Genomic DNA, 72,089 nt, shown 5'->3' with positions numbered 1-72,089 from the left:
CGTCGTATAACGTCATAATACCACGTTTTGGGCACATTTTGTTTTTTATCTCGAACATGCTCCAAGATGTCGTTTGGCGCCTGAATATCACAAATATGGTCAGCAGAACTATCGGAACCAAAAGTGATAGAGAGTTCAAACATGGCTCAAAACGGCGTATAACGTCATAATATCACGTTTTGGGCACATTTTGTTTTTTATCTCCAACATGCTCCAAGATGTCATTTGGCGCCTGAATATCACAAATATGGTCAGCAGAATTATCGGAACCAAAAGTGATAGAAAGTTCAAACATGGCTCAGAACGTCGTATAACGTCATAATATCACGTTTTGGGCACATTTTGTTTTTTATCTCCAACATGCTCCAAGATGTCATTTGGCGCCTGAATATCACAAATATGGTCAGCAGAACTATCGGAACCAAAAGTGATAGAGAGTTCAAACATGGCTCAAAACGGCGTATAACGTCATAATATCACGTTTTGGGCACATTTTGTTTTTTATCTCCAACTTGCGCCAAGATGTCATTTGGCGTCTGAATATCACAAATATGGTCAGCAGAATTATCGGAACCAAAAGTGATAGAAAGTTCAAACATGGCTCAAAACGGCGTATAACGTCATAATAACACGTTTTGGGCACATTTTGTTTTTTTATCTCGAACATGCTCCAAGATGTCGTTTGGCGCCTGAATATCACAAATATGGTCAACAGAATTATCGGAACCAAAAGTGATAGAAAGTTCAAACATGGCTCAGAACGTCGTATAACGTCATAATACCACGTTTTGGGCACATTTTGTTTTTTATCTCGAACATGCTCCAAGATGTCGTTTGGCGCCTGAATATCACAAATATGGTCAATAGAATTATCGGAACCAAAAGTGATAGAAAGTTCAAACATGGCTCAGAACGTCGTATAACGTCATAATACCACGTTTTGGGCACATTTTGTTTTTTATCTCCAACATGCTCCAAGATGTCATTTGGCGCCTGAATATCACAAATATGGTCAGCAGAATTATCGGAACCAAAAGTGATAGAAAGTTCAAACATGGCTCAGAACGTCGTATAACGTCATAATATCACGTTTTGGGCACATTTTGTTTTTTATCTCCAACATGCTCCAAGATGTCATTTGGCGCCTGAATATCACAAATATGGTCAGCAGAACTATCGGAACCAAAAGTGATAGAGAGTTCAAACATGGCTCAAAACGGCGTATAACGTCATAATATCACGTTTTGGGCACATTTTGTTTTTTATCTCCAACATGCTCCAAGATGTCATTTGGCGCCTGAATATCACAAATATGGTCAGCAGAATTATCGGAACCAAAAGTGATAGAAAGTTCAAACATGGCTCAGAACGTCGTATAACGTCATAATATCACGTTTTGGGCACATTTTGTTTTTTATCTCCAACATGCTCCAAGATGTCATTTGGCGCCTGAATATCACAAATATGGTCAGCAGAATTATCGGAACCAAAAGTGATAGAAAGTTCAAACATGGCTCAGAACGTCGTATAACGTCATAATATCACGTTTTGGGCACATTTTGTTTTTATCTCCAACTTGCTCCAAGATGTCATTTGGCGTCTGAATATCACAAATATGGTCAGCAGAACTATCGGAACCAAAAGTGATAGAGAGTTCAAACATGGCTCAAAACGGCGTATAACGTCATAATATCACGTTTTGGGCACATTTTGTTTTTTATCTCCAACATGCTCCAAGATGTCATTTGACGCCTGAATATCACAAATATGGTCGACAGAATTACCGGAACCAAAAGTGATAGAGAGTTCAAACATGGCTCAAAACGGCGTATAACGTCATAATATCACGTTTTGGGCACATTTTGTTTTTTATCTCCAACATGCTCCAAGATGTCATTTGGCGACTGAATATCACAAATATGGTCAGCAGAATTATCGGAACCAAAAGTGATAGAAAGTTCAAACATGGCTCAGAACGGCGTATAACGTCATAATATCACGTTTTGGGCACATTTTGTTTTTTATCTTCAACATGCTCCAATGTGACATTTGGCATCTGAATATCAAATATATGGTCGACAGAATTACCGGAACGAAAAGTGATAGAAAGTTCAAACATGTCTCAGAACGGCGTATAACGTCATAATATCACGTTTTGGGCACATTTTGTTTTTTATCTCCAACTTGCTCCAAGATGTCATTTGGCGTCTGAATATCACAAATATGGTCAGCAGAACTATCGGAACCAAAAGTGATAGAGAGTTCAAACATGGCTCAAAACGGCGTATAACGTCATAATATCACGTTTTGGGCACATTTTGTTTTTTATCTCCAACATGCTCCAAGATGTCATTTGACGCCTGAATATCACAAATATGGTCGACAGAATTACCGGAACCAAAAGTGATAGAGAGTTCAAACATGGCTCAAAACGGCGTATAACGTCATAATATTACGTTTTGGGCACATTTTGTTTTTTATCTCCAACTTGCTCCAAGATGTCATTTGGCGTCTGAATATCACAAATATGGTCAGCAGAACTATCGGAACCAAAAGTGATAGAGAGTTCAAACATGGCTCAAAACGGCGTATAACGTCATAATATCACGTTTTGGGCACATTTTGTTTTTTATCTCCAACATGCTCCAAGATGTCATTTGGCGCCTGAATATCACAAATATGGTCAGCAGAATTATCGGAACCAAAAGTGATAGAAAGTTCAAACATGGCTCAGAACGGCGTATAACGTCATAATATCACGTTTTGGGCACATTTTGTTTTTTATCTTCAACATGCTCCAATGTGACATTTGGCATCTGAATATCAAATATATGGTCGACAGAATTACCGGAACGAAAAGTGATAGAAAGTTCAAACATGTCTCAGAACGGCGTATAACGTCATAATATCACGTTTTGGGCACATTTTGTTTTTTATCTCCAACTTGCTCCAAGATGTCATTTGGCGTCTGAATATCACAAATATGGTCAGCAGAATTATCGGAACCAAAAGTGATAGAAAGTTCAAACATGGCTCAGAACGTCGTATAACGTCATAATATCACGTTTTGGGCACATTTTGTTTTTTATCTCCAACATGCTCCAAGATGTCATTTGACGCCTGAATATCACAAATATGGTCGACAGAATTACCGGAACCAAAAGTGATAGAAAGTTCAAACATGGCTCAAAAGGGCGTATAACGTCATAATATCACGTTTTGGGCACATTTTGTTTTTTATCTCCAACTTGCTCCAAGATGTCATTTGACCCCTGAATATCACAAATATGGTCAGCAGAATTATCGGAACCAAAAGTGATAGAAAGTTCAAACATGGCTCAGAACGGCGTATAACGTCATAATATCACGTTTTGGGCACATTTTGTTTTTTATCTCCAACTTGCTCCTAGATGTCATTTGACGCCTGAATATCACAAATATGGTCAGCAGAATTATCGGAACCGAAAGTGATAGAAAGTTCAAACATGGCTCAAAAGGGCGTATAACGTCATAATATCACGTTTTGGGCACATTTTGTTTTTTATCTCCAACATGCTCCAAGATGTCATTTGGCGTCTGAATATCACAAATATGGTCAGCAGAATTATCGGAACCAAAAGTGATAGAAAGTTCAAACATGGCTCAAAACGGCGTATAACGTCATAATATCACGTTTTGGGCACATTTTGTTTTTTATCTCCAACTTGCTCCTAGATGTCATTTGACGCCTGAATATCACAAGTATGGTCAACAGAATTACCGGAACCAAAAGTGATAGAAAGTTCAAACATGGCTCAGAACGGCGTATAACGTCATAATAACACGTTTTGGGCACATTTTGTTTTATATCTCCAACATGCTCCAAGATGTCGTTTGGCGCCTGAATATCACAAATATGGTCAACAGAATTATCGGAACCGAAAGTGATAGAAAGTTCAAACATGGCTCAAAAGGGCGTATAACGTCATAATATCACGTTTTGGGCACATTTTGTTTTTTATCTCCAACATGCTCCAAGATGTCATTTGGCGCCTGAATATCACAAATATGGTCAGCAGAATTATCGGAACCGAAAGTGATAGAAAGTTCAAACATAGCTCAGAACGGCGTATAGCGTCATAATATCACGTTTTGGGCACATTTTGTTTTTTATCTCCAACTTGCTCCGAGATGTCATTTGACGCCTGAATATCACAAATATGGTAGACAGGATTACCGGAACCAAAAGTGATAGAGAGTTCAAACATGGCTCAAAAGGGCGTATAACGTCATAATATCACGTTTTGGGCACATTTTGTTTTTTATCTCCAACATGCTCCAAGATGTCATTTGGCGCCTGAATATCAAATATATGGTCAACAGAATTACCGGAACCAAAAGTGATAGAAAGTTCAAACATGGCTCAAAACGGCGTATAACGTCATAATATCACGTTTTGGGCACATTTTGTTTTTTATCTCCAACATGCTCCAAGATGTCATTTGGCGCCTGAATATCACAAATATGGTCAGCAGAATTATCGGAACCAAAAGTGATAGAAAGTTCAAACATGGCTCAGAACGGCGTATAACGTCATAATATCACGTTTTGGGCACATTTTGTTTTTTATCTCCAACTTGCTTCAAGATGTCATTTGGCGTCTGAATATCACAAATATGGTCAGCAGAATTATCGGAACCAAAAGTGATAGAAAGTTCAAACATGGCTCAGAACGTCGTATAACGTCATAATATCACGTTTTGGGCACATTTTGTTTTTTATCTCCAACTTGCTCCAAGATGTCATTTGGCGTCTGAATATCACAAATATGGTCAGCAGAATTATCGGAACCAAAAGTGATAGAAAGTTCAAACATGGCTCAGAACGTCGTATAACGTCATAATATCACGTTTTGGGCACATTTTGTTTTTTATCTCGAACATGCTCCAAGATGTCGTTTGGCGCCTGAATATCACAAATATGGTCAATAGAATTATCGGAACCAAAAGTGATAGAAAGTTCAAACATGGCTCAGAACGTCGTATAACGTCATAATACCACGTTTTGGGCACATTTTGTTTTTTATCTCCAACATGCTCCAAGATGTCATTTGGCGCCTGAATATCACAAATATGGTCAGCAGAATTATCGGAACCAAAAGTGATAGAAAGTTCAAACATGGCTCAGAACGGCGTATAACGTCATAATATCACGTTTTGGGCACATTTTGTTTTTTATCTTCAACATGCTCCAATGTGACATTTGGCATCTGAATATCAAATATATGGTCGACAGAATTACCGGAACGAAAAGTGATAGAAAGTTCAAACATGTCTCAGAACGGCGTATAACGTCATAATATCACGTTTTGGGCACATTTTGTTTTTTATCTCCAACTTGCGCCAAGATGTCATTTGGCGTCTGAATATCACAAATATGGTCAGCAGAATTATCGGAACCAAAAGTGATAGAAAGTTCAAACATGGCTCAAAACGGCGTATAACGTCATAATAACACGTTTTGGGCACATTTTGTTTTTTATCTCGAACATGCTCCAAGATGTCGTTTGGCGCCTGAATATCACAAATATGGTCAACAGAATTATCGGAACCAAAAGTGATAGAAAGTTCAAACATGGCTCAGAACGTCGTATAACGTCATAATACCACGTTTTGGGCACATTTTGTTTTTTATCTCGAACATGCTCCAAGATGTCGTTTGGCGCCTGAATATCACAAATATGGTCAATAGAATTATCGGAACCAAAAGTGATAGAAAGTTCAAACATGGCTCAGAACGTCGTATAACGTCATAATACCACGTTTTGGGCACATTTTGTTTTTTATCTCCAACATGCTCCAAGATGTCATTTGGCGCCTGAATATCACAAATATGGTCAGCAGAATTATCGGAACCAAAAGTGATAGAAAGTTCAAACATGGCTCAGAACGTCGTATAACGTCATAATATCACGTTTTGGGCACATTTTGTTTTTTATCTCCAACATGCTCCAAGATGTCATTTGGCGCCTGAATATCACAAATATGGTCAGCAGAACTATCGGAACCAAAAGTGATAGAGAGTTCAAACATGGCTCAAAACGGCGTATAACGTCATAATATCACGTTTTGGGCACATTTTGTTTTTTTCTCCAACTTGCGCCAAGATGTCATTTGGCGTCTGAATATCACAAATATGGTCAGCAGAATTATCGGAACCAAAAGTGATAGAAAGTTCAAACATGGCTCAAAACGGCGTATAACGTCATAATAACACGTTTTGGGCACATTTTGTTTTTTATCTCGAACATGCTCCAAGATGTCGTTTGGCGCCTGAATATCACAAATATGGTCAACAGAATTATCGGAACCAAAAGTGATAGAAAGTTCAAACATGGCTCAGAACGTCGTATAACGTCATAATACCACGTTTTGGGCACATTTTGTTTTTTATCTCGAACATGCTCCAAGATGTCGTTTGGCGCCTGAATATCACAAATATGGTCAATAGAATTATCGGAACCAAAAGTGATAGAAAGTTCAAACATGGCTCAGAACGTCGTATAACGTCATAATACCACGTTTTGGGCACATTTTGTTTTTTATCTCCAACATGCTCCAAGATGTCATTTGGCGCCTGAATATCACAAATATGGTCAGCAGAATTATCGGAACCAAAAGTGATAGAAAGTTCAAACATGGCTCAGAACGTCGTATAACGTCATAATATCACGTTTTGGGCACATTTTGTTTTTTATCTCCAACATGCTCCAAGATGTCATTTGGCGCCTGAATATCACAAATATGGTCAGCAGAACTATCGGAACCAAAAGTGATAGAGAGTTCAAACATGGCTCAAAACGGCGTATAACGTCATAATATCACGTTTTGGGCACATTTTGTTTTTTATCTCCAACATGCTCCAAGATGTCATTTGGCGCCTGAATATCACAAATATGGTCAGCAGAATTATCGGAACCAAAAGTGATAGAAAGTTCAAACATGGCTCAGAACGTCGTATAACGTCATAATATCACGTTTTGGGCACATTTTGTTTTTTATCTCCAACATGCTCCAAGATGTCATTTGGCGCCTGAATATCACAAATATGGTCAGCAGAATTATCGGAACCAAAAGTGATAGAAAGTTCAAACATGGCTCAGAACGTCGTATAACGTCATAATATCACGTTTTGGGCACATTTTGTTTTTATCTCCAACTTGCTCCAAGATGTCATTTGGCGTCTGAATATCACAAATATGGTCAGCAGAACTATCGGAACCAAAAGTGATAGAGAGTTCAAACATGGCTCAAAACGGCGTATAACGTCATAATATCACGTTTTGGGCACATTTTGTTTTTTATCTCCAACATGCTCCAAGATGTCATTTGACGCCTGAATATCACAAATATGGTCGACAGAATTACCGGAACCAAAAGTGATAGAGAGTTCAAACATGGCTCAAAACGGCGTATAACGTCATAATATCACGTTTTGGGCACATTTTGTTTTTTATCTCCAACATGCTCCAAGATGTCATTTGGCGCCTGAATATCACAAATATGGTCAGCAGAATTATCGGAACCAAAAGTGATAGAAAGTTCAAACATGGCTCAGAACGGCGTATAACGTCATAATATCACGTTTTGGGCACATTTTGTTTTTTATCTTCAACATGCTCCAATGTGACATTTGGCATCTGAATATCAAATATATGGTCGACAGAATTACCGGAACGAAAAGTGATAGAAAGTTCAAACATGTCTCAGAACGGCGTATAACGTCATAATATCACGTTTTGGGCACATTTTGTTTTTTATCTCCAACTTGCTCCAAGATGTCATTTGGCGTCTGAATATCACAAATATGGTCAGCAGAACTATCGGAACCAAAAGTGATAGAGAGTTCAAACATGGCTCAAAACGGCGTATAACGTCATAATATCACGTTTTGGGCACATTTTGTTTTTTATCTCCAACATGCTCCAAGATGTCATTTGACGCCTGAATATCACAAATATGGTCGACAGAATTACCGGAACCAAAAGTGATAGAGAGTTCAAACATGGCTCAAAACGGCGTATAACGTCATAATATCACGTTTTGGGCACATTTTGTTTTTTATCTCCAACTTGCTCCAAGATGTCATTTGGCGTCTGAATATCACAAATATGGTCAGCAGAACTATCGGAACCAAAAGTGATAGAGAGTTCAAACATGGCTCAAAACGGCGTATAACGTCATAATATCACGTTTTGGGCACATTTTGTTTTTTATCTCCAACATGCTCCAAGATGTCATTTGACGCCTGAATATCACAAATATGGTCGACAGAATTACCGGAACCAAAAGTGATAGAAAGTTCAAACATGGCTCAAAAGGGCGTATAACGTCATAATATCACGTTTTGGGCACATTTTGTTTTTTATCTCCAACTTGCTCCAAGATGTCATTTGACGCCTGAATATCACAAATATGGTCAGCAGAATTATCGGAACCAAAAGTGATAGAAAGTTCAAACATGGCTCAGAACGGCGTATAACGTCATAATATCACGTTTTGGGCACATTTTGTTTTTTATCTCCAACTTGCTCCTAGATGTCATTTGACGCCTGAATATCACAAATATGGTCAGCAGAATTATCGGAACCGAAAGTGATAGAAAGTTCAAACATGGCTCAAAAGGGCGTATAACGTCATAATATCACGTTTTGGGCACATTTTGTTTTTTATCTCCAACATGCTCCAAGATGTCATTTGGCGTCTGAATATCACAAATATGGTCAGCAGAATTATCGGAACCAAAAGTGATAGAAAGTTCAAACATGGCTCAAAACGGCGTATAACGTCATAATATCACGTTTTGGGCACATTTTGTTTTTTATCTCCAACTTGCTCCTAGATGTCATTTGACGCCTGAATATCACGAGTATGGTCAACAGAATTACCGGAACCAAAAGTGATAGAAAGTTCAAACATGGCTCAGAACGGCGTATAACGTCATAATAACACGTTTTGGGCACATTTTGTTTTTTATCTCCAACATGCTCCAAGATGTCGTTTGGCGCCTGAATATCACAAATATGGTCAACAGAATTATCGGAACCGAAAGTGATAGAAAGTTCAAACATGGCTCAAAAGGGCGTATAACGTCATAATATCACGTTTTGGGCACATTTTGTTTTTTATCTCCAACATGCTCCAAGATGTCATTTGGCGCCTGAATATCACAAATATGGTCAGCAGAATTATCGGAACCAAAAGTGATAGAAAGTTCAAACATGGCTCAGAACGGCGTATAACGTCATAATATCACGTTTTGGGCACATTTTGTTTTTTATCTCCAACTTGCTCCAAGATGTCATTTGGCGTCTGAATATCACAAATATGGTCAGCAGAATTATCGGAACCAAAAGTGATAGAAAGTTCAAACATGGCTCAGAACGTCGTATAACGTCATAATATCACGTTTTGGGCACATTTTGTTTTTTATCTCCAACTTGCTCCAAGATGTCATTTGGCGTCTGAATATCACAAATATGGTCAGCAGAATTATCGGAACCAAAAGTGATAGAAAGTTCAAACATGGCTCAGAACGTCGTATAACGTCATAATATCACGTTTTGGGCACATTTTGTTTTTTATCTTCAACATGCTCCAATGTGACATTTGGCATCTGAATATCAAATATATGGTCGACAGAATTATCGGAACCAAAAGTGATAGAAAGTTCAAACATGGCTCAGAACGTCGTATAACGTCATAATACCACGTTTTGGGCACATTTTGTTTTTTATCTCGAACATGCTCCAAGATGTCGTTTGGCGCCTGAATATCACAAATATGGTCAATAGAATTATCGGAACCAAAAGTGATAGAAAGTTCAAACATGGCTCAGAACGTCGTATAACGTTATAATACCACGTTTTGGGCACATTTTGTTTTTTATCTCCAACATGCTCCAAGATGTCATTTGGCGCCTGAATATCACAAATATTGTCAGCAGAATTATCGGAACCAAAAGTGATAGAAAGTTCAAACATGGCTCAGAACGTCGTATAACGTCATAATATCACGTTTTGGGCACATTTTGTTTTTTATCTCCAACATGCTCCAAGATGTCATTTGGCGCCTGAATATCACAAATATGGTCAGCAGAACTATCGTAACCAAAAGTGATAGAGAGTTCAAACATGGCTCAAAACGGCGTATAACGTCATAATATCACGTTTTGGGCACATTTTGTTTTTTATCTCCAACATGGTCCAAGATGTCATTTGGCGCCTGAATATCACAAATATGGTCAGCAGAATTATCGGAACCAAAAGTGATAGAAAGTTCAAACATGGCTCAGAACGTCGTATAACGTCATAATATCACGTTTTGGGCACATTTTGTTTTTTATCTCCAACATGCTCCAAGATGTCATTTGGCGCCTGAATATCACAAATATGGTCAGCAGAATTATCGGAACCAAAAGTGATAGAAAGTTCAAACATGGCTCAGAACGTCGTATAACGTCATAATATCACGTTTTGGGCACATTTTGTTTTTTATCTCCAACTTGCTCCAAGATGTCATTTGGCGTCTGAATATCACAAATATGGTCAGCAGAACTATCGGAACCAAAAGTGATAGAGAGTTCAAACATGGCTCAAAACGGCGTATAACGTCATAATGTCACGTTTTGGGCACATTTTGTTTTTTATCTCCAACATGCTCCAAGATGTCATTTGACGCCTGAATATCACAAATATGGTCGACAGAATTACCGGAACCAAAAGTGATAGAGAGTTCAAACATGGCTCAAAACGGCGTATAACGTCATAATATCACGTTTTGGGCACATTTTGTTTTTTATCTCCAACATGCTCCAAGATGTCATTTGGCGCCTGAATATCACAAATATGGTCAGCAGAATTATCGGAACCAAAAGTGATAGAAAGTTCAAACATGGCTCAGAACGGCGTATAACGTCATAATATCACGTTTTGGGCACATTTTGTTTTTTATCTTCAACATGCTCCAATGTGACATTTGGCATCTGAATATCAAATATATGGTCGACAGAATTACCGGAACGAAAAGTGATAGAAAGTTCAAACATGGCTCAAAACGGCGTATAACGTCATAATATCACGTTTTGGGCACATTTTGTTTTTTATCTCCAACTTGCTCCTAGATGTCATTTGACGCCTGAATATCACAAGTATGGTCAACAGAATTACCGGAACCAAAAGTGATAGAAAGTTCAAACATGGCTCAGAACGGCGTATAACGTCATAATAACACGTTTTGGGCACATTTTGTTTTTTATCTCCAACATGCTCCAAGATGTCGTTTGGCGCCTGAATATCACAAATATGGTCAACAGAATTATCGGAACCGAAAGTGATAGAAAGTTCAAACATGGCTCAAAAGGGCGTATAACGTCATAATATCACGTTTTGGGCACATTTTGTTTTTTATCTCCAACATGCTCCAAGATGTCATTTGGCGCCTGAATATCACAAATATGGTCAGCAGAATTATCGGAACCAAAAGTGATAGAAAGTTCAAACATGGCTCAGAACGGCGTATAACGTCATAATATCACGTTTTGGGCACATTTTGTTTTTTATCTCCAACTTGCTCCAAGATGTCATTTGGCGTCTGAATATCACAAATATGGTCAGCAGAATTATCGGAACCAAAAGTGATAGAAAGTTCAAACATGGCTCAGAACGTCGTATAACGTCATAATATCACGTTTTGGGCACATTTTGTTTTTTATCTCCAACTTGCTCCAAGATGTCATTTGGCGTCTGAATATCACAAATATGGTCAGCAGAATTATCGGAACCAAAAGTGATAGAAAGTTCAAACATGGCTCAGAACGTCGTATAACGTCATAATATCACGTTTTGGGCACATTTTGTTTTTTATCTTCAACATGCTCCAATGTGACATTTGGCATCTGAATATCAAATATATGGTCGACAGAATTACCGGAACGAAAAGTGATAGAAAGTTCAAACATGTCTCAGAACGGCGTATAACGTCATAATATCACGTTTTGGGCACATTTTGTTTTTTATCTCCAACTTGCGCCAAGATGTCATTTGGCGTCTGAATATCACAAATATGGTCAGCAGAATTATCGGAACCAAAAGTGATAGAAAGTTCAAACATGGCTCAGAACGTCGTATAACGTCATAATACCACGTTTTGGGCACATTTTGTTTTTTATCTCGAACATGCTCCAAGATGTCGTTTGGCGCCTGAATATCACAAATATGGTCAATAGAATTATCGGAACCAAAAGTGATAGAAAGTTCAAACATGGCTCAGAACGTCGTATAACGTTATAATACCACGTTTTGGGCACATTTTGTTTTTTATCTCCAACATGCTCCAAGATGTCATTTGGCGCCTGAATATCACAAATATGGTCAGCAGAATTATCGGAACCAAAAGTGATAGAAAGTTCAAACATGGCTCAGAACGTCGTATAACGTCATAATATCACGTTTTGGGCACATTTTGTTTTTTATCTCCAACATGCTCCAAGATGTCATTTGGCGCCTGAATATCACAAATATGGTCAGCAGAACTATCGTAACCAAAAGTGATAGAGAGTTCAAACATGGCTCAAAACGGCGTATAACGTCATAATATCACGTTTTGGGCACATTTTGTTTTTTATCTCCAACATGGTCCAAGATGTCATTTGGCGCCTGAATATCACAAATATGGTCAGCAGAATTATCGGAACCAAAAGTGATAGAAAGTTCAAACATGGCTCAGAACGTCGTATAACGTCATAATATCACGTTTTGGGCACATTTTGTTTTTTATCTCCAACATGCTCCAAGATGTCATTTGGCGCCTGAATATCACAAATATGGTCAGCAGAATTATCGGAACCAAAAGTGATAGAAAGTTCAAACATGGCTCAGAACGTCGTATAACGTCATAATATCACGTTTTGGGCACATTTTGTTTTTTATCTCCAACTTGCTCCAAGATGTCATTTGGCGTCTGAATATCACAAATATGGTCAGCAGAACTATCGGAACCAAAAGTGATAGAGAGTTCAAACATGGCTCAAAACGGCGTATAACGTCATAATGTCACGTTTTGGGCACATTTTGTTTTTTATCTCCAACATGCTCCAAGATGTCATTTGACGCCTGAATATCACAAATATGGTCGACAGAATTACCGGAACCAAAAGTGATAGAGAGTTCAAACATGGCTCAAAACGGCGTATAACGTCATAATATCACGTTTTGGGCACATTTTGTTTTTTATCTCCAACATGCTCCAAGATGTCATTTGGCGCCTGAATATCACAAATATGGTCAGCAGAATTATCGGAACCAAAAGTGATAGAAAGTTCAAACATGGCTCAGAACGGCGTATAACGTCATAATATCACGTTTTGGGCACATTTTGTTTTTTATCTTCAACATGCTCCAATGTGACATTTGGCATCTGAATATCAAATATATGGTCGACAGAATTACCGGAACGAAAAGTGATAGAAAGTTCAAACATGTCTCAGAACGGCGTATAACGTCATAATATCACGTTTTGGGCACATTTTGTTTTTTATCTCCAACTTGCTCCAAGATGTCATTTGGCGTCTGAATATCACAAATATGGTCAGCAGAATTATCGGAACCAAAAGTGATAGAAAGTTCAAACATGGCTCAAAACGGCGTATAACGTCATAATAACACGTTTTGGGCACATTTTGTTTTTTATCTCGAACATGCTCCAAGATGTCGTTTGGCGCCTGAATATCACAAATATGGTCAACAGAATTATCGGAACCAAAAGTGATAGAAAGTTCAAACATGGCTCAGAACGTCGTATAACGTCATAATATCACGTTTTGGGCACATTTTGTTTTTTATCTCCAACATGCTCCAAGATGTCATTTGACGCCTGAATATCACAAATATGGTCGACAGAATTACCGGAACCAAAAGTGATAGAAAGTTCAAACATGGCTCAAAAGGGCGTATAACGTCATAATATCACGTTTTGGGCACATTTTGTTTTTTATCTCCAACTTGCTCCAAGATGTCATTTGACGCCTGAATATCACAAATATGGTCAGCAGAATTATCGGAACCAAAAGTGATAGAAAGTTCAAACATGGCTCAGAACGGCGTATAACGTCATAATATCACGTTTTGGGCACATTTTGTTTTTTATCTCCAACTTGCTCCTAGATGTCATTTGACGCCTGTATATCACAAATATGGTCAGCAGAATTATCGGAACCGAAAGTGATAGAAAGTTCAAACATGGCTCAAAAGGGCGTATAACGTCATAATATCACGTTTTGGGCACATTTTGTTTTTTATCTCCAACATGCTCCAAGATGTCATTTGGCGTCTGAATATCACAAATATGGTCAGCAGAATTATCGGAACCAAAAGTGATAGAAAGTTCAAACATGGCTCAAAACGGCGTATAACGTCATAATATCACGTTTTGGGCACATTTTGTTTTTTATCTCCAACTTGCTCCTAGATGTCATTTGACGCCTGAATATCACAAGTATGGTCAACAGAATTACCGGAACCAAAAGTGATAGAAAGTTCAAACATGGCTCAGAACGGCGTATAACGTCATAATAACACGTTTTGGGCACATTTTGTTTTTTATCTCCAACATGCTCCAAGATGTCGTTTGGCGCCTGAATATCACAAATATGGTCAACAGAATTATCGGAACCGAAAGTGATAGAAAGTTCAAACATGGCTCAAAAGGGCGTATAACGTCATAATATCACGTTTTGGGCACATTTTGTTTTTTATCTCCAACATGCTCCAAGATGTCATTTGGCGCCTGAATATCACAAATATGGTCAGCAGAATTATCGGAACCAAAAGTGATAGAAAGTTCAAACATGGCTCAGAACGTCGTATAACGTCATAATATCACGTTTTGGGCACATTTTGTTTTTTATCTCCAACATGCTCCAAGATGTCATTTGACGCCTGAATATCACAAATATGGTCAACAGAATTATCGGAACCGAAAGTGATAGAAAGTTCAAACATGGCTCAGAACGGCGTATAACGTCATAATATCACGTTTTGGGCACATTTTGTTTTTTATCTCCAACTTGCTCCAACATGTCATTTGGCGTCTGAATATCACAAATATGGTCAGCAGAATTATCGGAACCAAAAGTGATAGAAAGTTCAAACATGGCTCAGAACGGCGTATAACGTCATAATATCACGTTTTGGGCACATTTTGTTTTTTATCTCCAACATGCTCCTAGATGTCATTTGACGCCTGAATATCACAAGTATGGCCAACAGAATTACCGGAACCAAAAGTGATAGAAAGTTCAAACATGGCTCGGAACGGCGTATAACGTCATAATATCACGTTTTGGGCACATTTTGTTTTTTATCTTCAACATGCTCCAATGTGACATTTGGCATCTGAATATCAAATATATGGTCGACAGAATTACCGGAACGAAAAGTGATAGAAAGTTCAAACATGTCTCAGAACGGCGTATAACGTCATAATATCACGTTTTGGGCACATTTTGTTTTTTATCTCCAACATGCTCCAAGATGTCGTTTGGCGCCTGAATATCACAAATATGGTCAACAGAATTATCGGAACCGAAAGTGATAGAAAGTTCAAACATGGCTCAAAAGGCCGTATAACGTCATGATATCACGTTTTGGGCACATTTTGTTTTTTATCTCCAACATGCTCCAAGATGTCGTTTGGCGCCTGAATATCACAAATATGGTCAACAGAATTATCGGAACCGAAAGTGATAGAAAGTTCAAACATGGCTCAAAAGGCCGTATAACGTCATGATATCACGTTTTGGGCATATTTTGTTTTTTATCTCCAACATGCTCCAAGATGTCATTTGGCGCCTGAATATCACAAATATGGTCAGCAGAATTATCGGAACCAAAAGTGATAGAGAGTTCAAACATGGCTCAAAACGGCGTATAACGTCATAATATCACGTTTTGGGCACATTTTGTTTTTTATCTCCAACTTGCGCCAAGATGTCATTTGGCGTCTGAATATCACAAATATGGTCAGCAGAATTATCGGAACCAAAAGTGATAGAAAGTTCAAACATGTCTCAGAACGGCGTATAACGTCATAATATCACGTTTTGGGCACATTTTGTTTTTTATCTCCAACATGCTCCAAGATGTCGTTTGGCGCCTGAATATCACAAATATGGTCAACAGAATTATCGGAACCGAAAGTGATAGAAAGTTCAAACATGGCTCAAAAGGCCGTATAACGTCATAATATCACGTTTTGGGCACATTTTGTTTTTTATCTCCAACTTGCTCCTAGATGTCATTTGACGCCTGAATATCACAAGTATGGTCAACAGAATTACCGGAACCAAAAGTGATAGAAAGTTCAAACATGGCTCAGAACGGCGTATAACGTCATAATAACACGTTTTGGGCACATTTTGTTTTTTATCTCCAACATGCTCCAAGATGTCGTTTGGCGCCTGAATATCACAAATATGGTCAACAGAATTATCGGAACCGAAAGTGATAGAAAGTTCAAACATGGCTCAAAAGGGCGTATAACGTCATAATATCACGTTTTGGGCACATTTTGTTTTTTATCTCCAACATGCTCCAAGATGTCATTTGGCGCCTGAATATCACAAATATGGTCAGCAGAATTATCGGAACCAAAAGTGATAGAAAGTTCAAACATGGCTCAGAACGTCGTATAACGTCATAATATCACGTTTTGGGCACATTTTGTTTTTTATCTCCAACATGCTCCAAGATGTCATTTGACGCCTGAATATCACAAATATGGTCAACAGAATTATCGGAACCGAAAGTGATAGAAAGTTCAAACATGGCTCAGAACGGCGTATAACGTCATAATATCACGTTTTGGGCACATTTTGTTTTTTATCTCCAACTTGCTCCAACATGTCATTTGGCGTCTGAATATCACAAATATGGTCAGCAGAATTATCGGAACCAAAAGTGATAGAAAGTTCAAACATGGCTCAGAACGGCGTATAACGTCATAATATCACGTTTTGGGCACATTTTGTTTTTTATCTCCAACATGCTCCTAGATGTCATTTGACGCCTGAATATCACAAGTATGGCCAACAGAATTACCGGAACCAAAAGTGATAGAAAGTTCAAACATGGCTCGGAACGGCGTATAACGTCATAATATCACGTTTTGGGCACATTTTGTTTTTTATCTTCAACATGCTCCAATGTGACATTTGGCATCTGAATATCAAATATATGGTCGACAGAATTACCGGAACGAAAAGTGATAGAAAGTTCAAACATGTCTCAGAACGGCGTATAACGTCATAATATCACGTTTTGGGCACATTTTGTTTTTTATCTCCAACATGCTCCAAGATGTCGTTTGGCGCCTGAATATCACAAATATGGTCAACAGAATTATCGGAACCGAAAGTGATAGAAAGTTCAAACATGGCTCAAAAGGCCGTATAACGTCATGATATCACGTTTTGGGCACATTTTGTTTTTTATCTCCAACATGCTCCAAGATGTCGTTTGGCGCCTGAATATCACAAATATGGTCAACAGAATTATCGGAACCGAAAGTGATAGAAAGTTCAAACATGGCTCAAAAGGCCGTATAACGTCATGATATCACGTTTTGGGCACATTTTGTTTTTTATCTCCAACATGCTCCAAGATGTCATTTGGCGCCTGAATATCACAAATATGGTCAGCAGAATTATCGGAACCAAAAGTGATAGAGAGTTCAAACATGGCTCAAAACGGCGTATAACGTCATAATATCACGTTTTGGGCACATTTTGTTTTTTATCTCCAACTTGCGCCAAGATGTCATTTGGCGTCTGAATATCACAAATATGGTCAGCAGAATTATCGGAACCAAAAGTGATAGAAAGTTCAAACATGTCTCAGAACGGCGTATAACGTCATAATATCACGTTTTGGGCACATTTTGTTTTTTATCTCCAACATGCTCCAAGATGTCGTTTGGCGCCTGAATATCACAAATATGGTCAACAGAATTATCGGAACCGAAAGTGATAGAAAGTTCAAACATGGCTCAAAAGGCCGTATAACGTCATAATATCACGTTTTGGGCACATTTTGTTTTTTATCTCCAACATGCTCCAAGATGTCATTTGGCGCCTGAATATCACAAATATGGTCAGCAGAATTATCGGAACCAAAAGTGATAGAAAGTTCAAACATGGCTCAGAACGTCGTATAACGTCATAATATCACGTTTTGGGCACATTTTGTTTTTTATCTCCAACATGCTCCAAGATGTCATTTGACGCCTGAATATCACAAATATGGTCAACAGAATTATCGGAACCGAAAGTGATAGAAAGTTCAAACATGACTCAGAACGGCGTATAACGTCATAATATCACGTTTTGGGCACATTTTGTTTTTTATCTTCAACATGCTCCAATGTGACATTTGGCATCTGAATATCAAATATATGGTCGACAGAATTACCGGAACGAAAAGTGATAGAAAGTTCAAACATGGCTCAGAACGGCGTATAACGTCATAATATCACGTTTTGGGCACATTTTGTTTTTTATCTTCAACATGCTCCAATGTGACATTTGGCATCTGAATATCAAATATATGGTCGACAGAATTACCGGAACGAAAAGTGATAGAAAGTTCAAACATGTCTCAGAACGGCGTATAACGTCATAATATCACGTTTTGGGCACATTTTGTTTTTTATCTCCAACATGCTCCAAGATGTCATTTGGCGTCTGAATATCACAAATATGGTCAGCAGAATTATCGGAACCGAAAGTGATAGAAAGTTCAAACATGGCTCAAAAGGGCGTATAACGTCATAATATCTCGTTTTGGGCACATTTTGTTTTTTATCTCCAACATGCTCCAAGATGTCATTTGGCGCCTGAATATCACAAATATGGTCAGCAGAATTATCGGAACCAAAAGTGATAGAAAGTTCAAACATGGCTCAGAACGGCGTATAACGTCATAATATCACGTTTTGGGCACATTTTGTTTTTTATCTTCAACATGCTCCAATGTGACATTTGGCATCTGAATATCAAATATATGGTCGACAGAATTACCGGAACGAAAAGTGATAGAAAGTTCAAACATATCTCAGAACGGCGTATAACGTCATAATATCACGTTTTGGGCACATTTTGTTTTTTATCTTCAACATGCTCCAATGTGACATTTGGCATCTGAATATCAAATATATGGTCGACAGAATTACCGGAACGAAAAGTGATAGAAAGTTCAAACATGTCTCAGAACGGCGTATAACGTCATAATATCACGTTTTGGGCACATTTTGTTTTTTATCTCCAACTTGCTCCAAGATGTCATTTGGCGTCTGAATATCACAAATATGGTCAGCAGAATTATCGGAACCAAAAGTGATAGAAAGTTCAAACATGGCTCAGAACGGCGTATAACGTCATATCACGTTTTGGGCACATTTTGTTTTTTATCCTCAACATGCTCCAATGTGACATTTGGCATCTGAATATCAAATATATGGTCGACAGAATTACCGGAACGAAAAGTGATAGAAAGTTCAAACATGTCTCAGAACGGCGTATAACGTCATAATATCACGTTTTGGGCACATTTTGTTTTTTATCTCCAACATGCTCCAAGATGTCATTTGGCGTCTGAATATCACAAATATGGTCAGCAGAATTATCGGAACCAAAAGTGATAGAGAGTTCAAACATGGCTCAAAACGGCGTATAACGTCATAGTATCACGTTTTGGGCACATTTTGTTTTTTATCTCCAACATGCTCCAAGATGTCATTTGGCGTCTGAATATCACAAATATGGTCAGCAGAATTATCGGAACCGAAAGTGATAGAAAGTTCAAACATGGCTCAAAAGGGCGTATAACGTCATAATATCACGTTTTGGGCACATTTTGTTTTTTATCTTCAACATGCTCCAATGTGACATTTGGCATCTGAATATCAAATATATGGTCGACAGAATTACCGGAACGAAAAGTGATAGAAAGTTCAAACATGTCTCAGAACGGCGTATAACGTCATAATACCACGTTTTGGGCACATTTTGTTTTTTATCTCGAACATGCTCCAAGATGTCGTTTGGCGCCTGAATATCACAAATATGGTCAACAGAATTATCGGAACCGAAAGTGATAGAAAGTTCAAACATGGCTCAAAAGGCCGTATAACGTCATAATATCACGTTTTGGGCACATTTTGTTTTTTATCTCCAACATGCTCCAAGATGTCATTTGGCGCCTGAATATCACAAATATGGTCAGCAGAATTATCGGAACCAAAAGTGATAGAAAGTTCAAACATGGCTCAGAACGTCGTATAACGTCATAATATCACGTTTTGGGCACATTTTGTTTTTTATCTCCAACATGCTCCAAGATGTCATTTGACGCCTGAATATCACAAATATGGTCGACAGAATTACCGGAACCAAAAGTGATAGAAAGTTCAAACATGGCTCAAAAGGGCGTATAACGTCATAATATCACGTTTTGGGCACATTTTGTTTTTTATCTCCAACATGCTCCAAGATGTCATTTGGCGTCTGAATATCACAAATATGGTCAGCAGAATTATCGGAACCAAAAGTGATAGAAAGTTCAAACATGGCTCAGAACGGCGTATAACGTCATAATATCACGTTTTGGGCACATTTTGTTTTTTATCTTCAACATGCTCCAATGTGACATTTGGCATCTGAATATCAAATATATGGTCGACAGAATTACCGGAACGAAAAGTGGTAGAAAGTTCAAACATGTCTCAGAACGGCGTATAACGTCATAATATCACGTTTTGGGCACATTTTGTTTTTTATCTCCAACTTGCTCCAAGATGTCATTTGGCGTCTGAATATCACAAATATGGTCAGCAGAATTATCGGAACCAAAAGTGATAGAAAGTTCAAACATGGCTCAAAACGGCGTATAACGTCATAATATCACGTTTTGGGCACATTTTGTTTTTTATCTCCAACTTGCTCCTAGATGTCATTTGACGCCTGAATATCACAAGTATGGTCAACAGAATTACCGGAACCAAAAGTGATAGAAAGTTCAAACATGGCTCAGAACGGCGTATAACGTCATAATAACACGTTTTGGGCACATTTTGTTTTTTATCTCCAACATGCTCCAAGGTGTCATTTGGCGTCTGAATATCACAAATATGGTCAGCAGAATTATCGGAACCAAAAGTGATAGAGAGTTCAAACATGGCTCAAAACCGCGTATAACGTCATAATATCACGTTTTGGGCACATTTTGTTTTTTATCTCCAACATGCTCCAAGATGTCATTTGACGCCTGAATATCACAAATATGGTCGACAGAATTACCGGAACCAAAAGTGATAGAGAGTTCAAACATGGCTCAAAACGGCGTATAACGTCATAATATCACGTTTTGGGCACATTTTGTTTTTTATCTCCAACATGCTCCAAGATGTCATTTGGCGCGTGAATATCACAAATATGGTCAGCAGAATTATCGGAACCAAAAGTGATAGAAAGTTCAAACATGGCTCAGAACGGCGTATAACGTCATAATATCACGTTTTGGGCACATTTTGTTTTTTATCTTCAACATGCTCCAATGTGACATTTGGCATCTGAATATCAAATATATGGTCGCCAGAATTACCGGAACGAAAAGTGGTAGAAAGTTCAAACATGTCTCAGAACGGCGTATAACGTCATAATATCACGTTTTGGGCACATTTTGTTTTTTATCTCCAACTTGCTCCAAGATGTCATTTGGCGTCTGAATATCACAAATATGGTCAGCAGAATTATCGGAACCAAAAGTGATAGAAAGTTCAAACATGGCTCAAAACGGCGTATAACGTCATAATATCACGTTTTGGGCACATTTTGTTTTTTATCTCCAACTTGCTCCTAGATGTCATTTGACGCCTGAATATCACAAGTATGGTCAACAGAATTACCGGAACCAAAAGTGATAGAAAGTTCAAACATGGCTCAGAACGGCGTATAACGTCATAATATCACGTTTTGGGCACATTTTGTTTTTTATCTCCAACTTGCTCCAAGATGTCATTTGGTGTCTGAATATCACAAATATGGTCAGCAGAATTATCGGAACCAAAAGTGATAGAAAGTTCAAACATGGCTCAGAACGGCGTATAACGTCATAATATCACGTTTTGGGCACATTTTGTTTTTTATCTCCAACATGCTCCAAGATGTCATTTGGCGCCTGAATATCACAAATATGGTCAGCAGAATTATCGGAACCAAAAGTGATAGAAAGTTCAAACATGGCTCAGAACGTCGTATAACGTCATAATATCACGTTTTGGGCACATTTTGTTTTTTATCTCCAACATGCTCCAAGATGTCATTTGACGCCTGAATATCACAAGTATGGTCAACAGAATTACCGGAACCAAAAGTGATAGAAAGTTCAAACATGGCTCAGAACGGCGTATAACGTCATAATAACACGTTTTGGGCACATTTTGTTTTTTATCTCCAACATGCTCCAAGATGTCGTTTGGCGCCTGAATATCACAAATATGGTCGACAGAATTACCGGAACCAAAAGTGATAGAAAGTTCAAACATGGCTCAAAACGGCGTATAAGGTCATAATATCACGTTTTGGGCACATTTTGTTTTTTATCTCCAACATGCTCCAAGATGTCATTTGGCGTCTGAATATCACAAATATGGTCAGCAGAATTATCGGAACCAAAAGTGATAGAGAGTTCAAACATGGCTCAAAACGGCGTATAACGTCATAATATCACGTTTTGGGCACATTTTGTTTTTTATCTCCAACATGCTCCAAGATGTCATTTGGCGCCTGAATATCACAAATATGGTCAGCAGAATTATCGGAACCAAAAGTGATAGAAAGTTCAAACATGGCTCAGAACGGCGTATAACGTCATAATATCACGTTTTGGGCACATTTTGTTTTTTATCTCCAACTTGCTCCAAGATGTCATTTGGTGTCTGAATATCACAAATATGGTCAGCAGAATTATCGGAACCAAAAGTGATAGAAAGTTCAAACATGGCTCAGAACGGCGTATAACGTCATAATATCACGTTTTGGGCACATTTTGTTTTTTATCTCCAACATGCTCCAAGATGTCATTTGGCGCCTGAATATCACAAATATGGTCAGCAGAATTATCGGAACCAAAAGTGATAGAAAGTTCAAACATGGCTCAGAACGTCGTATAACGTCATAATATCACGTTTTGGGCACATTTTGTTTTTTATCTCCAACATGCTCCAAGATGTCATTTGACGCCTGAATATCACAAGTATGGTCAACAGAATTACCGGAACCAAAAGTGATAGAAAGTTCAAACATGGCTCAGAACGGCGTATAACGTCATAATAACACGTTTTGGGCACATTTTGTTTTTTATCTCCAACATGCTCCAAGATGTCGTTTGGCGCCTGAATATCACAAATATGGTCGACAGAATTACCGGAACCAAAAGTGATAGAAAGTTCAAACATGGCTCAAAACGGCGTATAAGGTCATAATATCACGTTTTGGGCACATTTTGTTTTTTATCTCCAACATGCTCCAAGATGTCATTTGGCGTCTGAATATCACAAATATGGTCAGCAGAATTATCGGAACCAAAAGTGATAGAGAGTTCAAACATGGCTCAAAACGGCGTATAACGTCATAATATCACGTTTTGGGCACATTTTGTTTTTTATCTCCAACATGCTCCAAGATGTCATTTGGCGCCTGAATATCACAAATATGGTCAGCAGAATTATCGGAACCAAAAGTGATAGAAAGTTCAAACATGGCTCAAAACGGCGTATAACGTCATAATATCACGTTTTGGGCACATTTTGTTTTTTATCTCCAACTTGCTCCTAGATGTCATTTGACGCCTGAATATCACAAGTATGGTCAACAGAATTACCGGAACCAAAAGTGATAGAAAGTTCAAACATGGCTCAGAACGGCGTATAACGTCATAATATCACGTTTTGGGCACATTTTGTTTTTTATCTCCAACTTGCTCCAAGATGTCATTTGGTGTCTGAATATCACAAATATGGTCAGCAGAATTATCGGAACCAAAAGTGATAGAAAGTTCAAACATGGCTCAGAACGGCGTATAACGTCATAATATCACGTTTTGGGCACATTTTGTTTTTTATCTCCAACATGCTCCAAGATGTCATTTGGCGTCTGAATATCACAAATATGGTCAGCAGAATTATCGGAACCAAAAGTGATAGAGAGTTCAAACATGGCTCAAAACGGCGTATAACGTCATAATATCACGTTTTGGGCACATTTTGTTTTTTATCTCCAACTTGCTCCAAGATGTCATTTGGTGTCTGAATATCACAAATATGGTCAGCAGAATTATCGGAACCAAAAGTGATAGAAAGTTCAAACATGGCTCAGAACGGCGTATAACGTCATAATATCACGTTTTGGGCACATTTTGTTTTTTATCTCCAACATGCTCCAAGATGTCATTTGGCGTCTGAATATCACAAATATGGTCAGCAGAATTATCGGAACCAAAAGTGATAGAGAGTTCAAACATGGCTCAAAACGGCGTATAACGTCATAATATCACGTTTTGGGCACATTTTGTTTTTTATCTCCAACATGCTCCAAGATGTCATTTGGCGCCTGAATATCACAAATATGGTCAGCAGAATTACCGGAACCAAAAGTGATAGAAAGTTCAAACATGGCTCAGAACGGCGTATAACGTCATAATATCACGTTTTGGGCACATTTTGTTTTTTATCTCCAACTTGCTCCTAGATGTCATTTGACGCCTGAATATCACAAGTATGGTCAACAGAATTACCGGAACCAAAAGTGATAGAAAGTTCAAACATGGCTCAGAACGGCGTATAACGTCATAATAACACGTTTTGGGCACATTTTGTTTTTTATCTCCAACATGCTCCAAGATGTCATTTGGCGTCTGAATATCACAAATATGGTCAGCAGAATTATCGGAACCAAAAGTGATAGAGAGTTCAAACATGGCTCAAAACGGCATATAACGTCATAATATCACGTTTTGGGCACATTTTGTTTTTTATCTCCAACATGCTCCAAGATGTCATTTGGCGTCTGAATATCACAAATATGGTCAGCAGAATTATCGGAACCAAAAGTGATAGAGAGTTCAAACATGGCTCAAAACGGCGTATAACGTCATAATATCACGTTTTGGGCACATTTTGTTTTTTATCTCCAACATGCTCCAAGATGTCATTTGGCGTCTGAATATCACAAATATGGTCAGCAGAATTATCGGAACCGAAAGTGATAGAAAGTTCAAACATGGCTCAGAACGGCGTATAACGTCATAATATCACGTTTTGGGCACATTTTGTTTTTTATCTCGAACATGCTCCAAGATGTCATTTGACGCCTGAATATCACAAATATGGTCGACAGAATTACCGGAACCAAAAGTGATAGAAAGTTCAAACATGGCTCAGAACGTCGTATAACGTCATAATATCACGTTTTGGGCACATTTTGTTTTTTATCTCCAACATGCTCCAAGATGTCATTTGGCGCCTGAATATCACAAATATGGTCAGCAGAATTATCGGAACCAAAAGTGATAGAAAGTTCAAACATGGCTCAGAACGTCGTATAACGTCATAATAACACGTTTTGGGCACATTTTGTTTTTTATCTCCAACATGCTCCAAGATGTCATTTGGCGCCTGAATATCACAAATATGGTCAGCAGAATTATCGGAACCAAAAGTGATAGAAAGTTCAAACATGGCTCAGAACGGCGTATAACGTCATAATAACACGTTTTGGGCACATTTTGTTTTTTATCTCCAACATGCTCCAAGATGTCGTTTGGCGCCTGAATATCACAAATATGGTCGACAGAATTACCGGAACCAAAAGTGATAGAAAGTTCAAACATGGCTCAAAACGGCGTATAACGTCATAATATCACGTTTTGGGCGCATTTTGTTTTTTATCTCCAACATGCTCCAAGATGTCATTTGGCGTCTGAATATCACAAATATGGTCAGCAGAATTATCGGAACCAAAAGTGATAGAGAGTTCAAACATGGCTCAAAACGGCGTATAACGTCATAATATCACGTTTTGGGCACATTTTGTTTTTTATCTCCAACATGCTCCAAGATGTCATTTGGCGCCTGAATATCACAAATATGGTCAGCAGAATTATCGGAACCAAAGTGATAGAAAGTTCAAACATGGCTCAGAACGTCGTATAACGTCATAATATCACGTTTTGGGCACATTTTGTTTTTTATCTCCAACATGCTCCAAGATGTCATTTGACGCCTGAATATCACAAGTATGGTCAACAGAATTACCGGAACCAAAAGTGATAGAAAGTTCAAACATGGCTCAGAACGGCGTATAACGTCATAATAACACGTTTTGGGCACATTTTGTTTTTTATCTCCAACATGCTCCAAGATGTCATTTGGCGTCTGAATATCACAAATATGGTCAGCAGAATTATCGGAACCAAAAGTGATAGAGAGTTCAAACATGGCTCAAAACGGCGTATAACGTCATAATATCACGTTTTGGGCACATTTTGTTTTTTATCTCCAACATGCTCCAAGATGTCATTTGGCGTCTGAATATCACAAATATGGTCAGCAGAATTATCGGAACCAAAAGTGATAGAAAGTTCAAACATGGCTCAGAACGTCGTATAACGTCATAATATCACGTTTTGGGCACATTTTGTTTTTTATCTCCAACTTGCCCCAAGATGTCATTTGGCGTCTGAATATCACAAATATGGTCAGCAGAACTATCGGAACCAAAAGTGATAGAGAGTTCAAGCATGGCTCAAAACGGCGTATAACGTCATAATATCACGTTTTGGGCACATTTTGTTTTTTATCTCCAACATGCTCCAAGATGTCATTTGACGCCTGAATATCACAAATATGGTCGACAGAATTACCGGAACCAAAAGTGATAGAAAGTTCAAACATGGCTCAAAAGGGCGTATAACGTCATAATATCACGTTTTGGGCACATTTTGTTTTTTATCTCCAACATGCTCCAAGATGTCATTTGGCGCCTGAATATCACAAATATGGTCAGCAGAATTATCGGAACCAAAAGTGATAGAAAGTTCAAACATGGCTCAAAACGGCGTATAACGTCATAATATCACGTTTTGGGCACATTTTGTTTTTTATCTCCAACTTGCTCCTAGATGTCATTTGACGCCTGAATATCACAAGTATGGTCAACAGAATTACCGGAACCAAAAGTGATAGAAAGTTCAAACATGGCTCAGAACGGCGTATAACGTCATAATATCACGTTTTGGGCACATTTTGTTTTTTATCTCGAACATGCTCCAAGATGTCGTTTGACGCCTGAATATCACAAATATGGTCAACAGAATTATCGGAACCGAAAGTGATAGAAAGTTCAAACATGGCTCAGAACGGCGTATAACGTCATAATATCACGTTTTGGGCACATTTTGTTTTTTATCTTCAACATGCTCCAATGTGACATTTGGCATCTGAATATCAAATATATGGTCGACAGAATTACCGGAACGAAAAGTGGTAGAAAGTTCAAACATGTCTCAGAACGGCGTATAACGTCATAATATCACGTTTTGGGCACATTTTGTTTTTTATCTCCAACATGCTCCAAGATGTCATTTGACGCCTGAATATCACAAATATGGTCGACAGAATTACCGGAACCAAAAGTGATAGAAAGTTCAAACATGGCTCAAAAGGGCGTATAACGTCATAATATCACGTTTTGGGCACATTTTGTTTTTTATCTCCAACATGCTCCAAGATGTCATTTGGCGCCTGAATATCACAAATATGGTCAGCAGAATTATCGGAACCAAAAGTGATAGAAAGTTCAAACATGGCTCAAAACGGCGTATAACGTCATAATATCACGTTTTGGGCACATTTTGTTTTTTATCTCCAACTTGCTCCTAGATGTCATTTGACGCCTGAATATCACAAGTATGGTCAACAGAATTACCGGAACCAAAAGTGATAGAAAGTTCAAACATGGCTCAGAACGGCGTATAACGTCACAATATCACGTTTTGGGCACATTTTGTTTTTTATCTCGAACATGCTCCAAGATGTCGTTTGACGCCTGAATATCACAAATATGGTCAACAGAATTATCGGAACCGAAAGTGATAGAAAGTTCAAACATGGCTCAGAACGGCGTATAACGTCATAATATCACGTTTTGGGCACATTTTGTTTTTTATCTTCAACATGCTCCAATGTGACATTTGGCATCTGAATATCAAATATATGGTCGACAAAATTACCGGAACGAAAAGTGGTAGAAAGTTCAAACATGTCTCAGAACGGCGTATAACGTCATAATATCACGTTTTGGGCACATTTTGTTTTTTATCTCCAACTTGCTCCAAGATGTCATTTGGCGTCTGAATATCACAAATATGGTCAGCAGAATTATCGGAACCAAAAGTGATAGAAAGTTCAAACATGGCTCAGAACGTCGTATAACGTCATAATAACACGTTTTGGGCACATTTTGTTTTTTATCTCGAACATGCTCCAAGATGTCGTTTGGCGCCTGAATATCACAAATATGGTCAACAGAATTATCGGAACCGAAAGTGATAGAAAGTTCAAACATGGCTCAAAAGGCCGTATAACGTCATAATATCACGTTTTGGGCACATTTTGTTTTTTATCTCCAACTTGCTCCAAGATGTCATTTGGCGTGTGAATATCACAAATATGGTCAGCAGAATTATCGGAACCAAAAGTGATAGAAAGTTCAAACATGGCTCAGAACGGCGTATAACGTCATAATATCACGTTTTGGGCACATTATGTTTTTTATCTTCAACATGCTCCAATGTGACATTTGGCATCTGAATATCAAATATATGGTCGACAGAATTACCGGAACGAAAAGTGGTAGAAAGTTCAAACATGTCTCAGAACGGCGTATAACGTCATAATATCACGTTTTGGGCACATTTTGTTTTTTATCTGCAACTTGCTCCAAGATGTCATTTGGCGTCTGAATATCACAAATATGGTCAGCAGAATTATCGGAACCAAAAGTGATAGAAAGTTCAAACATGGCTCAAAACGGCGTATAACGTCATAATATCACGTTTTGGGCACATTTTGTTTTTTATCTCCAACTTGCTCCTAGATGTCATTTGACGCCTGAATATCACAAGTATGGTCAGCAGAATTACCGGAGCCAAAAGTGATAGAAAGTTCAAACATGGCTCAAAAGGGCGTATAACGTCATAATATCACGTTTTGGGCACATTTTGTTTTTTATCTCCAACATGCTCCAAGATGTCATTTGGCGCCTGAATATCACAAATATGGTCAGCAGAATTATCGGAACCAAAAGTGATAGAAAGTTCAAACATGGCTCAGAACGGCGTATAACGTCATAATATCACGTTTTGGGCACATTTTGTTTTTTATCTTCAACATGCTCCAATGTGACATTTGGCATCTGAATATCAAATATATGGTCGACAGAATTACCGGAACGAAAAGTGATAGAAAGTTCAAACATGTCTCAGAACGGCGTATAACGTCATAATATCACGTTTTAGGCACATTTTGTTTTTTATCTCCAACTTGCTCCTAGATGTCATTTGGCGTCTGAATATCACAAATATGGTCAGCAGAATTATCGGAACCAAAAGTGATAGAAAGTTCAAACATGGCTCAAAACGGCGTATAACGTCATAATAACACGTTTTGGGCACATTTTGTTTTTTATCTCGAACATGCTCCAAGATGTCGTTTGGCGCCTGAATATCACAAATATGGTCAACAGAATTATCGGAACCGAAAGTGATAGAAAGTTCAAACATGGCTCAAAAGGCCGTATAACGTCATAATATCACGTTTTGGGCACATTTTGTTTTTTATCTCCAACATGCTCCAAGATGTCATTTGGCGCCTGAATATCACAAATATGGTCAGCAGAATTATCGGAACCAAAAGTGATAGAAAGTTCAAACATGGCTCAGAACGTCGTATAACGTCATAATATCACGTTTTGGGCACATTTTGTTTTTTATCTCCAACATGCTCCAAGATGTCATTTGACGCCTGAATATCACAAATATGGTCAACAGAATTATCGGAACCGAAAGTGATAGAAAGTTCAAACATGACTCAGAACGGCGTATAACGTCATAATATCACGTTTTGGGCACATTTTGTTTTTTATCTCCAACATGCTCCAAGATGTCATTTGACGCCTGAATATCACAAATATGGTCAGCAGAATTATCGGAACCGAAAGTGATAGAAAGTTCAAACATGGCTCAAAAGGGCGTATAACGTCATAATATCACGTTTTGGGCACATTTTGTTTTTTATCTCCAACATGCTCCAAGATGTCATTTGGCGCCTGAATATCACAAATATGGTCAGCAGAATTATCGGAACCAAAAGTGATAGAAAGTTCAAACATGGCTCAGAACGTCGTATAACGTCATAATATCACGTTTTGGGCACATTTTGTTTTTTATCTCCAACATGCTCCAAGATGTCATTTGACGCCTGAATATCACAAATATGGTCAACAGAATTATCGGAACCAAAAGTGATAGAGAGTTCAAGCATGGCTCAAAACGGCGTATAACGTCATAATATCACGTTTTGGGCACATTTTGTTTTTTATCTCCAACATGCTCCAAGATGTCATTTGACGCCTGAATATCACAAATATGGTCGACAGAATTACCGGAACCAAAAGTGATAGAGAGTTCAAACATGGCTCAAAACGGCGTATAACGTCATAATATCACGTTTTGGGCACATTTTGTTTTTTATCTCCAACATGCTCCAAGATGTCATTTGGCGCCTGAATATCACAAATATGGTCAGCAGAATTATCGGAACCAAAAGTGATAGAAAGTTCAAACATGGCTCAAAACGGCGTATAACGTCATAATATCACGTTTTGGGCACATTTTGCTTTTTATCTCCAACTTGCTCCTAGATGTCATTTGACGCCTGAATATCACAAGTATGGTCAACAGAATTACCGGAACCAAAAGTGATAGAAAGTTCAAACATGGCTCAGAACGGCGTATAACGTCATAATAACACGTTTTGGGCACATTTTGTTTTTTATCTCCAACATGCTCCAAGATGTCGTTTGGCGCCTGAATATCACAAATATGGTCAACAGAATTATCGGAACCGAAAGTGATAGAAAGTTCAAACATGGCTCAAAAGGGCGTATAACGTCATAATATCACGTTTTGGGCACATTTTGTTTTTTATCTCCAACATGCTCCAAGATGTCATTTGGCGCCTGAATATCACAAATATGGTCAGCAGAATTATCGGAACCAAAAGTGATAGAAAGTTCAAACATGGCTCAGAACGGCGTATAACGTCATAATATCACGTTTTGGGCACATTTTGTTTTTTATCTTCAACATGCTCCAATGTGACATTTGGCATCTGAATATCAAATATATGGTCGACAGAATTACCGGAACGAAAAGTGATAGAAAGTTCAAACATGTCTCAGAACGGCGTATAACGTCATAATATCACGTTTTAGGCACATTTTGTTTTTTATCTCCAACTTGCTCCAAGATGTCATTTGGCGTCTGAATATCACAAATATGGTCAGCAGAATTATCGGAACCAAAAGTGATAGAAAGTTCAAACATGGCTCAAAACGGCGTATAACGTCATAATAACACGTTTTGGGCACATTTTGTTTTTTATCTCGAACATGCTCCAAGATGTCGTTTGGCGCCTGAATATCACAAATATGGTCAACAGAATTATCGGAACCGAAAGTGATAGAAAGTTCAAACATGGCTCAAAAGGCCGTATAACGTCATAATATCACGTTTTGGGCACATTTTGTTTTTTATCTCCAACATGCTCCAAGATGTCATTTGGCGCCTGAATATCACAAATATGGTCAGCAGAATTATCGGAACCAAAAGTGATAGAAAGTTCAAACATGGCTCAGAACGTCGTATAACGTCATAATATCACGTTTTGGGCACATTTTGTTTTTTATCTCCAACATGCTCCAAGATGTCATTTGACGCCTGAATATCACAAATATGGTCAACAGAATTATCGGAACCGAAAGTGATAGAAAGTTCAAACATGACTCAGAACGGCGTATAACGTCATAATATCACGTTTTGGGCACATTTTGTTTTTTATCTCCAACATGCTCCAAGATGTCATTTGACGCCTGAATATCACAAATATGGTCAGCAGAATTATCGGAACCGAAAGTGATAGAAAGTTCAAACATGGCTCAAAAGGGCGTATAACGTCATAATATCACGTTTTGGGCACATTTTGTTTTTTATCTCCAACATGCTCCAAGATGTCATTTGGCGCCTGAATATCACAAATATGGTCAGCAGAATTATCGGAACCAAAAGTGATAGAAAGTTCAAACATGGCTCAGAACGGCGTATAACGTCATAATATCACGTTTTGGGCACATTTTGTTTTTTATCTCCAACATGCTCCAAGATGTCATTTGGCGTCTGAATATCACAAATATGGTCAGCAGAATTATCGGAACCAAAAGTGATAGAAAGTTCAAATATGGCTCAGAACGGCGTATAACGTCATAATAACACGTTTTGGGCACATTTTGTTTTTTATCTCCAACATGCTCCAGGATGTCGTTTGGCGCCTGAATATCACAAATATGGTCAACAGAATTATCGGTACCGAAAGTGATAGAAAGTTCAAACATGGCTCAAAAGGCCGTATAACGTCATAATATCACGTTTTGGGCACATTTTGTTTTTTATCTCCAACATGCTCCAAGATGTCATTTGGCGCCTGAATATCACAAATATGGTCAGCAGAATTATCGGAATCAAAAGTGATAGAAAGTTCAAACATGGCTCAGAACGTCGTATAACGTCATAATATCACGTTTTGGGCACATTTTGTTTTTTATCTCCAACTTGCTCCAAGATGTCATTTGGCGTCTGAATATCACAAATATGGTCAGCAGAACTATCGGAACCAAAAGTGATAGAGAGTTCAAGCATGGCTCAAAACGGCGTATAACGTCATAATATCACGTTTTGGGCACATTTTGTTTTTTATCTCCAACATGCTCCAAGATGTCATTTGACGCCTGAATATCACAAATATGGTCGACAGAATTACCGGAACCAAAAGTGATAGAGAGTTCAAACATGGCTCAAAACGGCGTATAACGTCATAATATCACGTTTTGGGCACATTTTGTTTTTTATCTCCAACATGCTCCAAGATGTCATTTGGCGCCTGAATATCACAAATATGGTCAGCAGAATTATCGGAACCAAAAGTGATAGAAAGTTCAAACATGGCTCAAAACGGCGTATAACGTCATAATATCACGTTTTGGGCACATTTTGTTTTTTATCTCCAACTTGCTCCTAGATGTCATTTGACGCCTGAATATCACATGTATGGTCAACAGAATTACCGGAACCAAAAGTGATAGAAAGATCAAACATGGCTCAGAACGGCGTATAACGTCATAATAACACGTTTTGGGCACATTTTGTTTTTTATCTCCAACATGCTCCAAGATGTCGTTTGGCGCCTGAATATCACAAATATGGTCAACAGAATTATCGGAACCGAAAGTGATAGAAAGTTCAAACATGGCTCAAAAGGGCGTATAACGTCATAATATCACGTTTTGGGCACATTTTGTTTTTTATCTCCAACATGTTCCAAGATGTCATTTGGCGCCTGAATATCACAAATATGGTCAACAGAATTATCGGAACCGAAAGTGATAGAAAGTTCAAACATGGCTCAGAACGTCGTATAACGTCATAATATCACGTTTTGGGCACATTTTGTTTTTTATCTCCAACATGCTCCAAGATGTCATTTGACGCCTGAATATCACAAATATGGTCAACAGAATTACCGGAACCAAAAGTGATAGAAAGTTCAAACATGGCTCAGAACGTCGTATAACGTCATAATATCACGTTTTGGGCACATTTTGTTTTTTATCTCCAACTTGCTCCAAGATGTCATTTGGCGCCTGAATATCACAAATATGGTCAGAAGAATTATCGGAACCAAAAGTGATAGAAAGTTCAAACATGGCTCAGAACGGCGTATAACGTCATAATATCACGTTTTGGGCACATTTTGTTTTTTATCTCCAACATGCTCCAAGATGTCATTTGGCGCCTGAATATCACAAATATGGTCAACAAAATTATCGGAACCGAAAGTGATAGAGAGTTCAAACGTGGCTCAAAACGGCGTATAACGTCATAATATCACGTTTTGGGCACATTTTGTTTTTTATCTCCAACATGCTCCAAGATGTCATTTGACGCCTGAATATCACAAATATGGTCAACAGAATTACCGGAACCAAAAGTGATAGAAAGTTCAAACATGGCTCAGAACGTCGTATAACGTCATAATATCACGTTTTGGGCACATTTTGTTTTTTATCTCCAACATGCTCCAAGATGTCATTTGGCGCCTGAATATCAAATATATGGTCAACAGAATTACCGGAACCAAAAGTGATAGAAAGTTCAAACATTGCTAAGAACGTCGTATAACGTCATAATATCACGTTTTGGGCACATTTTGTTTTTTATCTCCAACATGCTCCAAGATGTCATTTGGCGCCTGAATATCACAAATATGGTCAGCAGAATTATCGGAACCAAAAGTGATAGAAAGTTCAAACATGGCTCAGAACGGCGTATAACGTCATAATATCACGTTTTGGGCACATTTTGTTTTTTATCTCCAACATGCTCCAAGATGTCATTTGGCGCCTGAATATCACAAATATGGTCAACAGAATTATCGGAACCGAAAGTGATAGAAAGTTCAAACATGGCTCAAAACGGCGTATAACGTCATAATATCACGTTTTGGGCACATTTTGTTTTTTATCTCCAACATGCTCCAAGATGTCATTTGACGCCTGAATATCAAATATATGGTCAACAGAATTACCGGAACCAAAAGTGATAGAAAGTTCAAACATGGCTCAGAACGGCGTATAACGTCATAATATCACGTTTTGGGCACATTTTGTTTTTTATCTCCAACATGCTCCAAGATGTCATTTGGCGCCTGAATATCACAAATATGGTCAACAGAATTACCGGAACCAAAAGTGATAGAAAGTTCAAACATGGCTCAAAACGGCGTATAACGTCATAATATCACGTTTTGGGCACATTTTGTTTTTTATCTCCAACATGCTCCAACATGTCATTTGGCGCCTGAATATCAAATATATGGTCAACAGAATTACCGGAACCAAAAGTGATAGAAAGTTCAAACATGGCTCAGAACGGCGTATAACGTCATAATATCACGTTTTGGGCACATTTTGTTTTTTATCTCCAACATGCTCCAAGATGTCATTTGGCGCCTGAATATCACAAATATGGTCAACAGAATTATCGGAACCGAAAGTGATAGAAAGTTCAAACATGGCTCAGAACGTCGTATAACGTCATAATATCACGTTTTGGGCACATTTTGTTTTTTATCTCCAACATGCTCCAAAATGTCATTTGACGCCTGAATATCACAAATATGGTCAACAGAATTACCGGAACCAAAAGTGATAGAAAGTTCAAACATGGCTCAGAACGTCGTATAACGTCATAATATCACGTTTTGGACACATTTTGTTTTTTATCTCCAACATGCTCCAAGATGTCATTTGGCGCCTGAATATCAAATATATGGTCAACAGAATTACCGGAACCAAAAGTGATAGAAAGTTCAAACATTGCTAAGAACGTCGTATAACGTCATAATATCACGTTTTGGGCACATTTTGTTTTTTATCTCCAACATGCTCCAAGATGTCATTTGGCGCCTGAATATCACAAATATGGTCAGCAGAATTATCGGAACCAAAAGTGATAGAAAGTTCAAACATGGCTCAGAACGGCGTATAACGTCATAATATCACGTTTTGGGCACATTTTGTTTTTTATCTCCAACATGCTCCAAGATGTCATTTGGCGCCTGAATATCACAAATATGGTCAACAGAATTATCGGAACCGAAAGTGATAGAAAGTTCAAACATGGCTCAAAACGGCGTATAACGTCATAATATCACGTTTTGGGCACATTTTGTTTTTTATCTCCAACATGCTCCAAGATGTCATTTGACGCCTGAATATCAAATATATGGTCAACAGAATTACCGGAACCAAAAGTGATAGAAAGTTCAAACATGGCTCAGAACGGCGTATAACGTCATAATATCAGGTTTTGGGCACATTTTGTTTTTTATCTCCAACATGCTCCAAGATGTCATTTGGCGCCTGAATATCACAAATATGGTCAACAGAATTATCGGAACCGAAAGTGATAGAAAGTTCAAACATGGCTCAGAACGTCGTATAACGTCATAATATCACGTTTTGGGCACATTTTGTTTTTTATCTCCAACATGCTCCAAGATGTCATTTGGCGTCTGAATATCACAAATATGGTCAGCAGAATTATCGGAACCAAAAGTGATAGAAAGTTCAAATATGGCTCAGAACGGCGTATAACGTCATAATAACACGTTTTGGGCACATTTTGTTTTTTATCTCCAACTTGCTCCAAGATGTCATTTGGCGTCTGAATATCACAAATATGGTCAGCAGAACTATCGGAACCAAAAGTGATAGAGAGTTCAAACATGGCTCAAAACGGCGTATAACGTCATAATATCACGTTTTGGGCACATTTTGTTTTTTATCTCCAACATGCTCCAAGTTGTCATTTGACGCCTGAATATCACAAATATGGTCGACAGAATTACCGGAACCAAAAGTGATAGAGAGTTCAAACCTGGCTCAAAACGGCGTATAACGTCATAATATCACGTTTTGAGCACATTTTGTTTTTTATCTCCAACATGCTCCAAGATGTCATTTGGCGCCTGAATATCACAAATATGGTCAGCAGAATTATCGGAACCAAAAGTGATAGAAAGTTCAAACATGGCTCAAAACGGCGTATAACGTCATAATATCACGTTTTGGGCACATTTTGTTTTTTATCTCCAACTTGCTCCTAGATGTCATTTGACGCCTGAATATCACAAGTATGGTCAACAGAATTACCGGAACCAAAAGTGATAGAAAGTTCAAACATGGCTCAGAACGTCGTATAACGTCATAATATCACGTTTTGGGCACATTTTGTTTTTTATCTCCAACATGCTCCAAGATGTCATTTGACGCCTGAATATCAAATATATGGTCAACAGAATTACCGGAACCAAAAGTGATAGAAAGTTCAAACATGGCTCAGAACGGCGTATAACGTCATAATATCACGTTTTGGGCACATTTTGTTTTTTATCTCCAACATGCTCCAAGATGTCATTTGGCGCCTGAATATCACAAATATGGTCAACAGAATTATCGGAACCGAAAGTGATAGAAAGTTCAAACATGGCTCAGAACGTCGTATAACGTCATAATATCACGTTTTGGGCACATTTTGTTTTTTATCTCCAACATGCTCCAAGATGTCATTTGGCGCCTGAATATCAAATATATGGTCAACAGAATTACCGGAACCAAAAGTGATAGAAAGTTCAAACATTGCTAAGAACGTCGTATAACGTCATAATATCACGTTTTCGGCACATTTTGTTTTTTATCTCCAACATGCTCCAAGATGTCATTTGGCGCCTGAATATCACAAATATGGTCAGCAGAATTATCGGAACCGAAAGTGATAGAAAGTTCAAACATGGCTCAAAACGGCGTATAACGTCATAATATCACGTTTTGGGCACATTTTGTTTTTTATCTCCAACATGCTCCAAGATGTCATTTGACGCCTGAATATCAAATATATGGTCAACAGAATTACCGGAACCAAAAGTGATAGAAAGTTCAAACATGGCTCAGAACGGCGTATAACGTCATAATATCACGTTTTGGGCACATTTTGTTTTTTATCTCCAACATGCTCCAAGATGTCATTTGGCGCCTGAATATCACAAATATGGTCAACAGAATTATCGGAACCGAAAGTGATAGAAAGTTCAAACATGGCTCAGAACGTCGTATAACGTCATAATATCACGTTTTGGGCACATTTTGTTTTTTATCTCCAAAATGCTCCAAGATGTCATTTGGCGTCTGAATATCACAAATATGGTCAGCAGAATTATCGGAACCAAAAGTGATAGAAAGTTCAAATATGGCTCAGAACGGCGTATAACGTCATAATAACACGTTTTGGGCACATTTTGTTTTTTATCTCCAACTTGCTCCAAGATGTCATTTGGCGTCTGAATATCACAAATATGGTCAGCAGAACTATCGGAACCAAAAGTGATAGAGAGTTCAAACATGGCTCAAAACGGCGTATAACGTCATAATATCACGTTTTGGGCACATTTTGTTTTTTATCTCCAACATGCTCCAAGTTGTCATTTGACGCCTGAATATCACAAATATGGTCGACAGAATTACCGGAACCAAAAGTGATAGAGAGTTCAAACCTGGCTCAAAACGGCGTATAACGTCATAATATCACGTTTTGAGCACATTTTGTTTTTTATCTCCAACATGCTCCAAGATGTCATTTGGCGCCTGAATATCACAAATATGGTCAGCAGAATTATCGGAACCAAAAGTGATAGAAAGTTCAAACATGGCTCAAAACGGCGTATAACGTCATAATATCACGTTTTGGGCACATTTTGTTTTTTATCTCCAACTTGCTCCTAGATGTCATTTGACGCCTGAATATCACAAGTATGGTCAACAGAATTACCGGAACCAAAAGTGATAGAAAGTTCAAACATGGCTCAGAACGTCGTATAACGTCATAATATCACGTTTTGGGCACATTTTGTTTTTTATCTCCAACATGCTCCAAGATGTCATTTGACGCCTGAATATCACAAATATGGTCAACAGAATTACCGGAACCAAAAGTGATAGAAAGTTCAAACATGGCTCAGAACGTCGTATAACGTCATAATATCACGTTTTGGGCACATTTTGTTTTTTATCTCCAACATGCTCCAAGATGTCATTTGGCGCCTGAATATCAAATATATGGTCAACAGAATTACCGGAACCAAAAGTGATAGAAAGTTCAAACATTGCTAAGAACGTCGTATAACGTCATAATATCACGTTTTGGGCACATTTTGTTTTTTATCTCCAACATGCTCCAAGATGTCATTTGGCGCCTGAATATCACAAATATGGTCAGCAGAATTATCGGAACCAAAAGTGATAGAAAGTTCAAACATGGCTCAGAACGGCGTATAACGTCATAATATCACGTTTTGGGCACATTTTGTTTTTTATCTCCAACATGCTCCAAGATGTCATTTGGCGCCTGAATATCACAAATATGGTCAACAGAATTATCGGAACCGAAAGTGATAGAAAGTTCAAACATGGCTCAAAACGGCGTATAACGTCATAATATCACGTTTTGGGCACATTTTGTTTTTTATCTCCAACATGCTCCAAGATGTCATTTGACGCCTGAATATCAAATATATGGTCAACAGAATTACCGGAACCAAAAGTGATAGAAAGTTCAAACATGGCTCAGAACGGCGTATAACGTCATAATATCACGTTTTGGGCACATTTTGTTTTTTATCTCCAACATGCTCCAAGATGTCATTTGGCGCCTGAATATCACAAATATGGTCAACAGAATTATCGGAACCGAAAGTGATAGAAAGTTCAAACATGGCTCAGAACGTCGTATAACGTCATAATATCACGTTTTGGGCACATTTTGTTTTTTATCTCCAACATGCTCCAAGATGTCATTTGGCGTCTGAATATCACAAATATGGTCAGCAGAATTATCGGAACCAAAAGTGATAGAAAGTTCAAATATGGCTCAGAACGGCGTATAACGTCATAATAACACGTTTTGGGCACATTTTGTTTTTTATCTCCAACTTGCTCCAAGATGTCATTTGGCGTCTGAATATCACAAATATGGTCAGCAGAACTATCGGAACCAAAAGTGATAGAGAGTTCAAACATGGCTCAAAACGGCGTATAACGTCATAATATCACGTTTTGGGCACATTTTGTTTTTTATCTCCAACATGCTCCAAGTTGTCATTTGACGCCTGAATATCACAAATATGGTCGACAGAATTACCGGAACCAAAAGTGATAGAGAGTTCAAACCTGGCTCAAAACGGCGTATAACGTCATAATATCACGTTTTGAGCACATTTTGTTTTTTATCTCCAACATGCTCCAAGATGTCATTTGGCGCCTGAATATCACAAATATGGTCAGCAGAATTATCGGAACCAAAAGTGATAGAAAGTTCAAACATGGCTCAAAACGGCGTATAACGTCATAATATCACGTTTTGGGCACATTTTGTTTTTTATCTCCAACTTGCTCCTAGATGTCATTTGACGCCTGAATATCACAAGTATGGTCAACAGAATTACCGGAACCAAAAGTGATAGAAAGTTCAAACATGGCTCAGAACGTCGTATAACGTCATAATATCACGTTTTGGGCACATTTTGTTTTTTATCTCCAACATGCTCCAAGATGTCATTTGACGCCTGAATATCACAAATATGGTCAACAGAATTACCGGAACCAAAAGTGATAGAAAGTTCAAACATGGCTCAGAACGTCGTATAACGTCATAATATCACGTTTTGGGCACATTTTGTTTTTTATCTCCAACATGCTCCAAGATGTCATTTGGCGCCTGAATATCAAATATATGGTCAACAGAATTACCGGAACCAAAAGTGATAGAAAGTTCAAACATTGCTAAGAACGTCGTATAACGTCATAATATCACGTTTTGGGCACATTTTGTTTTTTATCTCCAACATGCTCCAAGATGTCATTTGGCGCCTGAATATCACAAATATGGTCAGCAGAATTATCGGAACCAAAAGTGATAGAAAGTTCAAACATGGCTCAGAACGGCGTATAACGTCATAATATCACGTTTTGGGCACATTTTGTTTTTTATCTCCAACATGCTCCAAGATGTCATTTGGCGCCTGAATATCACAAATATGGTCAACAGAATTATCGGAACCGAAAGTGATAGAAAGTTCAAACATGGCTCAAAACGGCGTATAACGTCATAATATCACGTTTTGGGCACATTTTGTTTTTTATCTCCAACATGCTCCAAGATGTCATTTGACGCCTGAATATCAAATATATGGTCAACAGAATTACCGGAACCAAAAGTGATAGAAAGTTCAAACATGGCTCAGAACGGCGTATAACGTCATAATATCACGTTTTGGGCACATTTTGTTTTTTATCTCCAACATGCTCCAAGATGTCATTTGGCGCCTGAATATCACAAATATGGTCAACAAAATTATCGGAACCGAAAGTGATAGAGAGTTCAAACGTGGCTCAAAACGGCGTATAACGTCATAATATCACGTTTTGGGCACATTTTGTTTTTTATCTCCAACATGCTCCAAGATGTCATTTGGCGCCTGAATATCACAAATATGGTCAACAGAATTATCGGAACCGAAAGTGATAGAAAGTTCAAACATGGCTCAGAACGTCGTATAACGTCATAATATCACGTTTTGGGCACATTTTGTTTTTTATCTCCAACATGCTCCAAGATGTCATTTGGCGCCTGAATATCAAATATATGGTCAACAGAATTACCGGAACCAAAAGTGATAGAAAGTTCAAACATTGCTAAGAACGTCGTATAACGTCATAATATCACGTTTTCGGCACATTTTGTTTTTTATCTCCAACATGCTCCAAGATGTCATTTGGCGCCTGAATATCACAAATATGGTCAGCAGAATTATCGGAACCAAAAGTGATAGAAAGTTCAAACATGGCTCAGAACGGCGTATAACGTCATAATATCACGTTTTGGGCACATTTTGTTTTTTATCTCCAACATGCTCCAAGATGTCATTTGGCGCCTGAATATCAAATATATGGTCAACAGAATTACCGGAACCAAAAGTGATAGAAAGTTCAAACATGGCTCAGAACGGCGTATAACGTCATAATATCACGTTTTGGGCACATTTTGTTTTTTATCTCCAACATGCTCAGTAGTAGATAAAAGCCGATTCTAGAACCTCCTCTCAGAACCTCAGGTCAAGGTCAAGGCCAAGGTCATGTTGAGTGACCATGACCTTGACCTTGCCCTGAGGTTCTGGGAGGAGGTTCCAGAATCGGCTATTGCAAAGGGGGTCGTTGACCAGTAACCTAGACCTAAACAATGACCTTTACTTTGAGCTCACCTCAGGTCAAGATCACGTTTAGTGACCATGACCTTGATCAGTAACCTTGACCTGAACAATGACCTTTACTTTGACCTCAACGGAGACCTTGAAGTCAACCTTAATTGTGACCATGACATTGACCTTGTACGTGACCTGAAATGAAGGTTACACGACATGAGTTCATTGAAAACCCCACTTCGGAGGAGGTATGCTTTAAATAGCAGATAGAAAATCGTGTTCAACAGTATTGAAGTAAGAGTGTTGTGAACATGTTGACCTGCGACGTGTGTTACAAAGAGTTTACTAGACCAGATAATCTTGTGAGACATCAACGCACAGCATGTATTGGGAAACGTCGAAAGGTGGAAGAGGATCAACAAGGAGATGTTATAGTGTGTGAAATATGTGATGAACACGTAACCAGACAATGTTATTCCTCACATCTGCGTAGCAACAAACATAAACAGAAAGCCTTCGTAATAATAGATGATGGTGTAGAAAAAATAGATTCGATATTTGGAGATAAAATATGTAGTTTTAGAGTGAGCGATCATGAACGGAAGTACGTAGACATGAAGGAATTCAGTAACCGAATTAGAGAAAAAGTTATCAGTTTGATACAGTCCGTGAGGAATGTAAATGGTAGTTTAAAAGTGAATACGGAAATTTTTGGATTGTATTTCATAAATACGAAGGAAGAAGTGGAAATCAAATCATTCAACACAAAAAATAAAATTATAACAGTAGCCGTAGACTTATATCAAACATACGAGGACTTTATGGACGAGATTATGGTGAAAATGTCGGAATTCCAAGAACGGGACTCAGGTAAGAGTATAAGAATAGAAAAGTAGTAAAATGCGAAACTAAAGGTGTTAATACTGCAGGTTGGACCTTGTTGGAAGTATTATATCTTGAAGTGAACTGTAACAAGTTTAATCCTACAAGAGCATCGAGCTACATCGACTTACCGACATCCATAAAAGGGAAGAGAGCGGTAATAAACGTGCAAAATAACGATAATAAGTGCTTTGCTTGGGCACTGATGTCCGCACTGTACCAACCCACAGGTTTACCGCAAAGAATATCATCATACCCAGATTATAGGGAAACAGAATTAAAGTTTGACTGCGTAACATTCCCAGTACCCATCAGAGACATACCAAAATTTGAGGAAGAAAATAACATTTCAATTAACGTCTATGGTATAAATTCTTGGTATAATGGAGAGAAAATGGTAGATGATATTGTAACTGTATGTATATGTAAACAGAAACGGGAGCGTCATGTAAACTTATTAGTAGTCAGCGACAATTTCGGGAATAACCACTATTATTGGATAAAAAACTTATCTCGACTGATAAATACACAATCATCGACTCATGAACATCAAAGATATATTTGTGAGGGTTGTTTGCAATACTTTTCAACTGAAGACAAGTTGGTACGACATCAGATGGATGACTGTAAAAAAGTGAAAGCAACAGTACCAAGCGAACAAATAAAAGTGAATAAGTTCGGACATCTAGAAAAGGAAAATGTTTTACAATTTGAAGGATTTGAAAAAAAAATGAAAGTTCCGTTTGTGGTGTACGCCGATTTCGAGGCGATTCTGAAACCCTTAACGCCCGAAGAAGGAAAAGTTTACGATGATAATAAACCATATACGGCCCGATGTTTTGAACACGAACCATACGCGTTTGCGTACTACATTAAGTGTGCTTACGATGATAACTTATCGAAATTCCAAATATACCGAGGGCGAAACGCTGCTCTGGAATTTATTATAAGATTGGAGAAGGATGTAATAGAGATCTATAAACAACATTTGAGGCAAACAAAGGATATGATACCGCTAAGCTGTCTGGACCAATTTGTACATGAACTGAGTTCCGTATGTCACATTTGTGATAAACCAATAAACAAAGAAGAGAAAGTGTGTGATCACGATCACTTGACAGGATTGTATAGGGGTCCTGCGCATTCCGTCTGCAATATAAATTATAAATTACCGATGTTTATCCCTGTGTTTTTCCACAACCTGTCGAATTACGATGCCCACATGTTTGTGAAAAGTATTGCCCTAAACAAGGAGGAAGTAGAGGTGATAGCACAAAACAAAGAAAAATATATTTCTTTTTCCAAAAAAATAGTTGTCGGAGAAACAACCGATAACAAGGGAAAGAAACGCAAAGTGTTTATGAAAATAAGATTCGTCGACTCGTTTAGATTCATGGCGAGTTCTTTGGAAAAGTTGGTTTCATATTTGGATGATAAGGATTGTGTGGAAGTGAAAAAAAAATTCAAAGACTCTGAAGAATTTAGATTGATGCGCCAGAAAGGTGTATTTCCATATTCGTTCGTAGATTCGTTTGAAAAGTTGGAGTATAGTAAATTGCCTGATCATACACAGTTTTACGACATATTGAGTTCAAGTAATATTTCAAAGGAACAATACTCTAGAGCACAGACTGTATGGAATAAATTTAAGTGTACAACGTTGGGAGAATACAGTGACCTGTATTTGACGTCAGATGTGTTAATGTTGACTGACGTCTTTGAAAATTTCAGGACAATATCTTTGGAGAATTACAATCTGGATCCTTGCCATTATTATACTGCGCCCGGGTTTGGGTGGGATGCTCTGTTAAAAATGACAGGTGTAAAATTAGAATTGTTATCAGACATTGACATGTTACACTTTTTTAAGAAAGGAATTAGAGGCGGTCTCTGTATGTGTGTAAAACGATCTGCAATAGCAAACAACAAGTTCCTTGACGATTTTAACCCGGAAAAACCATCATCATATATTCTATACTTGGACGCTACCAATTTGTATGGGTATGCAATGAGTTGTAAATTACCAACAGGCGGTTTTCGATGGTTGTCGAACCAAGAAATAGTAGATATAGATGTGGAGTGTTTAGATGATGAACACCTTGGTTATGTGTTTGAAGTGGATTTGGAGTATCCCGAAAGGTTACACAACCAGCATGATGATCTACCGTTTTGTCCCGAAAACATAATCGCTCCCGGATCGAAGCATCCTAAGTTGATTGCGAACTTACAAAATAAATCGAAATACATAATTCACTATGTAAACCTACGTGAATGTGTGAAAAAAGGTCTTAAGCTAACCAAAATACACCGTGCATTGCAATTTCAACAATCGCCGTGGATGAAACCATATATCGATTTTAACTCTGAGAAACGAATGAATGCTACGAATGAATTTGGGAAAAATCATTATAAACAAATGAATAATATCGTGTATGGGAAAACGATGGAAAATGTTGAAAATAGAGTCGATATACGATTAGTGTCACATTGGGAGAATCGTTACAGGAGACCCGGTGCAGAAGCTCTTATCGCAAAGCCGACTTTCAAGTCATCAAAAATTTTCTGCCATAATTTGGCAGCCATTGAAATGCAGAAGGTGGAGGTCAAATATAACAAACCTCTGTATGTAGGTTTAGCGTACTGGAATTGTCGAAAGCGGTCATTTATAACTTTTTTTATAATTTTTTAAAAGAGAAATATGGTGAAAACGTATTATTGTTATATACAGATACGGATTCGTTAATTCTCGAAATATTTACTGAGAATGTATACCAGGATATCAAAGAAAATATAGAGATGTTCGATACCTCTAATTACAAGTTAAACAACAGACATAATATTCCTCCAGGGCCGCCGATAGTCGGAAAAATGAAAGATGAGTACCCAAATACGATATTAACATCGTTTTATGGTACAGGAGCTAAAGCTTATTGTATTAACACTTTGGAAGGAGTTGTCAAGCGTGCCAAGGGTGTGAAAAAGTATGTTATCGATAAAAACTTAAGTGTTTCAGAATATAAACGGATTATCGAAGATGGAGGTTCTGTGCGAAAAAAGATGTATGTCTTTCGCTCCTCCTATCACACGATGTATACAGAACTAAAGAATAAAGTGGCGCTCTCTGCACATGACGATAAACGTTACGTGATGGAGGATGGATGTCATACTTTAGCTTGGGGAAACTATCTTATTGAAGATCTACGCAGGGAAGATCTTTTGGACAACTTATTGGAGTTGTTAAACGTAAACATGTATGGCTAGTTAAATTGCGATCAGTTAATTTGTAAAAAAAAAAAAAAAATACTTGCTTGTATCACAAAACTTGTATATAAAGTAGAAAGTAGGTTGTTAAAAAGGTTACTTGAAATAAAATCAACGAAATTAAAAAAAGTTTTTTATTTTCTTAGTGTAAAAATTATAATACATCTTTTTTTGCAATCCAAGAATTATGAGAGCTATCCATTCCCAACCATTTCACTCGGACTTTATTTCCTTTTCGACGAAGAACTTTTTCAATTAAAAATACATCCGGGTGTTTCACACGTTGTAATTCTTCGTCGTAAAATGCTCCAAGAATGGGTTCTCCTCTACCATCTTTAATAAGGTAAGTCCTGGGATTAGTATTTTGAACTGTCGCTATGGTGAAAATTTCATTGGACCAAGTTGGTTGGTAACCTTTAGCAAAAGCGTGTCTGTACTTGCTAATTCGCACGTGTTCCCCCACATTAAATTTACGGTGGTTGGGGTCGACAACTTTAATGGAATTGTATACAGTATTTAACAGAGCAGATTCATTTCGTCGATTAACAGCTGAAGGTTTCATGTGAATGGTGCGATGTATTGTGTTGTTGTAAGATTTTAGTAATTTGGGTAGTAAGTCTAACCAGCGATAATTTCCTTGCATACTAAATTCTTTCCACATTTTATTTTTTAGGGTTCTATTAAACCGTTCGATAATCGAGCTTTTTAAAGTGGAATAGGTGCTGTAATGATTAATGTTAAGTTGTTCCATTAATTTTTGAAAATCGCTATTGTAAAACTCTTTCCCATTATCGGTTTGTAAGTTGCTCGGAGTAATATTCTTTTTACTATGCAAAATGTCCTTCATAGCTTGAGTAACCTCTTTCCCAGTTTTGGTTTTGAGTGGTAAGGCCCATGCGTATTTTGAAAAAGCGTTGATAACAGTCAGTATATACTTGTAACCTTTATTGACCGACGCATATGGGATCATTTCAACCAAATCCGCTTGATAAAGATCCAATAGTCCGTGAAGCAGAACGCGGCGTCGCCGATAATGTCGTCTCGCAGGTGCATGTAGTTCGTTAACGAGATCTCGCTTAACACTAACCATTACTCTACAACCCCTTCAATCAACAACTCTATAAGAAAAGGTAGTCCTCCTATCGGTGCATTATTTTTACACTTAATGGTATCTCCGCGTTTGAGTTGGACTCCCTGGAGCGACTTAATAACGATATCGTTAACAAGTAACTGAACATGAGCGGACTTTACAACATCTTTTATCATACCTTCGTAGAAAGAATTGATGTAATCCGTAATTCCACTTTTGTTTGTGATTTTATAAAGTTTTGTTTTTGGATCAACATCTCCATCACCACGTAAAGTTAAAATAAATGTTGATGAAGGTTGTAGAACTTCGGATCTTGCTATGTGGTTCTGTATAACATGGTGGTGAACATGCTTACCAAATTTATCGATAGATGTAGAACCATGTTCACCAAAACGGTTTAAAGGCATATTGGCTTCTGAAGCGTCACAGAAACAGAAAAAAGTTTATATACCCTTAACGAATGACTTGCGCTTCCCGTAATTCCTCTATGAGGGATATAATTTCGTTATGATGAGCAGTATGACCTGCTGCTTCGGAAGCAAGTAGTAAACGCAACCGATCAACTAATTCGTTCACGTCGTCCCAGTATTCGTACTCTTTAATTGCAGCAGGTACTAACAACTTATTTAAGTGACCTGATCCAGTTTTAGGTTTTGGCCAATATCGAGCCCAGTACACATTTGGTCTTTGACCCAAGGAAATTGGTTTGATTATGTTCACAAACTTTTCATTTTCATCATCAGTTATGATACTTTTTGAAGCGTCATAATCTCTTTTATGTACATTCGAACGTTGTAAGATATCTTTGTAATTTCTCGCATCTGGTAAAGTAAATTTACCCGGTTTATTTTTGAATAACAACTCGTATAACCCCGGTGTTCCTGTATACGTAAATTCCCCCACCAAAATGTTTTTCCCGTCAAACGTTATTGGTTGATTTGCGATATACAATCCATCGGTAAGTGCACGAACACCGTAAGTTTGATCGAACTCGTTATTTACATCTACTGTTAAACCCGTAACATAGGTACGTGGTAAGGGGTCCAGCTGTCCTAAAGCTTCTCGAATAACTGTCTGTTCCATCATTCCCTCCATATTCTCTTTCATGCGCGCCAACTGCTCCCTAGCGTCCCGCTCGTAGACATCTAAAGATGTGTCTGACTCACGAACAGAAACCTCAGGTGTAGTATCTCGACCCTCGAACACCTCTTCGTCGCTGAGAAATTGCGGACTCCGTGCGAGTTCCGGTGAAACATCCATGCTAGCTCCCGGTTTAATGGGTGTTGACGTAACTCTACGTTTAGGTTTCACTCTAGGAGTTTCCAGTTTAAGTCCTTTAGAAGGTTTCTGCAAGTCAGCCAGTAAGGCTGAGATATCTGGTGACTGCTCCTTTTTCGGGGTAAATAAATCACGTTTTATCTCGAATTTATTGTCGAGCGCTAATAAATTGACAGTTTGTAATTTTTTGGAAATATCTGTCAGAGGTTCTTTCAGTGGAGCGAGTTGAGCTTCGGCAATGGACTGCTTCTGTTTTATATCTCCTTTCAAAGTGCGTATTTTATGTTTAACATCTTCTCGCGCAGCTATTAACTGTTGTGCAACATTACGATTCATAGTTCAACGTGATAGTGTAATGATCGCACAGAGACTGAGCATGCAGTCGTAAAGTCAATGGTTTTACAGTATAATGTACTCATCGAAACCTTTCCGATAGCGTCCGTTATTTTTATCGCAATCTAAATCAATAACTAATATACCGTGCGGTGTATCCCAACAAGTTCGACAAATTCTGACAAAATCATCCCACGTAATGTCCCCTAGCAAATGATCGTTGTAAATATGTTTCAAGTTAGTGAGATCTTGTTTAAATAAAACTAAAAGGTTGCAATTGTCACGTAAAAGCTGCTTGGAAATGGCGCTATAACTTTGAGCGAGTAAAAAAGTATCAACGTTTCTATGACGACCGTATGAAAAATATTCCTTGATAATCTGTTGCTCTGTAGGAGCAATATCATCAAAAATAATAATTGAATATTCTTTCACCTTTGACGGTGGTAGAAATCGTCCAACATCTGAGTATTCATAATAGCCGCAAGAGCGGATAGGTTTAAGTAATTGTCGTAGAAATTCGTATTTGATTTGGTAGAGTGAATTAGAGCACAAATATACATTCAAAAAGCGCAACCCGTTGAGAGCTGTCAATAAAGTTAACATTACGTTTGTTTTTCCGGCACCCGAAGAACCAATTATCAAACCACGTTTACATTCCCCACCAAATAATTCGCTATGTCGTTTAAATTTATTTGCAGCGAAGTCGTTATGAAGATTACAGATTGGTAGTGTTAAAGGTTGGCTAACAAACTTAACGTCTTCAACCATGCTGACGGGTGATACTTGAACGGGAGATTAACAAGAAATGAAGTCGTAGTAGAAAACAATGTTTATTTTATCATAAAAAGTAGCATACAAAAAATTTCAGCAGATTATTTATTATCATTGTTTCAAAATAATGGTTTACAACACTTTAACTATATAAACTGTTAACATTGAGTTTGAAAGTTATTTAAAGCGTGCGTAATATTACACAATATTTATTTTACAATAAGACGTGGTATACATAAATTTACAAAATTATTTATTATCATGATTTCAAAAGTATCTGTATGGTTGATGTAGTAGAACCACCAGTGGGTTATTCACATACAGATGTTATGTGATTAAACAAAATAAAGCAGTGTAAGTCACAGTACAATTTACACTACTTAGTATTAAATTAACAATAAGTAGATACGGTAAATATTCAAATAAGTAATTAATAATACATATTAACAAAAGCATGGGAGCGGTAACAATAAGTAGATACGGTAAATATTCAAATAAATAATTAATAATACATATAAACAAAAGCATGGGAGCGGAAAAGGTGAAAAGGAAGCGAACTTGTTGTCATATCATCAATTCGAACGATTTTCAGTATCATACAAGGATGGTGTACAAATTTGAAAAAACCACCTACAACATATTAGTTGCTGAGACATCCCTCCGACAATTCCTCAGTACTTTGATCCTCCTCAAGTTGTGGTTTAAAACAGACTCGAAACAAAGACACACGACAACACATCGCACACCAATATTTTTTATTTAAAATAATAGTCTGCAATCGTTCAGAAGATGCATACTTTATTTTCGAGCGCAATTTCACACGACAATCCAGTTGTAAAACGTTCGTTATACTAATATGGTGTAGGCGGCGTCGACAACGATAGCAAAGGTTGCCCAAATGTGATTCATAAAAAACATACCTTGCTTGATACTGAAGACCCACTCCGAAAGTTGAACTCCAATCAACCGGAGAACCGTGGAACAACTTATGTACGGTGCCTTGCGACATTTTCTTTCCAAAGCGTTCCACGGTGGGGAAGCAAACCTCCCCAAGATTGATTCGATCGCCCTTTCGGGATATTCGACGCCAGAAGCATATGTCCCAGCTGTACATTACGTTTAGTAGTAGAGTCTTTGGTAAAACATCTACTAACCGCAACGTACGGTCTTTACGGGAAATCGTCGAATTAACGCTCTCCATAGCCAACTCCTGCAACGTTAACACTGCAAGAGACAAAAAAACTGAACGAGCTTCAAAAAAAAAACGCTATTAACCGTTGTCAGGCAGCAGCCTGAGAAGGGACTTATACAGGTTAATTTTGGTGTTGTACATGTTAAGGATGTTTGAAAAAGCAGCAAAGCAGACGGTGGGATTCTGGTTTACTGCATTCAACGCGTTCACGAAGTGGCGCTTATGATGTTCCAAAGTCGTCACTTTGGTTTGCAATTGAGGTTTCAAGCCCAAGATGAAAAAATCCTCTTGGGACAAAAGACTGCTTGCCAAGTTGGTTGTTGAATGCAGAAACGCATCAACCCATGGGTCGGGATGTGCGGTATTTACAGCTGGAAGATTTTGCCTCTGCGGGATAGTAGGGATAGGTAAAGGTGGTGGGAACACCACATTTTGTGGTGGGATAGTTGTGATAGTTGGCGGGCTGTCACGGATGTCGATGGTCACCTCTGGTGGAGATGTAACCACCGTTGCAGGTCTGGTTACTGTAGCGAGTGTAGGTACTCTTCGTGTGTTACGGGGAGGTTTGGCTAATGCGTTGCGCAGCAATCTACAGGAGTCTTGTGAAGCAGGAGAAGGGTTTGGGCGGGTAGTTTGTTTCACGCAACCCCTTGACAACAAGTTGACGCGTTTTTTTATACGGCGGGATGTGTACCGTATGGGTCCACTCGAGAAGACAGGCGAAACACATATCCTATCGGAGGGTTGGGATACGTCTTCCGTCGCTGGTACAGACGGTGCCGCAAGCACCTGGTTTTCAGCAGGTGCTTGACTTGTGACATCCGTATGTACAATATCTGGAAGTGGTTGTACCACGTCGGCCTGATTGGTAGCAGGTTCAGGTGGCACAACAACTTCCTGATATGTTCCTTCTTCTCGTATCTCCATACTGATGCGAGTTAAACCGTAGGACGACAAGGTTGGACTGGTGGTAACAATCGCACCATTGTCGTTCCCTGGCTGTGACCGGAGCTCATTCATTATTTGCTCGTACAGTGGTGGGTCTGTAGTGAAATCCTGCATGGTACGACTCAAACCGTCAAAGTTGCCGCTGCAATATAATGGTAACGACGGTAGGCTTGACTCAACAACATTCGTACTGTCGTTATTGCGTGGCAGCACGGCAACCAGTGGGTCGGTCATACCATCGGTATTATCGCTTGCACGAGCGTGGCTGTTACCAATTAAGTGAAGCATAATGGGAAAGACTTCAAGGAATCAAAAGGGTTACAAAAAATTTGGATTATTTTATTAAAATTATACGTTCGCTCACGTCTGACAAGTTTGCAATGCGCTGAAGAACCACTTTTCTCAGCGTATAACAATTAATGTCTGAAATCATCACAAACATACATGAAGAAAACCGATAAAAATTGTATTGATGTAACTTACTTTTCAAATGGTTTTCTATCACGTCTGACAGGTTTGCAATGCGCTGAAGAACCACTTTTCTCAGCGTATAACAATTAATACCTGAAATCATCACAAACATACATGAAGAAAACCGATAAAAATTGTATTGATGTAACTTACTTTTCAAATGGTTTTCTAGCAGAAGGCGATTGGATGGAAGGGGAGGTGAAGAGGTTTCTTTAAATAAAACTCATCAATATGGATAAAAAAATAACATTTATTTCTTTTCTAACGTACATTTAATACAATGCATTTTAGGTGGTGGTGGTCCATCGAAATGAGTTTCCGCACAATCATTATTATAATGTTCAAGACACGGTAACTTCATTTGTAACATTTTCGATTGCTGGTAGGCGAACGGTAGTTGGGTCCAAATTCTTCGTAATTCCATAGATGGTACTTTATCGAAATAATACTGTGTTGGTAAATATTTTAAATCACGAGCTGGAATGTTCGCAAATGAGGCATCTTGTTCATATTTTTTCATTACGCTGTACACTTTCTTGGCAGATGTAAGTGGCCAACACCCAAACACAGTGAACACTTGTTCCATCGCAACCAGCTCTTAACTATCCCCCATTACGACTTGTCTCTGCTTTATAGTCACCGACTGTCTTTCGCATCCTTGTTTTGCACCCCCTCTTCGACAACTTCTTGTAAGTGGCGTACATTGGAAAGAGCGCACATACTTCTTCGTCGCGAGTGAAAAGCACAGCTCGGTATACCCATCTCAAGTTTATAGATACTACCTTCCAACGCAAATATCGGCGCGGAAATAATATGTCTTAAAAATTTAATTTTTTCAGGTCCTTTAACATACACTTTCTTGACATTCCGACACAGATATTTGACTATGGCGTCGAATTCCATTGGATGGATAAAACCAACTTTCCAGTCGATGCAATGATGATGTGTCATTAACCAGTTTGCAGTATTCCTATATTTAGATGGTAATGAAGCTATACTGCTACTCGGTTGAAAAACGTGGTGGGTTATGCATTTGTTACTATCACATGATGCTAATTCTTTAGGTACGAACTGATCTTCGTTGACCATGAAACCTTGTATATCGAGAATTATGTATTGAGTTTTATTTGAATACATCTTGCTTCCGTACATCAACACGATTATCCATACAACGTACAACGTCGTACTATGCAGCCGTAGAAATCTGTCGCACAACTTATACTCTACGACTTTTTTTTTGTTTACGCTGAATATAGAAGTCTCACATTTCGGATGATGAGCTACGGGTGCGATGCGGCTCAGGATCCGATCCAACTACACACTACCAACCCTTCTTTCCCCATACTCAAGTCATTTGTTTGACGATTTTTGTTAGTGGAGAATATTGAAACGCCTTATCATGTAAAACTAAACAGTATGCTGTGGTACCATCAGGAATCGGATTTTTTGTCGTAAATTCTATCCGTATTTCTACCCCACTTTTGTGTAGCGCTTCTGCTTGATATGTACAATCAATTCCAATCAGTGGATAATTTTCAATAAATTGTTTCGGAGTGAGTAATGGTTCTCCTTCCTTCCCATAGTAGGACTTTTGAAAGCGTGTATACATGTCATATAACACTGCGACACGATTACTATCAAAGTCCACGTTCAGATTATCGTATGGGTAGCGTTCACCGTTTAGGAATACCGTCAAATTGGTGAGTTTTACATTATCAAAGGTTGCCATGTTCGCCAACTGTTTTCCTTTCTTCTTTGTTTGAAACCCAATTATTATAAATCTAGGTGTTTCCAACTGCGGAGCTGTTTTCACAGCCCATGAATGCTTTGTTGTTTGAGGTAAAGAAGGATATTCATGTACTTCCCAACTGCGAAAAGGTATTTGCAGATCAATATTTCGTCCTGCTATTTTTGTTAGAGCTAATTGTTCTCGTAAGCCTACGGCTAGATGGGGCATTCTCCACACAACTTTATCGATTTTTAACTGTAACGGTTCTTCTACCGTATTCACAAGCACATCATTATCATCATTATTACGAATTAACACTAGCTCTTGTCTCACATTCATCACAATTGTTTTAAAATCTTCAGCAAACCCTATTAATGTCTTTAGCGGTACACTCAATCCAAAATTTCCATTTTTATCCATTATTGCATCCGTTACAGGGGATGTTGGGACCACTTGACCTAGCAGATCCTCGCCCATGTTCCAACCTGCGTTCGCCAACTTTATTATATCGTGAGGGGTATACGAAAAGTATCCTTTCATACATGATGTTAACCCCACGTTTCTCACTCCATCTATTTGAACACCATTTATAAGATAGCGAATATCACTGAACATAAACGCTACAGGATTATTTATCAATTTTGCAGTTGCACTAGCATCTTTTGTTGCTTTACCACTCGCATCCAGTTTACGTACGCTCCCTTCCACATACAAAAAACTTTCATGAGGCAATGTGTAATTGTCTATTTCGGGTATGCCTATACGAATTTCATCATTGTTACCGAAGCTAGTAGAACCAAACGGTTGATGGGAATGATATTCGTAACTTACAATCGAGTTATCTACTTTTATTTTCTCTGTGACGTTTAAGGACTCCATTTATAGTAGTTGAAAACCTAAGTTGCTTAAATACTGACGATTGACGCGTGTTAACTGGGTAGTTGATTTTCGCTTACTGTTAGGTTTTACATCCTTTCGTACCGTTTTATACATTACTCTATCACCCAGATTTTCCTGTGCTTTTCTTCGAACGTCGTACACTATACCCATATTAAATACCCTACTACTCACACCGATTTCAAGTGCACTCTCACGGTCACTTCTTCGTCTCTGAAGTTTACCAACTGACCGTCCTGATCAAGTATGCGTACTATTAATGTACTAATCACGTTCGTTGTAACAGGTAAGTAAATCGGTTGTTGCGGAGCTTCTATTATTTTAAAACCAGCCGGTACGTTCGGGAAGAAATGATACAACACGTGCATGGGTTGTCCATTCGTATACGATCCGGAGCTCAAATTACAATAAATTTGTAATGCATTCGTTTTATTTATATTCACGATATGATCCGATTCTGTTATCGTGTTTTTAGGTATAACTTTAGGGTTAAAACCAAGTAAGGAACCGATTGAATTGTCGCTAGCAAAATTTATTCGCCGGTTTGTTTTTATCTCAGCACGTTGCGTATTATTATTACCTCTTATGCGTATCTGTGTACCCGGTGTAGTCACGCTGAGAATATTCCTCGCTGTTAATGTTTTTTAACGTATTCGTTAATATCGTTAATATCGTATGTTCCTAGCGGTATTTCAATATTCTCTGTAAAATTTCCCATATGATCTTCATATTGTAAAATATTGTTTGTTGAATCGATATTAGGTAACGTATTGAACGTTTCGAAATTTAAAAGAGCTAACTCGTATGTACCGAGTTCATTCAAATAAATCGGTGGGTTAAAGTTACAAGACAACTCCGACCCCCTTCCGGTGAGCGTAAATGTATAACTTGTATGTATTGTATCTTGTTCCATTGTTGTTCTCAAGACTAATCTTACACGGATACTTCCTTGGTATTTAAACTATCTAAGAAATGCAGACACAATTGTCCACAATTTGTTTGATCTTCTTTTTGATATCGTCGATAATTATACCTCACAATATTTCTCCCCCCATCCGATATAAAATACTTCTCCACTTCAATCGGTGGTCGTAAATCTCCATAACTGTCAAAGTAGTTAACATTTACACCATCCTTGTTGTAAGCTGTCCAGTGAGTACCGGGACCCGTACGATTATCAAGATTTATTATCCCACTCTCTCGTTTTCGGATTTTCTTCGGTAAATTGTTTCTCATGTACACCCCACGAAAGTTTAACAGATCAAGCGCTCGTGCATATCGCCTTAACTCTACATCCGTTAAAGAATGTTGGGGTATTTTTATTAGTTTTTTGCTACAGTTTTATAACCACAACCCTTTTTATATGGATTAATAAACATTCCTGTACCAATTTTGTTCGCCCTCTTGGGGCGTTTTAGTCGCTTTGATTTTCGTGATACCGTTTTCATGACTAGTCCGCAACCTTGCTTATATGGTTTAATATACAAACCGCTGCCGATCGCTTTTGGTTCCATAGCCCGATTGTGACGTTGGGCTTCTTGTAACTGCTCCCTTGCTATTTTTGCTTCGTTTACGGTTTTTGCAATAGCTGCTGCACCTCCGCCTAAAGAACCGAGAGCACCCAAAGCTGCAAGTATTAAGGGTAAAAAACCTCCCGTCTTGGGAATCTTGATTATTTTTCCGCGCGGTTTAAGTATTCTACCTTGATAAGGTTTCAACAGATTGTAACCCACTTGTACATCTCCCTTTGTATTCGTACTGTTGGTCTGTGCAATCGCTCGCCGCACTAAGTTCATTGCCTGCGTAAACGACAACTTACCGCCACGTTTCAACTTCTGACGAGTTGTCCCTCTACGTCTTAGGGCACGAATTTGCATTCCCATACCCATTATTGTTTTTCCTTTCATTATCGTTGACACTAACGCCGACGATAGTCGCTCTCCTAAGCTTGCGTCTTTACTTCTCAACCGCTCTTTCGCCGTCTTATACAACTCTTTATCGGCTATGTGTCGCTCAGCTAAATTCGATGTCGCTGCGTAGGCAATATCATGCGTTTTACAGGCGTCGTCTAATTTATTCACTCCCTGATCTCCACGAACTAATCTCTTTACCAATTTGGTTCCCGGACCGCAATAATTATAACCTGGCAAATGTAGTTCTATCGGAAGCTTATTGATTAATGTATTCACAATACCTCGACCAGACCGTTTGGTTGATCGATGCATACTGTTTCACTGTCCTAACATTCATACCATTATATTTAATAGCTTTCGCACATTATTCGGTGAATATTGGATGGTTAATAATACGCTCACATTTGAAAAAAATTTTTATTTATTTTAAGTCATTACATATTTAAATCTTTCATGAAAAATCTTATTTCTAAATTCGCTGCTTAAGTACAGGTGTAACATATCATTTACATAACTTATTCTATTCTTAAATCTAAGACGATCTAAATACATTTCCTCCCAATTACACTTTCGTGATTGTCTATACGCATAAGTCCATGCATACATTCTATGCATCTCATTTTTACTCTCATCAATCCGCACCTTACCCATGTCTTTATTGATTGTGAAATAATTTAAACAAATCTACATCCAACAAGATTTTATCGAAATTGTACAACATCACTTCCTTACTTATACATATTTGTTCAGAACACGATTCATTGAGCATCGTTAACATATTACGTTTCACATCTCCATCCATTGCAGCTAACGCGTTTATAACACTATCATAATATGCTTTGTAATTCACAGTTCTCAATAATTTCAGTCGAGTTGCTACTAAATCTGCTACGTTCCAAAGCTCATGCAACGATTCATATGCAATATATACATATTCTCCACCCCTCTCCAACTTTAAAATCTTGCAAACGTTTTCCATCCAATCGCACGATATACTGACACCACACAACACTATCTGCGACGGAGACTGATTAGCAAAACTGTTTGTGATTGTTGACTTATACATAATAATGTTGTGCCAATCGTTTTCCGTTAATGTTAAACATTGACCTTTTCCCATTAACCTTACCACTGGTTCAAAATGTAAGTCAGCACTTAATCCTATTGCCACACATTTCGTGCGGCTCTTATTTAGTGCATACACTGTTTCCGAAAATAGAGGACCTCTACTTGCTCTTACTGTACTGTCCGACATGTTGGTTAAGCTCTCCATGTTATCTATTCTCGAAACTACTTCATTATTACCGTTAACACTTTGCGTCATAATAAAAGGGCTTAAGTCTGCAAACGAATCTTTTCCATCAGCGACCGCTTGCATATTGTTACCACACTCTATAACTGTATTAAACTTTTCTTGTTTTAACACCTCTTCAGATGCCACGGGTGTCAACGAGGGTTTTATCACCTTTGGACTTATGCTCGCTTTTTTGGACACCGCCTGTTGAACCTCGAGACTTCTCTTCGGTGCTTTTGTATATTGTTGTCTGGAACCCACTAAGTATATATAACATTAATACTTCTGCTGTAAGACAAGTGTTTATGGACTTACTTGTTCTGCGTTGTTATGTCACCACTACGTCGGATGATTTCAATGAAACTAATCTTTTATGAACCTGACTTGCTATTTATGCACATCATTTTAGGTGGGGACGTCACGGTCACAATTAAGGTTGACTTCAAGTTCTCCGTTGAGGTCAAAGTAAAGGTCATTGTTCAGGTCAAGGTTACTGATCAATGTCATAGTCACTCAACGTGATCTTGACCTGAGGTGAGCTCAAAGTAAATCCAACCCGGTCATGCTCCACTCCTCCGGGAGCACCCGAGAAGAGTCATCACTCGACTTGAGTACACCAAAAAAAAACATCATGAACTGCTAACTCGGGGGCGTCGAGTTGACACCATAAATAATACGTTAAAAGGATATGCAATTGTTTATCATTTATTAAAGACGAGTTCAATAAATTAAATGAAATTTAATTCGGTTGTTTTTCTTTTCCATTTTATATATTAGGATTAGGAATGTGATACATTTAAATTGAATAAAAAAAAGTCAGTACAATAAAAATTAATTTATTTAAATTTTAAATTTTAACACTAATCTAAATCCATTTTTAAAAATTTTAAAATTAATTTAACATTTTCAATTGCACAACTGCTTTCCGATTTATAATGATATGCGCAAGAATTTTGACTCAACGAAAGCAAAGGGCAATATATATTATCTTGTAAATTAATAATCACTGGCTTTACCGATGATAATAGGTCTCTCAATACCTTTTCTTTTTGAGATCCCTTTACAAACACCACCTCCACTCCGCATGTATGCTGTTCCAGACTGTCTTTCAGTTGATTATAGGGCACATATCCATTCTCGTAATGCAAATGGTGTAAGTTATTCTCCTCCCAACGCACTTGTCGACATTCTCGCTTATTGAGTCTTTCATAACTTATATCAGGTTGAAATATGAAATGGGAAATCGACTCACCATCACCGATAGCCAATTCTTTAACTCGAAATCCCGAAGATAAAGTAAACCCTTGCATATCGATGACTTTAATTGGATTTCTCGATGCCATTATATTTAAGCGATGTAAACTGCTTAAAATAGGAGCTACAAGTTCCTCAATTTCTTTATGTTCACAACACTCTTACTTCAATACTGTTGAACACGATTTTCTATCTGCTATTTAAAGCATACCTCCTCCGAAGTGGGGTTTTCAATGAACTCATGTCGTGTAACCTTCATTTCAGGTCACGTACAAGGTCAATGTCATGGTCACAATTAAGGTTGACTTCAAGGTCTCCGTTGAGGTCAAAGTAAAGGTCATTGTTCAGGTCAAGGTTACTGATCAAGGTCATGGTCACTAAACGTGATCTTGACCTGAGGTGAGCTCAAAGTAAAGGTCATTGTTTAGGTCTAGGTTACTGGTCAACGACCCCCTTTGCAATAGCCGATTCTGGAACCTCCTCCCAGAACCTCAGGGCAAGGTCAAGGTCATGGTCACTCAACGTGACCTTGGCCTTGACCTTGACCTGAGGTTCTGAGAGGAGGTTCTAGAATCGGCTTTTATCTACTACTATGGTCAGCAGAATTATCGGAACCAAAAATGATAGAAAGTTCAAACATGGCTCAGAACGGCGTATAACGTCATAATATCACGTTTTGGGCACATTTTGTTTTTTATCTCCAACATGCTCCAATATGACATTTGGCCCCTGAATATCACAAATATGGTCGGCAGAATTATCGGAACCAAAAGTGATAGAAAGTTCAAACATGGCTCAGAACGGCGTATAACGTCATAATATCACGTTTTGGGCACATTTTGTTTTTTATCTCGAACATGCTCCAAGATGTCGTTTGGCGCCTGAATATCACAAATATGGTCAACAGAATTATCGGAACCGAAAGTGATAGAAAGTTCAAACATGGCTCAAAAGGCCGTATAACGTCATAATATCACGTTTTGGGCACATTTTGTTTTTTATCTCCAACATGCTCCAAGATGTCATTTGGCGTCTGAATATCACAAATATGGTCAGCAGAATTATCGGAACCAAAAGTGATAGAAAGTTCAAACATGGCTCAGAACGTCGTATAACGTCATAATATCACGTTTTGGGCACATTTTGTTTTTTATCTCCAACTTGCTCCAAGATGTCATTTGGCGTCTGAATATCACAAATATGGTCAGCAGAACTATCGGAACCAAAAGTGATAGAGAGTTCAAACATGGCTCAAAACGGCGTATAACGTCATAATATCACGTTTTGGGCACATTTTGTTTTTTATCTCCAACATGCTCCAAGATGTCATTTGACGCCTGAATATCACAAATATGGTCGACAGAATTACCGGAACCAAAAGTGATAGAGAGTTCAAACCTGGCTCAAAACGGCGTATAACGTCATAATATCACGTTTTGGGCACATTTTGTTTTTTATCTCCAACATGCTCCAAGATGTCATTTGGCGCCTGAATATCACAAATATGGTCAGCAGAATTATCGGAACCAAAAGTGATAGAAAGTTCAAACATGGCTCAGAACGTCGTATAACGTCATAATATCACGTTTTGGGCACATTTTGTTTTTTATCTCCAACATGCTCCAAGATGTCATTTGACGCCTGAATATCACAAATATGGTCGACAGAATTACCGGAACCAAAAGTGATAGAAAGTTCAAACATGGCTCAAAAGGGCGTATAACGTCATAATATCACGTTTTGGGCACATTTTGTTTTTTATCTCCAACATGCTCCAAGATGTCATTTGGCGCCTGAATATCACAAATATGGTCAACAGAATTATCGGAACCGAAAGTGATAGAAAGTTCAAACATGGCTCAGAACGTCGTATAACGTCATAACATCACGTTTTGGGCACATTTTGTTTTTTATCTCCAACTTGCTCCAAGATGTCATTTGGCGTCTGAATATCACAAATATGGTCAGCAGAATTATCGGAACCAAAAGTGATAGAAAGTTCAAACATGGCTCAGAACGGCGTATAACGTCATAATATCACGTTTTGGGCACATTTTGTTTTTTATCTCCAACATGCTCCAATGTGACATTTGGCATCTGAATATCAAATATATGGTCGACAGAATTACCGGAACGAAAAGTGATAGAAAGTTCAAACATGTCTCAGAACGGCGTATAACGTCATAATATCACGTTTTGGGCACATTTTGTTTTTTATTTCCAACTTGCTCCAAGATGTCATTTGGCGTCTGAATATCACAAATATGGTCAGCAGAATTATCGGAACCAAAAGTGATAGAAAGTTCAAACATGGCTCAAAACGGCGTATAACGTCATAATATCACGTTTTGGGCACATTTTGTTTTTTATCTCCAACATGCTCCAAGATGTCATTTGACGCCTGAATATCACAAATATGGTCGACAGAATTACCGGAACCAAAAGTGATAGAAAGTTCAAACATGGCTCAGAACGTCGTATAACGTCATAATATCACGTTTTGGGCACATTTTGTTTTTTATCTCCAACATGCTCCAAGATGTCATTTGGCGCGTGAATATCACAAATATGGTCAGCAGAATTATCGGAACCAAAAGTGATAGAAAGTTCAAACATGGCTCAGAACGGCGTATAACGTCATAATATCACGTTTTGGGCACATTTTGTTTTTTATCTCCAACATGCTCCAAGATGTCATTTGACGCCTGAATATCACAAATATGGTCAACAGAATTATCGGAACCGAAAGTGATAGAAAGTTCAAACATGGCTCAGAACGGCGTATAACGTCATAATATCACGTTTTGGGCACATTTTGTTTTTTATCTCCAACTTGCTCCAAGATGTCATTTGGCGTCTGAATATCACAAATATGGTCAGCAGAATTATCGGAACCAAAAGTGATAGAAAGTTCAAACATGGCTCAGAACGGCGTATAACGTCATAATATCACGTTTTGGGCACATTTTGTTTTTTATCTCCAACATGCTCCTAGATGTCATTTGACGCCTGAATATCAAATATATGGTCGACAGAATTACCGGAACGAAAAGTGATAGAAAGTTCAAACATGTCTCAGAACGGCGTATAACGTCATAATATTACGTTTTGGGCACATTTTGTTTTTTATCTCCAACTTGCTCCAAGATGTCATTTGGCGTCTGAATATCACAAATATGGTCAGCAGAATTATCGGAACCAAAAGTGATAGAAAGTTCAAACATGGCTCAAAACGGCGTATAACGTCATAATAACACGTTTTGGGCACATTTTGTTTTTTATCTCGAACATGCTCCAAGATGTCGTTTGGCGCCTGAATATCACAAATATGGTCAACAGAATTATCGGAACCGAAAGTGATAGAAAGTTCAAACATGGCTCAAAAGGCCGTATAACGTCATAATATCACGTTTTGGGCACATTTTGTTTTTTATCTCCAACATGCTCCAAGATGTCATTTGGCGCCTGAATATCACAAATATGGTCAGCAGAATTATCGGAACCAAAAGTGATAGAAAGTTCAAACATGGCTCAGAACGTCGTATAACGTCATAATATCACGTTTTGGGCACATTTTGTTTTTTATCTCCAACATGCTCCAAGATGTCATTTGACGCCTGAATATCACAAATATGGTCGACAGAATTACCTGAACCAAAAGTGATAGAAAGTTCAAACATGGCTCAAAAGGGCGTATAACGTCATAATATCACGTTTTGGACACATTTTGTTTTTTATCTCCAACATGCTCCAAGATGTCATTTGACGCCTGAATATCACAAATATGGTCAACAGAATTATCGGAACCGAAAGTGATAGAAAGTTCAAACATGGCTCAAAAGGCCGTATAACGTCATAATATCACGTTTTGGGCACATTTTGCTTTTTATCTCCAACATGCTCCAAGATGTCATTTGGCGCCTGAATATCACAAATATGGTCAGCAGAATTATCGGAACCAAAAGTGATAGAAAGTTCAAACATGGCTCAGAACGTCGTATAACGTCATAATATCACGTTTTGGGCACATTTTGTTTTTTATCTCCAACATGCTCCAAGATGTCATTTGGCGTCTGAATATCACAAATATGGTCAGCAGAATTATCGGAACCAAAAGTGATAGAAAGTTCAAACATGGCTCAGAACGGCGTATAACGTCATAATATCACGTCTTGGGCACATTTTGTTTTTTATCTCCAACATGCTCCTAGATGTCATTTGACGCCTGAATATCAAATATATGGTCGACAGAATTACCGGAACGAAAAGTGATAGAAAGTTCAAACATGTCTCAGAACGGCGTATAACGTCATAATATTACGTTTTGGGCACATTTTGTTTTTTATCTCCAACTTGCTCCAAGATGTCATTTGGCGTCTGAATATCACAAATATGGTCAGCAGAATTATCGGAACCAAAAGTGATAGAAAGTTCAAACATGGCTCAAAACGGCGTATAACGTCATAATAACACGTTTTGGGCACATTTTGTTTTTTATCTCGAACATGCTCCAAGATGTCGTTTGGCGCCTGAATATCACAAATATGGTCAACAGAATTATCGGAACCGAAAGTGATAGAAAGTTCAAGCATGGCTCAAAAGGCCGTATAACGTCATAATATCACGTTTTGGGCACATTTTGTTTTTTATCTCCAACATGCTCCAAGATGTCATTTGGCGCCTGAATATCACAAATATGGTCAGCAGAATTATCGGAACCAAAAGTGATAGAAAGTTCAAACATGGCTCAGAACGTCGTATAACGTCATAATATCACGTTTTGGGCACATTTTGTTTTTTATCTCCAACATGCTCCAAGATGTCATTTGACGCCTGAATATCAAAAATATGGTCGACAGAATTACCGGAACCAAAAGTGATAGAAAGTTCAAACATGGCTCAAAAGGGCGTATAACGTCATAATATCACGTTTTGGGCACATTTTGTTTTTTATCTCCAACATGCTCCAAGATGTCATTTGACGCCTGAATATCACAAATATGGTCAACAGAATTATCGGAACCGAAAGTGATAGAAAGTTCAAACATGGCTCAGAACGGCGTATAACGTCATAATATCACGTTTTGGGCACATTTTGTTTTTTATCTCCAACTTGCTCCAAGATGTCATTTGGCGTCTGAATATCACAAATATGGTCAGCAGAATTATCGGAACCAAAAGTGATAGAAAGTTCAAACATGGCTCAGAACGGCGTATAACGTCATAATATCACGTTTTGGGCACATTTTGTTTTTTATCTCCAACATGCTCCTAGATGTCATTTGACGCCTGAATATCAAATATATGGTCGACAGAATTACCGGAACGAAAAGTGATAGAAAGTTCAAACATGTCTCAGAACGGCGTATAACGTCATAATATTACGTTTTGGGCACATTTTGTTTTTTATCTCCAACTTGCTCCAAGATGTCATTTGGCGTCTGAATATCACAAATATGGTCAGCAGAATTATCGGAACCAAAAGTGATAGAAAGTTCAAACATGGCTCAAAACGGCGTATAACGTCATAATAACACGTTTTGGGCACATTTTGTTTTTTATCTCGAACATGCTCCAAGATGTCGTTTGGCGCCTGAATATCACAAATATGGTCAACAGAATTATCGGAACCGAAAGTGATAGAAAGTTCAAACATGGCTCAAAAGGCCGTATAACGTCATAATATCACGTTTTGGGCACATTTTGTTTTTTATCTCCAACATGCTCCAAGATGTCATTTGGCGCCTGAATATCACAAATATGGTCAGCAGAATTATCGGAACCAAAAGTGATAGAAAGTTCAAACATGGCTCAGAACGTCGTATAACGTCATAATATCACGTTTTGGGCACATTTTGTTTTTTATCTCCAACATGCTCCAAGATGTCATTTGACGCCTGAATATCACAAATATGGTCAACAGAATTATCGGAACCGAAAGTGATAGAAAGTTCAAACATGGCTCAGAACGGCGTATAACGTCATAATATCACGTTTTGGGCACATTTTGTTTTTTATCTCCAACTTGCTCCAAGATGTCATTTGGCGTCTGAATATCACAAATATGGTCAGCAGAATTATCGGAACCAAAAGTGATAGAAAGTTCAAACATGGCTCAGAACGGCGTATAACGTCATAATATCACGTTTCGGGCACATTTTGTTTTTTATCTCCAACATGCTCCAAGATGTCATTTGACGCCTGAATATCACAAATATGGTCGACAGAATTACCGGAACCAAAAGTGATAGAGAGTTCAAACCTGGCTCAAAACGGCGTATAACGTCATAATATCACGTTTTGGGCACATTTTGTTTTTTATCTCCAACATGCTCCAAGATGTCATTTGGCGCCTGAATATCACAAATATGGTCAGCAGAATTATCGGAACCAAAAGTGATAGAAAGTTCAAACATGGCTCAGAACGTCGTATAACGTCATAATATCACGTTTTGGGCACATTTTGTTTTTTATCTCCAACATGCTCCAAGATGTCATTTGGCGTCTGAATATCACAAATATGGTCAGCAGAACTATCGGAACCAAAAGTGATAGAGAGTTCAAACATGGCTCAAAACGGCGTATAACGTCATAATATCACGTTTTGGGCACATTTTGTTTTTTATCTCCAACATGCTCCAATGTGACATTTGGCATCTGAATATCAAATATATGGTCGACAGAATTACCGGAACGAAAAGTGATAGAAAGTTCAAACATGTCTCAGAACGGCGTATAACGTCATAATATCACGTTTTGGGCACATTTTGTTTTTTATCTCCAACTTGCTCCAAGATGTCATTTGGCGTCTGAATATCACAAATATGGTCAGCAGAATTATCGGAACCAAAAGTGATAGAAAGTTCAAACATGGCTCAAAACGGCGTATAACGTCATAATAACACGTTTGGGCACATTTTGTTTTTTATCTCGAACATGCTCCAAGATGTCGTTTGGCGCCTGAATATCACAAATATGGTCAACAGAATTATCGGAACCGAAAGTGATAGAAAGTTCAAACATGGCTCAAAAGGCCGTATAACGTCATAATATCACGTTTTGGGCACATTTTGTTTTTTATCTCCAACATGCTCCAAGATGTCATTTGGCGCCTGAATATCACAAATATGGTCAGCAGAATTATCGGAACCAAAAGTGATAGAAAGTTCAAACATGGCTCAGAACGTCGTATAACGTCATAATATCACGTTTTGGGCACATTTTGTTTTTTATCTCCAACATGCTCCAAGATGTCATTTGACGCCTGAATATCACAAATATGGTCAACAGAATTATCGGAACCGAAAGTGATAGAAAGTTCAAACATGGCTCAGAACGGCGTATAACGTCATAATATCACGTTTTGGGCACATTTTGTTTTTTATCTCCAACTTGCTCCAAGATGTCATTTGGCGTCTGAATATCACAAATATGGTCAGCAGAATTATCGGAACCAAAAGTGATAGAAAGTTCAAACATGGCTCAAAACGGCGTATAACGTCATAATAACACGTTTTGGGCACATTTTGTTTTTTATCTCGAACATGCTCCAAGATGTCGTTTGGCGCCTGAATATCACAAATATGGTCAACAGAATTATCGGAACCGAAAGTGATAGAAAGTTCAAACATGGCTCAAAAGGCCGTATAACGTCATAATATCACGTTTTGGGCACATTTTGTTTTTTATCTCCAACATGCTCCAAGATGTCATTTGGCGCCTGAATATCACAAATATGGTCAGCAGAATTATCGGAACCAAAAGTGATAGAAAGTTCAAACATGGCTCAGAACGGCGTATAACGTCATAATATCACGTTTCGGGCACATTTTGTTTTTTATCTCCAACATGCTCCAAGATGTCATTTGACGCCTGAATATCACAAATATGGTCGACAGAATTACCGGAACCAAAAGTGATAGAGAGTTCAAACCTGGCTCAAAACGGCGTATAACGTCATAATATCACGTTTTGGGCACATTTTGTTTTTTATCTCCAACATGCTCCAAGATGTCATTTGGCGCCTGAATATCACAAATATGGTCAGCAGAATTATCGGAACCAAAAGTGATAGAAAGTTCAAACATGGCTCAGAACGTCGTATAACGTCATAATATCACGTTTTGGGCACATTTTGTTTTTTATCTCCAACATGCTCCAAGATGTCATTTGGCGTCTGAATATCACAAATATGGTCATCAGAACTATCGGAACCAAAAGTGATAGAGAGTTCAAACATGGCTCAAAACGGCGTATAACGTCATAATATCACGTTTTGGGCACATTTTGTTTTTTATCTCCAACATGCTCCAATGTGACATTTGGCATCTGAATATCAAATATATGGTCGACAGAATTACCGGAACGAAAAGTGATAGAAAGTTCAAACATGTCTCAGAACGGCGTATAACGTCATAATATCACGTTTTGGGCACATTTTGTTTTTTATCTCCAACTTGCTCCAAGATGTCATTTGGCGTCTGAATATCACAAATATGGTCAGCAGAATTATCGGAACCAAAAGTGATAGAAAGTTCAAACATGGCTCAAAACGGCGTATAACGTCATAATAACACGTTTGGGCACATTTTGTTTTTTATCACGAACATGCTCCAAGATGTCGTTTGGCGCCTGAATATCACAAATATGGTCAACAGAATTATCGGAACCGAAAGTGATAGAAAGTTCAAACATGGCTCAAAAGGCCGTATAACGTCATAATATCACGTTTTGGGCACATTTTGTTTTTTATCTCCAACATGCTCCAAGATGTCATTTGGCGCCTGAATATCACAAATATGGTCAACAGAATTATCGGAACCGAAAGTGATAGAAAGTTCAAACATGGCTCAGAACGGAGTATAACGTCATAATATCACGTTTCGGGCACATTTTGTTTTTTATCTCCAACATGCTCCAAGATGTCATTTGACGCCTGAATATCACAAATATGGTCGACAGAATTACCGGAACCAAAAGTGATAGAGAGTTCAAACCTGGCTCAAAACGGCGTATAACGTCATAATATCACGTTTTGGGCACATTTTGTTTTTTATCTCCAACATGCTCCAAGATGTCATTTGGCGCCTGAATATCACAAATATGGTCAGCAGAATTATCGGAACCAAAAGTGATAGAAAGTTCAAACATGGCTCAGAACGTCGTATAACGTCATAATATCACGTTTTGGGCACATTTTGTTTTTTATCTCCAACATGCTCCAAGATGTCATTTGGCGTCTGAATATCACAAATATGGTCATCAGAACTATCGGAACCAAAAGTGATAGAGAGTTCAAACATGGCTCAAAACGGCGTATAACGTCATAATATCACGTTTTGGGCACATTTTGTTTTTTATCTCCAACATGCTCCAATGTGACATTTGGCATCTGAATATCAAATATATGGTCGACAGAATTACCGGAACGAAAAGTGATAGAAAGTTCAAACATGTCTCAGAACGGCGTATAACGTCATAATATCACGTTTTGGGCACATTTTGTTTTTTATCTCCAACTTGCTCCAAGATGTCATTTGGCGTCTGAATATCACAAATATGGTCAGCAGAATTATCGGAACCAAAAGTGATAGAAAGTTCAAACATGGCTCAAAACGGCGTATAACGTCATAATAACACGTTTGGGCACATTTTGTTTTTTATCACGAACATGCTCCAAGATGTCGTTTGGCGCCTGAATATCACAAATATGGTCAACAGAATTATCGGAACCGAAAGTGATAGAAAGTTCAAACATGGCTCAAAAGGCCGTATAACGTCATAATATCACGTTTTGGGCACTTTTTGTTTTTTATCTCCAACATGCTCCAAGATGTCATTTGGCGCCTGAATATCACAAATATGGTCAACAGAATTATCGGAACCGAAAGTGATAGAAAGTTCAAACATGGCTCAGAACGGAGTATAACGTCATAATATCACGTTTTGGGCACATTTTGTTTTTTATCTCCAACTTGCTCCAAGATGTCATTTGGCGTCTGAATATCACAAATATGGTCAGCAGAATTATCGGAACCAAAAGTGATAGAAAGTTCAAACAATGCTCAGAACGGCGTATAACGTCATAATATCACGTTTTGGGCACATTTTGTTTTTTATCTCCAACATGCTCCTAGATGTCATTTGACGCCTGAATATCAAATATATGGTCGACAGAATTACCGGAACGAAAAGTGATAGAAAGTTCAAACATGGCTCAGAACGGCGTATAACGTCATAATATCACGTTTCGGGCACATTTTGTTTTTTATCTCCAACATGCTCCAAGATGTCATTTGACGCCTGAATATCACAAATATGGTCGACAGAATTACCGGAACCAAAAGTGATAGAGAGTTCAAACCTGGCTCAAAACGGCGTATAACGTCATAATATCACGTTTTGGGCACATTTTGTTTTTTATCTCCAACATGCTCCAAGATGTCATTTGGCGCCTGAATATCACAAATATGGTCAGCAGAATTATCGGAACCAAAAGTGATAGAAAGTTCAAACATGGCTCAGAACGTCGTATAACGTCATAATATCACGTTTTGGGCACATTTTGTTTTTTATCTCCAACATGCTCCAAGATGTCATTTGGCGTCTGAATATCACAAATATGGTCAGCAGAACTATCGGAACCAAAAGTGATAGAGAGTTCAAACATGGCTCAAAACGGCGTATAACGTCATAATATCACGTTTTGGGCACATTTTGTTTTTTATCTCCAACATGCTCCAATGTGACATTTGGCATCTGAATATCAAATATATGGTCGACAGAATTACCGGAACGAAAAGTGATAGAAAGTTCAAACATGTCTCAGAACGGCGTATAACGTCATAATATCACGTTTTGGGCACATTTTGTTTTTTATCTCCAACTTGCTCCAAGGTGTCATTTGGCGTCTGAATATCACAAATATGGTCAGCAGAATTATCGGCACCAAAAGTGATAGAAAGTTCAAACATGGCTCAAAACGGCGTATAACGTCATAATAACACGTTTGGGCACATTTTGTTTTTTATCTCGAACATGCTCCAAGATGTCGTTTGGCGCCTGAATATCACAAATATGGTCAACAGAATTATCGGAACCGAAAGTGATAGAAAGTTCAAACATGGCTCAAAAGGCCGTATAACGTCATAATATCACGTTTTGGGCACATTTTGTTTTTTATCTCCAACATGCTCCAAGATGTCATTTGGCGCCTGAATATCACAAATATGGTCAGCAGAATTATCGGAACCAAAAGTGATAGAAAGTTCAAACATGGCTCAGAACGTCGTATAACGTCATAATATCACGTTTTGGGCACATTTTGTTTTTTATCTCCAACATGCTCCAAGATGTCATTTGACGCCTGAATATCACAAATATGGTCGACAGAATTACCGGAACCAAAAGTGATAGAAAGTTCAAACATGGCTCAAAAGGGCGTATAACGTCATAATATCACGTTTTGGGCACATTTTGTTTTTTATCTCCAACATGCTCCAAGATGTCATTTGACGCCTGAATATCACAAATATGGTCAACAGAATTATCGGAACCGAAAGTGATAGAAAGTTCAAACATGGCTCAGAACGGCGTATAACGTCATAATATCACGTTTTGAGCACATTTTGTTTTTTATCTCCAACTTGCTCCAAGATGTCATTTGGCGTCTGAATATCACAAATATGGTCAGCAGAATTATCGGAACCAAAAGTGATAGAAAGTTCAAACAATGCTCAGAACGGCGTATAACGTCATAATATCACGTTTTGGGCACATTTTGTTTTTTATCTCCAACATGCTCCTAGATGTCATTTGACGCCTGAATATCAAATATATGGTCGACAGAATTACCGGAACGAAAAGTGATAGAAAGTTCAAACATGTCTCAGAACGGCGTATAACGTCATAATATTACGTTTTGGGCACATTTTGTTTTTTATCTCCAACTTGCTCCAAGATGTCATTTGGCGTCTTAATATCACAAATATGGTCAGCAGAATTATCGGAACCAAAAGTGATAGAAAGTTCAAACATGGCTCAAAACGGCGTATAACGTCATAATAACACGTTTTGGGCACATTTTGTTTTTTATCTCGAACATGCTCCAAGATGTCGTTTGGCGCCTGAATATCACAAATATGGTCAACAGAATTATCGGAACCGAAAGTGATAGAAAGTTCAAACATGGCTCAAAAGGCCGTATAACGTCATAATATCACGTTTTGGGCACATTTTGTTTCTTATCTCCAACATGCTCCAAGATGTCATTTGGCGCCTGAATATCACAAATATGGTCAGCAGAATTATCGGAACCAAAAGTGATAGAAAGTTCAAACATGGCTCAGAACGTCGTATAACGTCATAATATCACGTTTTGGGCACATTTTGTTTTTTATCTCCAACATGCTCCAAGATGTCATTTGACGCCTGAATATCACAAATATGGTCGACAGAATTACCTGAACCAAAAGTGATAGAAAG

At 38.2% G+C, this 72,089-nt stretch overlaps 3 protein-coding genes across 4 annotated transcripts; 1 reads left to right on the top strand and 2 right to left on the bottom strand.

Moving 5' to 3' along the window:
- The first annotated feature begins 42,604 nt into the window (after nucleotides 1–42,604).
- LOC139431059 (uncharacterized) lies at nucleotides 42,605–46,436 on the top strand. Its single transcript, XM_071198630.1, has 3 exons — nucleotides 42,605–43,163; nucleotides 43,223–45,805; nucleotides 45,868–46,436. Exons 1-3 carry the CDS (start codon nucleotides 42,605–42,607, stop codon nucleotides 46,434–46,436), a joined length of 3,711 nt encoding a protein of 1,236 aa, XP_071054731.1.
- A 3,512-nt stretch (nucleotides 46,437–49,948) lies between these two features.
- On the bottom strand, nucleotides 49,949–52,703 carry LOC139431070 (uncharacterized). Of its 2 annotated transcripts, none has more exons than XM_071198638.1 (2): nucleotides 52,673–52,703; nucleotides 49,949–52,612 (listed from the first exon to the last, which is right to left on the bottom strand). In XM_071198638.1, exon 2 carries the CDS (start codon nucleotides 52,334–52,336, stop codon nucleotides 51,179–51,181), a length of 1,158 nt encoding a protein of 385 aa, XP_071054739.1. In that variant the 5' UTR covers nucleotides 52,337–52,612; nucleotides 52,673–52,703; the 3' UTR covers nucleotides 49,949–51,178. The 2 variants fall into 2 exon arrangements, with proteins under 2 accessions (XP_071054739.1, XP_071054740.1); XM_071198639.1 differs by having other exon boundaries at nucleotides 49,949–52,471; nucleotides 52,532–52,680.
- A 1,161-nt stretch (nucleotides 52,704–53,864) lies between these two features.
- Nucleotides 53,865–55,127, bottom strand: LOC139431058 (uncharacterized). The gene has a single exon (XM_071198628.1). The coding sequence runs from the start codon at nucleotides 55,125–55,127 to the stop codon at nucleotides 53,865–53,867; it is 1,263 nt and encodes a 420-aa protein (XP_071054729.1).
- Between the last annotated feature and the right edge of the window lie 16,962 nt (nucleotides 55,128–72,089).

Source organism: Onthophagus taurus, chromosome 8 (genome assembly GCF_036711975.1).
Source record: "Onthophagus taurus isolate NC chromosome 8, IU_Otau_3.0, whole genome shotgun sequence".
In the NCBI taxonomy this organism is placed as follows: Eukaryota; Metazoa; Arthropoda; class Insecta; order Coleoptera; family Scarabaeidae; genus Onthophagus; species Onthophagus taurus.
This window is presented reverse-complemented; position numbering and strand designations above follow the sequence as displayed.

Bases quoted from the DNA above. Each gene is read 5' to 3' on its own strand.
- LOC139431059 (XM_071198630.1), top strand. From the start codon at position 42,605: ATGTTGACCTGCGACGTGTGTTACAAAGAGTTTACTAGACCAGATAAT. The intron at 43,164-43,222 runs GTAAGAGTATAA...TTAATACTGCAG, and splicing joins ATTCCAAGAACGGGACTCAG to GTTGGACCTTGTTGGAAGTA. The intron at 45,806-45,867 runs GTTTAGCGTACT...ATTTTTTAAAAG, and splicing joins TAACAAACCTCTGTATGTAG to AGAAATATGGTGAAAACGTA.
- LOC139431070 (XM_071198638.1), bottom strand. From the start codon at position 52,336: ATGCTTCACTTAATTGGTAACAGCCACGCTCGTGCAAGCGATAATACC.
- LOC139431058 (XM_071198628.1), bottom strand. From the start codon at position 55,127: ATGGAGTCCTTAAACGTCACAGAGAAAATAAAAGTAGATAACTCGATT.